Source organism: Vigna angularis, chromosome 7, assembly GCF_016808095.1.
Source record: "Vigna angularis cultivar LongXiaoDou No.4 chromosome 7, ASM1680809v1, whole genome shotgun sequence".
NCBI classification, from domain to species: Eukaryota; Viridiplantae; Streptophyta; class Magnoliopsida; order Fabales; family Fabaceae; genus Vigna; species Vigna angularis.
In genome coordinates, this window is record NC_068976.1 from 34990962 (window position 1) to 35063050 (window position 72089).

The window sequence follows — 72089 nt, forward strand, 5'->3', positions numbered from 1 at the left end:
ATCCAAAATCTGCCTCCAAAGGGTGAAAGGAGTGTAATTTCACCTCTTTCTGTCCAAAGATATCAATCCTAGGTCGACTAAACCCTTATATAGTTTATTTAAAACACACAAAATTGGCCCAAGCCCACGTCGTCGGCGCTTAGCGCCAAAATGACGCTTAGCGATATCTGCGGCACTCAAAACTAGCGCTCAGCGCAACTTTTTGTACACTTTGGTTAACTTTTCTACACTTTGGTTGACTGGTTGACTTTTCTGCATTTTGGTTGACTTTTTTGCACTCTAGTTGATTTTTCTGCATTCTGGTTGACTTTTCTGCATTCCAACCATTCGGTACTTTAACTCTTCTTTCAAATCATTCCAAAAACCTACAAAATCAAGGGAATCTAGCACAAAACCATTAAATTCACCTTCAACTCTCTTATTCACACAACTAAATCAAAAACATGAGTTAAAGCAAGTTTCCAAGTCAAAAAAGGTTGATTTATTATCAAAATTAAGTATAAAAATAACGGTGTTTCAACTGTTATCACAACCCCAAACTTAGAACTTTGCTTGTCCTCAAGCAAACAAGATGTAACTCAATCTTCCACCAACCAATGCACTGGTTCAACACATTCCAAAACTCTTTCTTCTAAGACAAGTAATTATTCATTTCAGCTCATCAAATAGAATTCAGTCAAGATGTGCACATGCCTTGATTAATAATCACTCATCATGATGTTCACATAATCACATAATATCCCACAGATGCTATCTTCATGAATGATCAATTAACTAAGCACAGATGTAATCATGTATTCATGGAACTCTTCCTCACCAAACAAAGTGTTTCACTCAATCACACAAGTGTATATAGAGGTCACTCTTTCACTCTACTATCCCAATGTCACATAGAACAAAATTGCCTTTCATTTACCACAATCAATCATACTCACAGACAAGTATCATCACAAGGACTTTCTATGGCTTGTAACGTGGTTGGGCTAAGAAGAAAAATTGGTTTTTCAAGATCACAAAATTCTTGAGTTAAGAGAGTCATTCATAAATTTATCATTCAAATACAATCTCTCTTTAGACAAAACAATCTCACTCATTCCCAACTTTCCCCTTTTTACATTGAGTTTTTCTTTCTTTGCATTCTATTTTCTTTTCTCTTTTTCATACTTGCTCAACCCTTAGCTCGGTGCTTTTCATTACTTTCCTTTTTAATTCTCCCAACAACCCCAAACTTAGACCTTTATCAATACCACACAATGATTCTCAACTTAACTCAAGGTAAAGATTTTCACAAAGGATCTGTTTAAGTCTTGAGGTTAAAAAAAAATAAAACACTTCATGCTCTTTTTCATTTGGGTACAAATCATTCATTGGCTAAGAAAAAGGGTAATAAAAAATGGCCTTGATCATGTGACACAAGTAAGTAAGTAGTTCAATCATAGAAACTTGGGCAAAATCATTCATGCTTTCAAAAGACTAGCAATCATTCAAATAAATACTCTGGAGTTCAAAACCTCACACAAGTTAATTCATGTTTCACATACATCAAATACACATCCTGCTTAGCATCATAACCACAATCATAACATCATGCATCTGTTCACAAGTTTGTGAACAATCACCTGTATATCAAGCATCCTGTGCAACATCTCAACATCAATCAATCTCAAAGCATCATCAAAATTTACTCATCACACATAAATCAATATCAAACCACCACATCAGATATAGGTTTCAAATTGCGTACATCACAACCTATTCTAAAAACATAAGCAAATAAGTTCAATAATATAAAACAAAAGATAAGAAAAATCCTGCTCTATTGCTGATAGCATCCATCAGTAGATGTTATCTCAGCTCCTCATCAACTCATGCTATCATCAGAGTCTTCCTCCTCTCCTTCTTCAGCATCTTCAAAATCATCATCCTCATCATCTTCCTCCATAGTTGGAGCTTCACCTACTCCAGCTCTACCGGCCTGTGCTTGCTCCTCTGGCCATGCTATCTTGGACAATGAGGAAGTGTTGCTCATGTCTTACGGGAAAGGAACTTATTAGAATAAGGACGTTCTGGTTCCTTCCTCTTGGCTCCCACAGTCTTGATTATTTTACCCATCAAACACAACTCACAAAACCACAAGAAATATTATTAAGCATTAGTAAACAACAAACAACTTCCTAACACTCTTCCTATCATCGCTGAAGGCAGAATAGGATCCCTCAGCGTCACCTATGCAAAGAAACAGCAAGAAAGCACATAAATCACGCTTCTACAGAAATCGCGCTCAGTGGTAACTAGCGCTAAGCGGCGACCAATTTTTTTTTTCTGCATAATTCCCTAGCTGACTTCTAATCTCCACCCACGCGTATTTTTCCTAGTTCCAGTCCTTAATCAAGCAATTTAATCGGTCCAAACAGTGATTATTTCATCCAATCATGCATAAACATCAAAATCCCTCAAGAATCATGCTTAGACAACCATATTCATTCAAAATCATGCTTTCAAAACCCTAGAATGTAAAATGCATGTATTTACTTGGGTGGAGATGCTTAATGCGTGAAGAATGCTCAATGAATTTGAAGAAATTAACCCCTAAAAGCAGTGCTCTCAAAAAACCCGAAACTTGAATGGAGAATTGGTGTAGAAATGGGTGAAGAAAGGGTTTTTGTGAAGAGGGATGAAGGAAAAAGTGGAGAGAATCCTTTGGAGAGTGCTTGAGACTGCTTGGGAAGAATGGAGGCTGAAAGTGGCGGCCTAGACGTGCCCTAGGGTTAGAAAAATACCTAATAGGCCAACCCCCGCTGAGCCCAACTTTTTAAAGACCCAAAGAGAAAATCTGCAGCGTTCGCGCTCAACGGTAGCTAGCACTGAGCGACATGCTCGATACCCAATCTCCTTCTTCCTAGCTTACCCTAAGTGTCCACCACCAATGCCTCTCAACTTCAACTCTCAATTTTTCAAATCTCATATTTTTTTACACTTTAATCATAGGAACTTTAATATCCAATTTCTTAAAGATTTCCATAAAGCGCTCAAATTCCCTCTCCTTCCTATGATACTTCTTTGGATGAGGAAGGGGTTTTTCATATGATTCTTTCTTTTCTCCTCTCGTCCTCTTTTTCTTTTCTCTCACTTTCTTTTTTCCTTCTCTTTTTCCACTCACTTTCTTCATCTTCACACAAATTTTCTTTCTCTTTTCTCTCTCAACCACTTCTCTTTCTTTCTCTACATCTTTATTTTTTTCACTCAACTCTTCTTTTTCTTTTCTCTCTATCTTTTTCTAATCTAAAGTCTTGTCACTTCCAGTGATAATGGCTTGACATTCCTCCTTAGGGTAACTGCAGTATCAACCCCAAAATCTTCCAATCTCTCAATTAAGTGACCAATCTACATCTTCATCCATTTGCATGTTGCTTCAATACTTTTCTGAGTGGAGATGGACTCTTGCATAAATTGTTGCAAGGTGTCATCCATCGTTGCCATTCTTTCTGATAAAGAACTTTGTTGTTGCCATTGTTGTTGTGGTAGTGTCTCAAATTGTCCGGTAGCTTGCCCAAATTGACTTTGATCCATGCTTGAGTGAGATTCCCTCCAGTGGTTGAGATTACCTTGGTAGAATTGAGTGCCCATATAGTTAAATTCTTGTCCGAATTGCATCCTGCAAGAATTAGGCACAAAACCCTAGAAAACATTTATTAGCACAAAAATAAAAAAAAAAGATAAAATAAAAAGATAAAAATCAAGTCCAAGCTAATCAATAATCACACAAATAGAATAGTTAAACCACGAGTCCTAGCAACGCGCCAAAAACTTGTTAACACTTCGGCAAGTGTACCGAATCGTATCAAGTAATAATATATGGTAAGACCAACTATCGTTTCCCAAAGGACTCACGGCCTAAACAGTTATGTGATTTCTTGATTAAATTAGACTTGTAAACGAAATCATTGTGTTTGAATTGCGGAAAATAAATATGAATGCAAGTTTTGATCAATTGGATTGAAAGATGCAAAAGTGATTTATGTAAATTATGGAATGGTTATGTTGTTGGGGTTTCCGACTTATCCTATCCACTCTCATGTATTATCGAATTCATCTTTCTTTTTTAATGTTAATGCCACTTTCTAATTTACCTTAAACTCGATGTCTCGGCGAAGAAAGCATAATCCTAATTACTAGTTTACAATGTCTTGTCTCCTTAGCAATTAATCATGCATTACAATCGCACAGAAGCTTAAAGGCAACTGATCCTCCTATTCCTATGTGTAGGTAATATTACTTTTGGGAGAATTTCCCCAGTTCTAGACTTTCCCGTATGTGTCTATATCGACAAAATCAATAATCATGCAATTGAATGAGTTAAACAAAGCATGCATAGAGTATAGAGGAAAAACCCTAACAATTAATGAAGTAAAACATATATAATGAAGAATTAATTCAATACATGAGAGTTTCAAAGGATTACATTATTTCCCCAACAACAATGGAGGTTTAGTTCACCATAAACATGGTGAAAATAGATGAAAATAATGAAAAGAATGAAAGATAGAACCCTAAAATTTGAAGATTGGAGCTTCCGCATCCAAAATCCGCCTCCAAGGGGTGAAAGGAGTGTAATTTCGCCTCTTTCTATCCAAAGATATCAACCCTAGGTAGACTAAACCCTTATATAGTTTATTAAAAACACAAGAAATTGGCCCAGGCCCACGTCGTCGGCGCTTAGCGCCAAAATGGCGCTCAGCGGTATCTGCGGCACTCAGAACTGGCGTTCGGCACAACTTTGGTGCTCAGTGAAATTGTTTCTACACTCTGGTTGACTGGTTGACTTTTCTACATTGTGTGAATTGGGTTAATGATGGAAGAGATCGCAATGAAGGTTTAGGTGATTTTATTTTTTTGATTTGGGTCTCTGTGGTGATGGGAGGACATGAATTGATACGCGATTGATGGTGGCGCCAGAGATGGAGGTTTTATGTTGGCCATGGAGGTGAGCGTGGTGGAGGGTGGTTGCGCATGGGGGTTTCGCGGTTGATGGTGGCCCCGGAGGTGTTCGAGGTGGCGCCCGAGGTGGCTATGGTAGAGTCGGAGGGAGAGGGAAGGAGAGGAGCTGAGAAAGATTAACTGGTGTCAGAAAAAAAATGACGTGGCACACCACCGTTAGCCACCTTAGCTTATTTTTAATGTTGTTAGTTTTGGAGGACGAAAAATTATAGTTTCCTTAAGAAGAATGATCAAAATGTAGCTTAGTTTGAAAGAGTGACTAAAAACAAATTTGCTTAATAGTTTAGGGACTAAAAACATATTTAACTTGATTTTCTTAATAACTGAAATTTAGATTGGATTATTTGGTGTTCACCACCATAACTCCTTAATGTTTTACATATTATTTTAAGAAAAAAAATAAATAAATTATTATCTCTTTGTTTTCACATTTATTTGCAAAAGGTGTATAAGATAAAAAAAATATTCAAATTAGATTTAGTTATAGTCAAATTATTGTAAAATTCAATTTTTCAATATCTCCTTACACACACATATATATATATATATATATATATATATATATATATATATATATAAAAGCTCACAAATATCTAATAGTGAAAAATAGGCAAAACCTTAGAATAAATGCCATATAGACACTGATAGAATAACACCTATTACAACAACGTTATTATTACAAATAGTTTGATCTTGTTTTGGATAACTTTTTAAAGATACAAGTATCAAAACAAAATGTATGATTGAAAAAGATATAAAAATTATTATAAACTCTTCTACATATACAGTTCGTACTATACTAAAAGTATTGATCATTGAAACAAAACATCATTTAAATAAACAAAACATCGATTTTGGGGTAATATTTTAACGCTTAAAAGGGATGAAGATAATTTTTTTTAATAAGGAAAGAATATTGAAACTTTGGTATTCCTAACTTGTGATTGGCCTAAACCACGTGAAGCATTTTGGATGTCCCCCAACAAAGGGGTTTAATAGGAAAAGTAAAATGAACCGTGGAGAATAATTAGGCGAAAATCAAGGGCATTAAACCACGCGAAGCAAATAATTAAGGAGTGCAAGAGTGTATTCTATGCTCTCAAAGTTGTAAAAGCTAAAGATAGGGACAAGTGTCAATCATCAGATAAATGATACAAAGCACGGGGATTGAGAAAGGTGGTGGGATGGGTCTCTTGAACTACTATTCTAAGAAAAGTTTAAGGATAATGTCTCATGTTCTAAAGTTGGAATCATGGGAAACTCCAAATATAGTTTATTATTAGACCAAAAATAATTCATGTAATAATTATTAGAAGATCACTCAAATCTACAACAACTCATTAACTCATGTTTATGCGTGTTTAATCTTATCAATTCAGTTTACCTCTTCTCTTTTATTATCTCTTACACAGCTAATGAGTATTTATCATAACAATGCATTGCTTAAATGTTTAACTCAGGGCGAGTAGTAATTTGAATTTTTTATTGGTTTTATTTATTATATTTATTGATTTTGATGTTTTAAAATATATTAAAATAATATTATTATATTTTTAATGTTTAGAAGAAGATTACAACACCAAAATATTTTTACACTCCTGTTATATGAATTCAATTTTGACTAATAACAAAAGAACGTGGTAGAGTACATTCTTTAAAATGTCTTTTTAATGTATTTTTAATGATTAAAATTGTAAAACAAAATGAAAACATTAATAATAAATCCCTGGCATACAATATTTACTATTCACTAGTACAAAAATCGCGTACAACGTTAAATATTTTGGGCTTTTAACGACAAATTCACGAAGGACGTCATATCAGGAGACGTTAACTTAACGTCGAATTTTGTCAATATTCGATGTTAATCAATATTTTTTGTTTCTTTTAATTAATTTTGATCTTTTTTTACAACTCTACGAGACCTGAAAAGGAAAAAAATAACAAATTTCAGTGTTTGGTATTTTATAAAGCATGTACTATGAACGTGCAGTGTAGTATACAAAAAAGTTCAACTAACTTCGTTCGAGAAAAGTTTGAGAAGAGAAGAGGTTATCGCGAGCTAAGATAAAGTGAATGAATTTTCAATCTCCCACTCAAATTTTTATTGAATTCACTAACTTTTTTACGTCGAATTTAAAAGTCATTCGACGTTTTATATCTTTTTACGTCGAATTACAATTTTAAACGACGTTTAATAATTGTATTTATTTACAAAAATGACACCCCTCATTTTTAATGTCGGTTATTCATGGATGTTGAACGTGTGACGTTATACGCTGTTTTTGTACTAGTGATTTTATGATTTAAAAAAAAACAATGAATAATATTTTTAACATCTTGATTAGTATTTATAAGAATTTGTTTATTTCATTTTATACAATTAATTAGATTTTTATTGTCATTCATCCTAGTATATATATATATATATATATATATATATATATATATATATATATATATATATATATATATATATATATATATATATATTATTTACTGGTGATTAACGGTTTTAAGATATAAAATTGTGGTTTAAATATAAAGTTTATTTATGTCATAATATTATTATTATTAATAGTAATAAGTAACACTTCTTTTTCTTAATAATTATTAAAATAAATATTATTATTAAATTTTATAAAATATAATTATAAAAAAATATAATTTTATTGTATGTAATTTCGTATTAAATAAGTGATTTTTTTATTATTTTGAATAGTTAATTGATTTTGAAATAATAATTTAAAAGATATAATAGTAAGAAATTTTGTGGATACCCAAAAATGTAATTAACAGATAAAATATTATAAATTTTTATTATTGTCAATCATTTTGAGTATATAAGAGAATAACTTTTGGTATTAAGATGTATGGTGACATATTATTTTATAATCATTTAAAGTGAAAATCGATCTTCATTTCTATTCTTATATTCAACACGTGTAAGATTTTTTTTTTTCTCATTCTCGTCGTATCGAATACAGTATATTCGTATAGTTTTATATTCGTTTTTTAATATTTTAATATTAATTAATTATTTTTAATAAATAAATAAGAATCACATAAAAAACATAATATTATAAAATATAAAATATGTTATAAAAATATATTATTTTCGTATGTAAAATATTTATAAAAAAGTTATAATTTTATAAATTTTAAATTAGAATATCAAATAATAATTAGATAAAATAAAAGAATTATATAAAATTTTATGAAACCAAAATATTTATAAATTTTGTAAAGATTAAGGAATCAAAATTGATGCAGTTAAAAAATATTTTTAAAAAACTATAAAAAAAAATAAATATTCAAGTTTAAATTCAAATGTCTTCTTAATTTTTTTTATATATCAATAAAGATTATATTGAATCAAATCTTAAAGACGAAAAATATTAAAAATAATTCAAATTTAAACATAGATATTTATTTTTTAACTTTAATCTATATTCAATTGTGTAAATAAGATTTATAACAATAAAGAATTTATGTGATTGAATACTTAAAATTGAGAGTCAGAATTTTATTTGTGAAAAAATATAAACATTATATAAATATATTAGGGAATAAAGATAATAAATATAAAACTTGAAATTGACAATACATCATTGAACATAATCACAAAAAAAAAGTATAATCAAGATTAAGGTAAAATACCTTAGGTGTGAGTAGATTTTTAAATATAGAATAAGTCAAACAATTAAAAATAAGGAGGAAGAGAATAATATATTAGGTTACCTAATAAACTATAAAAGTACTCTAATATGTTAAGATAAGATCATTTAGAGAATAGATTATTTAAGCAACTCAGATTTTGAAGTTTAACAAAAAAAAAAAACATTAAACGAAATATTGTTCTATGTGAAAATTTGTTTTAAAGAAATAACGTCTAAGAAAGAAATATTTTATAACGTGTGATCCAAATAAAGTCAAGCTTATGAATAATGTTTTCTAGACTAAACTATCTAATAAACAAGTTATGAATAATAACTAAAAAAATAAAGCATCTCTCATTGAAATGATCCAATAGACTATATGAGTAATAAACTAGCGTCTTATGAAAAAAAAAATTATATCTCTTGTATAACACTAAGGCTAAAAAGTTTTTTTATATAATGTCATCTCAAGCAAAGCATTTTAAAGAATACATCATCTAACGAATTACCTCTAAATGCTATAATATTTGAAGAAACATCTAATGTTTTATAGTACCTAATGACTATAATATTGTATGTTTTATCAAACGATGCATTTGTGAATGACATGACAAATGACAAAATGTCTTGAACATGTAATACAGTCTAACACTTATCAATGTTCAAATCATTTAATGTAAGTACGATAAAATGTTTCGATGCTTGTATACTTTGTTCTTGATATTTGTGCAGATCACTAAAGCAAAAAGATAGGATCATAATCACTACACTCAAGAAAAAGATGTTGTGAGATATGAAGAACATTTTGGGAATATTTCCTTTGAAGCCTTTTACTCTGTCACATCGTGCTCAGTTTCGCTTAAGGCTATTAAAGCTTTGACCCCTACAAATTAGACTGAAGTTTGACTTCCCACCTAAAACTACTTGCTCTCGTGAAGTCAACTTCCTTGTCTAACCGTCATCTTTTATAGATTTCACAAGAAATTCTTTATAGTACTTTTCAATCTTCAAACTAAAATGTCCATTCTTAGATCTAGATGTCACTCTTATCGGAAAAGGTGTATACATGCAAAAGGCATTCTAACTCAAGTTAAGGTATGTATTAGATGATAATAAATATTGTAATAATGTATATGATTAATTTATCTCAAAAAAATTTATTTATATTATGTTTATGAGTTTTTACATAATTTGATATAGTTTGCATACATAATAACTTTAATTAATTTGTTTAATGTGCTTTAACTATTAGGCTTTGTTTACTTGAATGAATTTTTTATCACATCAATCAAATCCTACACTAATTCTCACAAACTTTACTTCTAAATCCACTCTCACTTACCTCCAAATCTACTCAAATAAACAAAAAAAAAATTACCTTCAAATCCCCTCAATCACTCTCCCCCAAATCCATTCAAGTGAATAAAATCTTAATCTTGATCCGTCACAATTCATTTTTACTTTATAAATATCTTAACTGACATAATACATTAATAGTTGAAGAAATCATTCTCTAAATATAATTAAAAATAATGAGATAATTTGTGATGTGAGTCTATATTAAAAAATTTCAAGTTGAATATCCAAAATAATTTTAGACATGTATAATAAAAAAGTTATTGACAAAATAGTTTCAATGTATTCACATTAGTATTATATCATGTCATACTATATTATAACATATATTTATAGATTAAGAAAGAAAAGAGTGATATTGATCTTTTCGTACTTTTCTTTTGTCTATCTTAAGTCTAAAAGATTTGAGCTAGTGGAATAGATGAAGCTATCCTTTGCATAAGGATAAATTAATGGAACATTTGACTTTTAGTGTAAAATAAATAGAATATTTTGTATAAGAAGGCAGAACATCTTATTCTTCTTAATTATTTTTTATTTTTAAAGAATTAAAGTTGAAATTTAATTCAATATTTATTATAGTTTAAATATATTAATTAAGTTGAGATATCCAAAAATTATAAAGACATCATCATAATCTATTTAAATAATGTTATTCTCAATTGACCATTGACCATACTTGACATAATAATATCTATTAATATCATTTATTTCGGAAAACATGTCCATTTCATTTAATAAATTAGTTAATTTTTTTTCATCCGTTGTAGTGTAGAAAAAATTGTTAATGTAACTACCAAAACAGTTTTAAAACCTTTTAAAATAATATGAAACTTTGTTTAACATTAGAGAAAAAAACTTTTTAAATACAGAATATTAACGGCCCTAATATATGATTTGAAACTATCAATAACTAAATTTGGAATACATATTTTGAAAATAATTTTCCACTTCTAAAAGATGTGTTTTAAAATCACTAACCATATCTATTTGGATTGGATGTTCCGTATTGGTAACACTAGTTTATTTTATCCGAATAAATCAGTCAGAAGCTACTTATATAATAACAAATAATATTATCTAAAATACTTTTTTAATTTCCAGATCACAGAATTCGTAATATTCACACAATTTCTGATTTAAACAAATATAACATAACATACTTCTAAATGATCCTATCTATATATTTTATTCTTAAATAGTATAATTTGAAAAGTAACTGGAGTCAACAACGAAATGATGCTATCACATTTAAGTTTAATAAAAGTTTATGTTATTTGTGTATTTATATATTTCTAAATAAATTTATAATATTTTTTTTGGTTTATTAAGTTTTTAAAACTTTTATACTTTTTAATTAAGTTATTATAATTAAATTTTTTGTTAATTAAATAACGTAATTATTATTTTGTTTTATTATTTTGTGTGTGTTAAGAAATATTAAATTTTTAATTAATATTGTTTCGGTAGATATTTTTGGGACCGAGAGACTAACCTGCTGATGTGTCTGAACTGCTCGCTCGCTTCCAAACTCCTGCTATTGGTCGATCGGTGTTGGCACAAACCGATCGGTCTCCTTCTTGACGAGGGAGGATGTACCTACAAAAGATACTCCGACGCTCAAGTTAGGCGTGTGATTTGAAGAGCCTCGGCTCTTGGTTGAATATTTAGTGAATGGTTATCATTATTGAGTATTTGAGAGTAACGTAGAGTAAATAATGCGTAAGTGGAACGTACCTGGCTTTTGGCCCTGACTTTGTATTTATAATTTACCTCATGGATCCTGAGCTGATATAAGCCCAATAAAATATAAACAGAATAAGATATAAACAGATTACCTGAAAATCCGGTTGGTTGTTTATAACCACTCGGTCAATATTTCATATGATACATCATGCCCCCCAAGTCCGAGTTAAGCGTTCGGCTTTAGCCGTGGTTAACTATAGGACTTATGAGTTTGAGGGAGACTGTGTTTTGCTGTATTGGAGAGCTCCTATCGCTCCTGTTGGTGGTTGAGGAGAGTTCTTTTTAGAACTTTTTCCATGTAAAGACAAACCGAGAGGGTTTTACCTCTCGACCTTCGACATTAACCGAGAGAGATTTACTGCTCGTCCTTCTACATTAATCGAGAGGAATTTACCGCTCGACCTTCGACATTAACCGAGAGGAATTTATCGCTCGTCCTTCAACATGAACCGAGAGGAATTTACCGCTCGACCTTCGACATTAACCAAGAGGAATTTACCGCTCGTCCTTCAACATTAACCGAGAGGAAGTTACCGCTCGTCCTTCAACATTAACCGAGAGGAATTTACCGCTCGTCCTTCAACATGAACCGAGAGGGATTTACCTCTCGGCCTTCGACATTAACCGAGCGGGGTTTACAGCTCATCCTTCAACATGAACCGAGAGGAATTTACCTCTCGCTCTTCAACATTAACCGAGAGGGTTTTACCTCTCGACCTTCGACATTAACCGAGCGGGATTTACCGCTCGTCCTTCAACAGGAACCGAGAGGAATTTACCTCTCGCTCCTCAACATTAACCGAGAGGGTTTTACCTCTCGACCTTTGACATTAACCGAGCGGGATTTACCGCTCGTCCTTCAACATGAACCGAGAGGGATTTACCTCTCGGCCTTCGAAATTAACCGAGCGGGATTTACCGCTCGTCCTTCAACATGAACCGAGAGGGATTTACCTCTCGGCCGTCGACATTAACCGAGAGGGATTTACCGCTCGTCCTTCAACATGAACCGAGAGGAATTTACCTCTCGCTCTTCAACATTAACCGAGAGGGTTTTACCTCTCGACCTTCAACATGAACCGAGAGAGATTTACTTCTCGGCCTTCGACATTAACCGAGCGGGATTTACCGCTCGTCCTTCAACATGAACCGAGAGGGATTTACCTCTCGGCCTTCGACATTAACCGAGAGGGATTTACCGCTCGTCCTTCAACATGAACCGAGAGGAATTTACCTCTCGCTCTTCAACATTAACCGATAGGGTTTTACCTCTCGACCTTCAACATTAACCGAGCGGGATTTACCGCTCGTCCTTCAACAGGAACCGAGAGGAATTTACCTCTCGCTCCTCAACATTAACCGAGAGGGTTTTACGTCTCGACCTTTGACATTAACCGAGCGGGATTTACCGCTCGTCCTTCAACATGAACCGAGAGGGATTTACCTCTCGGCCTTCGACATTAACCGAGCGGGATTTACCGCTCGTCCTTCAACATGAACCGTGAGGGATTTACGTCTCGGCCTTTGACATTAACCAAGAGGGATTTACCGCTGTCCTTCAACATGAACCGAGAGGAATTTACCTCTCGCTCTTCAACATTAACCGAGAGGGTTTTACTACTCGACCTTCGACATTAACCTAGCGGGATTTACCGCTCGTCCTTCAACAGGAACCGAGAGGAATTTACCTCTCGGTCTTCAACTTTGACCTAGGACTTCTTCCTATTAAACGGATTTTACTGTTTGGTCTTTGAGAGGGCTTTACCTCTCTGCTTTGATCTAGGAGTGCTTCATAGTGAACAAGTTTTACCGTTCGGCTTTGAGAGGGCTTTACCTCTCTGCTTTGAGCTAGGAGTGCTTCCTAGGGAACAGGCTTTATCGTTCGGCTTTGAGAGGACTTTACCTCTCTGCTTTGAGCTAGGAGTGCTTCCTAGGGAACGGGCTTTACCGTTCGGTTTTGAGAGGGCTTTACCTCTCTTCTTTGAGCTAGGAGTGCTTCCTAGGGAACGGGCTTTACCGTTCGACTTTGAGAGGACTTTACCTCTCTGCTTTGAGCTAGGAGTGCTTCCTAGGGAACGGGCTTTACCGTTCGGTCTTTGAGAGGGCTTTATCTCTCTGCCGAGCGGGATTTACCGCTCGGTCTCGGACTTGAGCTTTAGTGTTGACTACGAAATTCTTGAACGAAACTGGTAACTAATGTTCGAGCGTGAATTGCTCGGTTTTATTTATTTCATAATGAAAGTTTAAGAAAATAACAAAAGTCTAAATCAAGAATTTAAATATGACATTAATGGAGTTTGGGATTTCTCTCTTCAGTTTATAATTCCACGAACCGATCGTTCACGATGACGACTGGGACTGCGATAGTCTCGCCTTCGTTCGTTCTTCCGATACGTTCGTTCGGGACTTCTTCTTGTTTCTTGTATGTACTTACGGAGGTGTCCTGCCCGAATGAGACGTTCTATTTCGTTTTTCAGTGTAATGCATTCTTCTGTAGTATGCCCACGATTCTGATGGAAATGACAGCTCTTCCTTTCATCTGCGTATCTTGGAGATGGTTTCGTTTGGAGTGTGAGAAGTTCAGCGTTTAGAGCTTCTTCAAGAACTTTTGCCCTAGGTGTGTTGAGGGTTGTATAGTGATGAAACTTAAACGTTCGGGGAGATTCCCCGGTTTTACCATTATTGCTGAACGGTCGCTTACTGTCCTTTCTACCTCCACTTGCCTCAACTTCTTGTTATCGCTTTCTTTGTGAGATTCGCATATCCTCCATGCGGATGAATTCAACTATTCGTTCTTGGAGCTCCTCCATAGTTTTGGGCGGTCGCGCATACAATTTTTCAGCAAAATACTCTGGTCTTAGACATGAAGGCAAATTGGTGATGATAAAAGACTGATTTACCTCTTTAACTCGCCGTGCAGTTTCAATATACCTTTTCATAAAGGCCTTCAAAGTTTCTCCTTTATCCTGTTTAGTATTTACCAATTCCGCTGGTGTTACTTCCTGATTACGATTGGCGGCGTATTGCCTTCGAAAAAGGGTTTCCACCGTGGCGAAGCAATCCACTGTGTTTGGGGGAAGAGTGTTATACCACTCTAATGCTTCGTCTTTGAGTGATAAGGAGAAGGCTCTGCACATAATCGGATCACTGTCTGTGTAGAATACCATTGCATTGGTGAAAAGCCGGAGATGATTGTCGGGATCTGCCGAGCCATCATACTTATCCAATACCGGAGGGTTCTTCTCGGACATTGGAGTTTGCATGATGGTCGCCGTAAAAGGGAGCAGACTGGAGGGCCGATCGGTTTGTAAGGGGGATGATTCCCTTCTTCCCCGACCGTTCAGGTCAGTATGCCGAGATGGCTGCTGATTACGACTTCCATCGTTATCATTGTGATGGTTGTTACCCCGATCGGCTGTGGACTCCGAGTGTTGAGTTGACCGTTCGGCACGACCTCGCTCTGCTCTCAATATTGTAATTTCCTCTACGTGCCTTCGCTGCATCTCTTGTTGTGCTTGCGTCTGTGCCTGTATGGTTCTGGCTTGTGCCTGTATCTGCTCCTGCATCTGCGCTATCAAATCTCTGGTGTGTTGTTCTTCCTCCATGCTCCTCGTGGTCACCATTGGGTTTGCCGCTCGGCCCCACGGTGGGCGCCAAAATGTTTCGATAGATATTTTTGGGACCGAGAGACTAACCTGCTGATGTGTCTGAACCGCTCGCTCGCTTCCAAACTCCTGCTATTGGCCGATCGGTGTTGGCACAAACCGATCGGTCTCCTTCTTGACGAGGGAGGATGTACCTACAAAAGATACTCCGACGCTCAAGTTAGGCGTGTGATTTGAAGAGCCTCGGCTCTTGGTTGAATATTTAGTGAATGGTTATCACTATTGAGTATTTGAGAGTAACGTAGAGTAAATAATGCGTAAGTGGAACGTACCTGACTTTTAGCCCTGGCTTTGTATTTATAATTTACCTCATGGATCCTGAGCTGATATAAGCCCAATAAAATATAAACAGAATAAGATATAAACAGATTATCTGAAAATCCGGTTGGTTGTTTATAACCACTCGGTCAATATTTCATATCATACAAATATAAAGCATATTATAGTTGATTAAAAACATAAAAATTATTTATTATTTTATATGAATCATAATATTATTTTATACTAATTATAAAACATCAATTTTTTTATATAAAAAAAATGGACAACTAAGTTCACTATACAAAATAGCATTCAATTAACAAAGGAAATCCAATTAAAATAATTTAATAGATAAATATAACATTTTTGAGTAATCAATAATTAAAAATATTTAATGAAAATTTAATCATAAATATTAAAATTTATAAAAAAACTTGAAATTAATTAAGTCTGACATTTATCCACGTAACTCCAACATCTGGCGTCGTCAGTGCTACACAGGTTAAAAATGAAATAAAACTCTGGTTTTTTTAAAACAATTAAGGTGTTCATTTACTAATTATAGGAGTACAGGAAGAAAAATTGAACTAATGGATAACCGTAAAACAAAAAATGTATGAAGAATGGTAATCTAAACCAAAGTGGCCCAATCTGGTGGATGTTTCTCGCATGAATGGGGCGTACCATAATCATACCGCAATGCTGTATCTACCATTTCATTTGTGACTTAAAGTCTTGAATCATCCCAAAGCCCCCAAAAAGTTATCCCAACCAAAAGTCCATTCAGATATCGGAATCTAAGATCTACCAAACCTTGTTTAGTCAGAATCTAAAATTCTCCGAAACCTATTTCTCCCAATACTCGTATAATCCGAATCTCCATCTCTTTCTTCTTTCTCCAGATTGTTTCAGTTTTCGGCTATGGAAGCTGTTCCGGATCAAGACACTAGTATATGCACTCACTGGTAAAACTCTTTATGTCAAAATTGATTATTTTGTTCAATTGCTTTATGTCAAAGTTGTAATAATAAATAAAATTGTGGGAAATTGAGATTATTTGTTTGGTAAATGGAAGCATTGACTTTTTTTTTATGCATGATGTTTGTTTCTTTACATTAATGATATGATTTCAGTGATCGGGCTGTACCTGTTGCAAATATTGACTTGCATTATGCTCATTGCTCTCGGAAACTTGAAAAATGCAAAATCTGTGGTGATATGGTTCCTAGAAAAAACCTGGAGGATCATTATTTAAACACACATGCACCGGTACGTGAAGTTCTATGTTATTTGCTTTCTGTTTTCCCAGGTTCAATTGTGTGGAATGTACAGGAAATTCGTCTTACTGGGAATCATTTTGTGTAATTGGAAGACAATAATTTTGGTAGAGAGTCCTAGGATTCTTGACTGCCTAATACATAGTTCAGAGCAAATCAAATTTTGAAGACATATCCTGAACTTAGGTGCTGACCTCTACACGCTGAGTTCTTGGCATTGACAAGAGTGAAAAATTGCAATGCTTTTATTTAAAAAATTGTCAATCTCATTTAGTTTATTTTGTTTCTGCATTTAGCATAGATGCAAACACATGCAGTGTTTTATAATCTTGTGGAAGAATATAATTAAAATGAAGTGAGGGTTCTTGGGTTTTAAAACACCGCAATATATGCATGGGCACCAAAAGTTCTTGCAAGCTTCAGGAAGAAACAATTAGAACCCAAAACGGGTTCTGAGCAAAAGCTGAGAAAAACAGAAATAAAAGAAAATACTAATGTTTTTTGAATTACTAACAACAAATCAATGAATCAAATGAGATGATTTTTTTCATGGGTTTCCCCTTTCTTGAAGACTATAACAGAGCAAATGCTTAGTTCCCAAATCTAATTGATCTGAATGCCTTTCCTTCTACAAGGCTTTTCCAACTATAGCAACTTACTAATTCTATAACCAGTCTCTATCTAATTCTATAACTTCCTAAATTCTATTAGGAGGACATTACAAGCAAAGAAGAGCCTAAGAACCGTCATAGTTTACTGAGTAAGAAACATTCACTAGAACACCTCTAGAAGTCCTCTTACCAGAACAAGCAGAGGAAATAATGTACTTTGTTGCCTGGAAAACTTGAAATCTGGGAGGGCATGCTAAGAAGATTTCAGAGAGGGATGTCTGATGGGTATTTTAAATACTTCATCACCCATCCTAAAGTTGAATTGGACTTAAGAATACTGGTCAATTAAAAATTAATTCATAAACACATGGATTGTTTGGATTTATGAATGACTTGCCTGGAAAGATGGACTGCTGGATATATGATAATTTATTTGGATACTGTTGGTCAAGTGAAGGTCTCATCAATGGGGATATAAAAAATTATTCTTAAAGTAGATTTATTAGTGGTTTTTTTATTCTCGCTTTATTTCATAGAGTATAATTTCATTCTCTCCTATTTGAGGTTTATGAGGTATCATGTAAAGAAGATGAAAAGTTTGCTGTAGTATGCAAATGTATTTTACTAATTGATTGTATCATGGTTATATATGATACATGACCGTGGATGCTTAAATCTATATTTTCTGCAAATCTTATTAGGTATGAGCCTTCAATGAAAGACCCCATCATATCTTTAAAGGAAGAAAAATGGAAGAATAATAAAATCTGGAATACTGGTTCAGTGGATGTGTTAGGGTTAACATCATCCTTATAAACAATGAAATAGTTGTGTACCAATACTTGCATTTTCTACATTCAACTGATAACTAATGCGCTTGGATTTGCATTGATTCATATGAAGGAAATATCTAAGCCTCTAAGGAAAAGCTGAGAATCTAAACTGTATAACACGAGACATAGAAACACACATAAGAAAGACACATGGAATGATTGTCTATCAATGAACTACAAATGAAAGTTGTATGTTATCCTCTTTATCTTCTGAATATTTTAAAAACAGTTGTGTTGAAAATCAAATATGTATTTTATCTAATACATGTATCATATTTGTGCATCATAACTGGCTATATGTGTACCACCTCCTTGGAACCCAGCCTCCATGGCAAACTGTAATAGTCTTAAAGTCAGATTCAAAATCCACCTTTGTTTTAGTTCTAAACTAAGAGATGGTTTGGCGCAGGTTTCTTGTTCATTATGCAGTGAGACAATGGAGCGTGATATTTTAGATATCCATAAAGGTGAAGAATGCCCTCAAAGGATTGTCACTTGTGAGTTCTGTGAGTTTCCATTGCCAGCAATTGATCTGGCTGAGCATCAGGTAGTGTTTATAAAGAATTTTCAAGCTGAGATCTTATATACTTTTGCTCTAATATCAGTTTAATATTTGTAACTTTCAGGAAGTATGTGGGAATCGAACAGAACTTTGTCACATATGTAACAAATATGTTAGACTTCGTGAAAGATTCAGCCATGAAGGTCGGTGCAATGGCATTATCCAAGATACTTCTGTGGGCTCTTCAAGGTAGGAAATTACAGCATTTTTGTGAACAATCTCTGAATATTTTATAATTTTGTTCACAATTTCTCAGTTGTAGGATTATATGTTATTTTTCATAGACCAAAGTCCAGCAATCTCATTATAGTGTGCATATTTTTTTTTCACTATGCATGTATATGTCTACACTTTTTCCCCATTTTTTACTTGCTATCATCCGTTCTGAGGGTTAAGGAATGATTGTGTATCCCTATTGTCTTCTACTTGTGTCTAATTTTGGGCCACACGTGCAAGTATTAAGTGCATGATTGCACCGTTTGGCAGGACCCTGTTATTAGTAGAGTTAATGCTTGTGTAGCTGTTCCATTTCAAGCTTCAACTGACACTATAGGTTTGGTTACTTCATGTAGCAGACATAAATCCAGTCTCGAGCCTTCATTCAACATGTTAAGCTGTAAGGAGTATTGGTGCTTGAAATGGTACCAGCAGCTCTATGATCAAGTGGTTATGAATTTTTTCCTTGCCAACCCATTCATAATCAAGTTGAACTTTAGATCTAGGTGGAGTGGGCATTATTCATGTATAAAAGCCCAATGGAATCTTGCATGAATGAATGTATTAGATATAAAACCAATATTGAACCTCCGACCCAATAGTTTAAGCTTAGTTAAGTTAGTCCATAACATTTCATATAGCTAGAAATTGAGCCTCCTAACCTTGTGTTTGGATAGGAATTCTATACTTTCCAGAAAATTCAAATACATTGAATTTTTATTGTTCATTTCAAATTGTTTAGTTTTTCAAATGTCTTATTTCGATAAGACAATTCACAATTATTAAATTTTTTTTCTTACTTGAGTAGAGTATTCAAATTACTGCTAAATACAAAAATTACCACCAAATATGTTGTTTCTTGGAGACAAGAAACCAGATTTCAAATTCAGTTTAAGAAATGATCACACAAATCTTACTGCACAGTGTATGATCACACTCTAATTAGGAAAAACATAATACAGAAAACATCCAACAACTTACAAGGGAAGAAAATCCCTTCTACACCAGACAAGCCTCTGAAAAAAAATACACACACCACTAGGAGGAACCGTTTCCTCCTTAAAAGATAACCCTTACTAGATTAAATAACTTCCTCTAACCACCAATAAACTGTCCAACTACTGTTAACTGTTTTGTAACTTTTAATTTTGAACCTTTTTCCTAACATACAGCTTAAAAGTCTTATCAATACTTCCTGGATTCCTAACAACCTTGTCTTCAAGGTGAAAATTTGGAAATTGATTGCGAATGGTCCTTATCTTTTCCTTCTTCAGGCTCCTCTTCCTCTTCATTCTCCCCCAAAATTAACACCCGAAGGTTCTTATCAGGACATTTATGACTAGGACTCTATGGTCCTCCACATTGAAAACATCTGCCCTCTTCCCTTCACTTAATATATTCAGGGTAGGGTAAATTCCGCAATCCCCTTGTTCTGTTTTCACTTGAATTCGAACTTCCCACCTTAGACTCCAAGGTTACTCCCCCTCCATCTCTTCTAGCCATGCTAATGTGACTGGAACTCCCTGGTTCATTCCGAGTCCCCTTCAACGTTCTAGTCGAGAAACCATTCCCCTACTTCCTTGAAAACGACTTTGATACAAATTACTTCTAGTTGTTGTCCTCTCCCTAGACCTTACATCACTTGAAACTCCTTCCACATCTCTAGCGATCTCCATGGCACTCAATAGATCCTTGGGATTGTGTGGTCGGATCTGGTTTCTAATATTAACATGCAATCCCGCAAAAAAGTATCCCATCAATTGTTCATCTGTCACATTTGTTGCTTGTCCGTCTTAATAACATCTCAAATCCCTATATGTATTATTCCACTTCTCCTTTCTGTCTGACAGCAGCCAATTTTTCAAACTCTGACGCTTTATCCCTTCCTCCAAACCTTCTTTTTAATGCTTCCATCAATTCTTCCCATGAAGGATTTTTGGTTTTTTTCCTCCGAAATCTAAACCAATGATTGGCTCTACCTTCCATACTAATCAAGGCCAACTTAATCCACTCCCTGGGTGAAACCTCCTGGACTTCAAAAACATTTTTAGCCCTAGATATCCACCCAATTGGATCCCCTCCCTCAAACGAAGGAAGTTCCACTTTTTTCATCCACCCCTGCTGGTATTCTCTTTTGTCTTCCTCTCATTGGTCATCAATCTCTTCTCTTCTTCCCACTCTATCACCATTTACAGAACCTCTACTTCCTTCAGACCCTCTTTCAATATTCTTAAGTCTGTGCATAACAATAACATCCTCCATCATATCACTGAGCCTTTGAAAGTTGGCCCTAGATTCCTCCCTCATTTCCTCAATTACCCTCTCTACCGTGCTCACTCTACTCTCCATGACTCGTTTGGTGTTTTTGATTTGGGAGGTCGGACCAATTATTAGGTTTGTTGAAGACAAGAAACCAGATTTCAAATTCAGTTTAAGAAATTATGACACAAATCTTACTGCACAATGTATGATCACACTTTAATTAGGAAAAACCATAATACACAAAACATCCAACAGCTTCCAAGGGAAGAAAATCCCTTCTACACAGGACAAGCCCTGTTCTGAAACAAAATAGACACACCACCATGAGGAATCGTTTTCTCCTTAATGCTTTGTTCGGTTGCATGTATTTGTGGGAGATGATTTGTGGGAGAGTAATTGAGAGGATTCGAGGGTAATTTATTTGTTGTTTTTTTGAGTGGATTTGGAAGTAATGTTTGTGAGAATTAGTGTAGGATTTGATTGATGTGACTAATTAAAAAAAATTGTATAATTGATAGAAATGGAAGATTACCAAAATGCCCCTAGTTATTAAAGTTATAGAAAATGTTATTTATTATTGTTATATTTAAATTTTAAAATTTGTATAAAAAGAGAAAAATTATATATAATTATTAAAATTATTTTATAAAAAATAAAAAAATTATAATGTAGAAAAATGAATTTATTTATAAATGTAGTATTTCACCGTAATATAATTTAGTACCAAGTAGTATCAATTAATTTGTTATATAAGTGAGATTGATACATTTTAAAGAAACATATAATTATACGAAGTTGATCATATTACATAACAGCAAATATTAAAAAATTGGCAACATAATAAGATACAAATATATTTGTAATAGTTCATGATGACGTTTCTTCAGTGAGGTATCTAAGCAATCTATTGAATCGATATTGTATTGGCATCCCTATTAGACGTCTTATATGGGATGAATGCGAAGATAGAAAGTCGAAGCACTGTCTGAATAAATCTTGATATCCAATGTTCATAGTCCGTAATAAGTTATGAATTTCTTCTGAGGTTGGATTAGATGATTGAATCCTAGCCATTATCAGGGAATTTCGACGCTCCATGGCCTGTATTTGTCGTTCAAGAGCAGCACATAGTCTTGTTGTTTGATTAATTTGTTTTTGCAGTTCATCAATGATTCGAGAATCCATCTAATTTGCAGATCATTAAGTTAACAATAAATAAAACTACCAATAATGATGTGAAATATCATGACATTGAAAAATAGGTAATGTAATATTTCAAACACATAAGTGAATTTAGCCAAGAAAAATTCATGTAATACATTATCGAAATAATAATCAACTTAATCATCTAAATGGTGGAGAATTAAGTTAACATTCTGATTGAGGTTAGCAATTGGCGGTTCATGTCGAGGGAAAGGTTTGCCAAGTTATCTTCAATACGTTGAACCCGCACCTGCATTTGTTCCATACCCTGCATTATGTGTTGCAAGTCTTGTACCCCTTCCCACATTTGAGTCATCATATTAGGATTTGAAAGAGGTGGAGGAGGTTGCACAGGGTTGTCATGATGGTCTGGTTGCTCTTCTTCTTCATCATCACCAACATCATGTTGCCAAACACCGTTGACATTAACAATATTCAACCTCTTCAAAGAATTAATTGAAAAATGATGTCGGGTCCCAATATGAGTGCTAGCGTCGGCATCAACATGAACTCCACAATATTGCATGATTTGTGTGATAAGGACACCGTATGGTAGGGGTGTGTTACCGGCCTTGCATTTAAGCATATGCTGCATGATGTGATGAGGCCAATTGATAGCTATATTATTTTTAAGCACCTATATCATAAAGATATCTTCCTGCAATAACCTAGCAAAATTCCCAGGTCGTGGAGTCAACATGTGCACAATAACATAATGCAGAAGTCTATCATTAATATTCAAACAACCAACAGTTTTAACACGGTGATCCTGCATTTCTGGTATAACCATAGTAGCTAATGCCATTTCCCGGTCATATGGAAAGTCCTCTGGGATATTTGAATAACACAATTTTTGACCCTCATACTTCATATTAGCTACATTCAACCAATCAGCAGGTTTCAATCTAATCCTTCTCTTGTTCACGTCACTGAGCAAATATCCATTAGCAAAAATCTTCATATTTTAATAAAAAACTTTGATTAAATCCAGATAAAAAGGTCCCTGCAATAGAAGATGATGTTGGAAAAATAACTCTGAACCGACAAATGATTCAAAATTCATTATTTTAGGAACAACAATATTCCTTGTGTAGAAATCAGCTGCATAATTTTCCATCTGATGGTTGTGACGGAAGAAACGACGCTGATCTAATTGTTCTGCAACAGATGGTCTAACAAAGGCTGCATCTTCTGGCTCAGTTAAAGTTTCTTTACCCTTACGACTTTTTCTAGGCCTTTTGGTTGATGATGAGGCCATTTCACAATTTCTTGAAAAAGATCATAACAAGAAAAACAACAAAAGTGATAACAAATTATTGACATTTTAAAAAAAACAACCAAAGACAAATCGTTACATCATAACCATAAGCATTACTTAAAAATTAAAGAGTAACATAACCATGAAGTCATAATTACAAAACACGCACATCTAATAATATAATAGTAATACAAGTAATCATTTAAGACATCCTAACAGTCACCACCGGAGATCATTTTACATAACTTATTCCATCTCTTGTGAGGTGGAAGTCCCATCAACCTCTTTGTACATGTGGGGTTTCCACATAAGAAATCATAACATTGCTCGAGCAAGTTATCATCAGCAATGTTCATAGCACTCAACATTTCATAAATGTTTGCCTTTGTATGTGTGTAAGTTGGGGTAGGACGAAGGATCTCGGTTTGGGAACGTAGTATTTGATTTCTATCTTCCATTGCCGAGACTTGACGCACAGCTGCATCAGAAATTACACCAAAATGAACATTTGTAGAGCCAAGGACATTTGCGAAACCATCCAGGCTAGTCGTCAACTTATCAAATTGAGCATCGATCACATCGACCATAGGTGCCTTCCTTTTCGAACCTCTTGAGGATGAAGTTCCACCAGATGGGACGGAAGGCACAGATTGAGTCTGCCCTGGATTATACTCATCCACAGATAGAGGAGGTGATGGTGGAGTTGGGTCTCTATACCCCGAATAGGTAGGCTCTTCTGGAATGTACTCCATATTCTGATTTAGATCAACCTATACACGAGGCCCAACCCGTTGTCGACGTGCTTGACGAGCGGTCCGAACACCACTCCAGTAGCTCGATCAGCCGCCTATAACTCCACCATTAAATCGTAGTGTCTTATACTATTAACTCTCCACTTTGCGACAGTTGGCCTCGACTGAAACAACATACATTACAAATATAGTGGTTTATAATATATATTGTAAGAATCAACCAAATATGAGCATTTAACAAATACCTGAATGAGATCCTCCCAAACTTCAGCCTCAGCTTCAAATGTCATATTCACGGCGTTCCATGCAAATCCACTCAATCCAGCAAAGAGGTCATGTACCTCACGCCATTTATCTTTCAAGACTTTTTGACGATTTTTAACATTATTTTTCGTCAAGGCTACATACCCACAGCTATGAAGATGATCAACTATGTTACTATATGCTTGGGATGTCCAGCTCCTGTCAACCCTATTACTGAGTCGTGATTCCTCAATCATGCTATGTAGGAGACGTGCGTCCATGTCCTCTGTCCACTTTATGAACTCTCTAGTAGGACCAAGCGACTGGGGGGCTACTCCCTTACCTTTGTTCATTTTTTACCTAATTGATAAAGAAAATTGTAAGAAGTTAACATTATACTTATATTAAAACAAAGAACTTGTCATAATCATATTAAATAGTCACTCAACACAATACAATACAAAAACTACAAGTTTTGATAAACTCGCCACATTTGATCTGCTATGGAATCCCTGATAGTACTACCAATCCTATGATCCTCTTCTCTATCTTGAGATGATGAAACATTATGTTCTTCCCTTTCATTCAACTCATTATCAACTTCATCAAGTAATGAGTCATCGTTATCTACGACACGAATGAAGTTGTATAAGATACAACAAGCTAATATGATGTCTGTCATTGTCTCCAATCCATAGTGTGGTTCAGTCCCACTTGCAATGATAGGGAATCGTTTTTTCAACACACCAAAACTTCTTTCAATAACATTTCTCAACGATGAATGGCGATGATTAAACAACTCGCGTGGATTTTGCGGTCCTCTACATGTATATTCTTTAAGGTGATATCTGACGCCTCTATATGGAGTTAAAACTGTGCTTTTCAACATAAATCCAGCATCACCGAGGTAGTATTTTCCTAGAATGTTGTACACATAAAGGTATTTAGTGACTAATAAATAAAATCTTCACAAATGCAATATACACACTGACCTTGGGGGATAACCAATGGATCTTCTCGATCAAGAGCATTTTTTAAAATTCTAGAGTCAGATGCAGTGCCTTCCTACCCAGCTAGAATGTATGTGAATTTTATATCAAAATCACACGCCGCAAACACATTTTGAGTTGACCAATCTTTTCTTCCTCGAAATCTCGCTGCATTTAATCTTGGCACCTTCACACGAACATGAGTACCGTCTATGGCCCCTAAACAATCCTAAATATACAATTAACAAGTCATCATAGCACTCATTATTTTGTATCATCCTTCGATAAAAATAACATCTTCAAATATGTAGAAATTTGTACCTTAAAGTACGGATAAAATCGATTGTTGTTCAAGAGATATGGATGAACCTCATTTCCTGAGGGTTGAATTAAAAATTCAGATTCCAAAGTTAAAATAGCATCCAACACATTGTGGAAGTGTTTGCTAACCGTCGAACTAGATCGATGAAAGAAAAATGCTACACTTTGATTCTTCACATTATGGCCAATTATATGCAGAAATTGAGCAACTTGTTCCTCCACTGTCGACCGAATGGCCTCCTTAACTAACCCAGTTGATCTGAGTCTCTCAAAAAGATTAATAAATGCCTCTGGACCCATCCTAATAATGTCGCGACACCGATTAGTATGTACAGGGTATGACATTAATTGGTCCCTACAACGGTTTCTGTCTGGTAGGAAATTGCTTACACTACTGGATGCACTGGAGTACATATTCAATATACTCAATGCATGTGCAACAATGCATAACATTGTTAGTGCCGCCAGTGAAGTTGTTATTTGCATTTGTTGACGTATCGTTGCGATAATATTGAAGTCTACACCAACGACATCATCATCTATATCTTCACGGTCCAAATATGATAAATCTATTTGTTCTTCCATCTATATTGACTTAACGAAAAATATAAATTTTAACAACTTTATACAGACAACTAAAATTAACAATATCATTAATTTGATATATTCATATAATTATATGTTATTAAGAAAATCAACCATTTATACGAGTAATAAAAAAAAGTACATTCCTATATATATATATATATATATATATATATATATATATATATATATATATATATATATATATATATTCAGTAAAATATTATCAATTTCATGCATATAAATTGAATACAATAATATAAAACATACCTATTTAAGTTTCAAAGTTATGAAGATTTCAGCAGATTTGAAGGAAGATTGAACGAATGCTATACGCCCCATAGTAAGATATAAGTTGGATATTTCAATTGTGAAGATTCAAATATAACAGTTACAATTCCAAACCAAACCTGTTAATAAAATACATCAATATGTTATATCATATACTGGTTTAAAAAAATATAACTTTGTTAAATATGTACCTTCACTCAGCATGCGTCTTCAATGAGCACCAAATAATGCCTCAACACAACCACTTATGAAGGTCAACACAAGGTAAGAGATGAAAATTGTTGGCATACAGCCACCAAGCTTTTTCCAACCTCAAAACATGCTCTAATCATAGTATAAGACCAAGGGTTCAGTAAAATTTTTGAATGAACTTCTGTAAGCAACACATCAAATTCCAAATTGGAAGCACAAGGTTCTCTCTTTAACAATAAACTTCAAAAACAAAATGGACACAACATATGTGCCTAACCTGGACAGAGTACTTATCCCTCACATCAAGTCCTTAGCTTACCAATTGCACGTTCTGCTTCCAAAAACCTGCAACACATGCAAAGGGTTAGCCTGGTGCAGTTACAAACCATATCGTTCAACATGTACAGGTTCATGGAACCCATTTCTGGCGAAGCCCACGGCATCATGGGGCTGCTACTGCATGTACAGGTTCATGGATCCCATTTCCGGCGAAGCACACGGCATCAGCTGATGGAAAGCGTTGGCCTTCACCCTACACAGAACTGTCTTCCTCCTCCTCTCCACCTCGATCTCCATCAACCTATACTTACATTTGCATTCGTCCATGGCCACCACCACCACATGTCCTCCAATGCACAAACCTTCATCCTTCACACATCTCCCTCCTCTCTGTCCTCCCTTTCACGCTGGACCCAACCATTGCTGTGGAAACGACGACGGAATGCAGCATTGGAACCAGATATGCTTACCGAGTACGCATCATTTCGAACTTCTTCTCCAAGCTGGAACCGGATATGCCTCGCCTGCAACTCCTTCCAAAAGGTCGAACCGGATACGTTATTCTTTGTAACCGAATACACATCCCGTCTTCAACTCCCTCGTCATCGTCAACCACGTTCTTCCTCCTCCATTAACCACTATCTTGCTCTTCATCTACATCACACACCTTCAACCTGCAACAACCACATCAAAATCCAAAAAGAAACATTACCTCTACTCCATGCTCACTGAGAAGACAATACTCCAGCACACAGACACACTTCTCAAAAACTTTTCTCACTCGCCCAAAGCTGCTCAAACTAAAGCTCTTCAAACTTAGCTCTCTATGTGCACACACGCATCAACACAGACCAAACTCATCTACCAAGCACGGCCTTATTAATAGTCTTCATGGTCAGACCTTTGTTTTCAAATTCAAACCTCAATGTCTCCTTTCCAGTGAATTGTATAGTCAAACAGAGAATCTCGCCAGCTACTATGACTGCAAAAGCACGCTGCAAAAGCCAGAAATGCATTGGCGAGGACAGTGGAAAGTGGTAAATCACATGGCAGCAACAATGGACTTTACTCGTGAAAGCACAGTGCATGGGTTTTTTATATTATGTTTGGTATGGTTGGAATCGGTTCTGAATAACATCAGAATCGAATATGCATTTTTTATATTATGCATGGCTGAACGGTGTGTTTGGAAATTTGATAATAGTACAGGACAAAGCAGTCTTTTCCACCCAAATCAACGCAAATCTTCTCAAATTAGCGGGATGGTGTAAACACTCAAATCTCACAAATCTTCGCTTTTCTGTCTGTCCAAATCGTCGCAAGCGAACATCACTTGAACCTCAAATCCGTCTTCGGTATTTCACATAAACAGTGAAATACCTTCAAACGAACACAGGCTAAAAGATAATCCCTACTAGATTAAATAACTTCCTCTAACCACTCATAAATTGTCCAACTACTGTTAACTGTTTTGTAACTTCTAATTTTGAACCTTTTTCCTAACATACATGTTAGGACCTGGAGGGTTTAGGAAAGGAGAAAGATAGTAGAGAAATAAAGATGAGTACTTAACTGTTGAGCAGTTAAGGGGGCGGGAAAAGGTCTATAAAAAGGACCTCTTTTGTAGTTAAAAAAGGGTACAGTTTTTACCTTTGAGTTTATAGACCGGTTCAGACCTGGTGGAGGAGGTTAAGCTCCTAGATTTTCCTAGTCGTATTCTTGATTCTTTGATGTGAATACAGTTCAATTCATTACCATTTCTTGTTGTGAGTTTTACTGGGGTGTGTGAGTGAGTTAGAAAGTTGGGATTCTTACCTAGATTCCTAACAATACACCTTTAAAGTCTTATCAAAATAACACTAGTAACACTGATTGAAAAAGAAATCCGTATAGACATTGATATAAATTAGCCACTACAACCTCCAAAAGAAAACTATGATTGACATCCCCTGAAAAACAACTCCATCGACATTGGTCAAAAAAACCTTGACAAACATCAATTGAAAAGTAGCTCTCGTGAAAATACTTTTAACAATGGCAATCAAAAAATAAACTCTATCAAGTCTACTAAAAAACTCTAACTTACATCAACCAAAAAATAGTTTCATCGATGTCAATTAAAAACTCCGGCTAACATTATCAGCTGAGAAATAGATTTATCTATTTTGGTCTAGATAACCTTAATTTTAATGCTGGTTGAAAAATAACCTGGACGTAGGTTTTGTCAACATTGGTCAAAAAACAACCCTGACTAACATTAACCAAAAATAATCCAAGGTGATGCCCAACCAAAAGATTCATGTTTGACCTCATTCGATAAACAATGTTGATGTTGTCAAAGAAAACACTATCGGGAATTGAGAAATATCATCGAACTATATCAACACAAAATGAAAAATTGGTGATGGCAACTGAAAAATAAATGCAGTCGACTTTAACACGAGAAAAACTTAGTCAACATCCATCTTCAAAACGATGTTGTGTTGACAATGGTTGGACCTGGATCTAGGTGAAAGCCAAGACCTTAATTGAGCCAACACGACCTCAGCTAAATCTGCTTGAAGCTACCCTGATCAACGCTTAAAAGGAGAAGGAATATAAAGAGAAGAGACATACATTTAGTAGAAGAGAGAGTATAAACAATTTCAAATTCTTACTTTTAAAGTAATATTTGAAATTTTGTATTTTTAAATTTTCAAATTATTCTCATAAATTCCTAAAATTTTAATTTATTTTAGGATGTTTTCTCTGAACAAAATATTGTCCTAAAATATTTCTAATTCTCAATAAAAATGAATTACTCCCTAAAAATTCTCCACCCAAATATACTAGAATGTTAATTCTTCTTTTCTATATTTATATTGCTGCTGAAGAATTATCGTGTTGCAACTGTTTAATTATTGATAGGAATAATTATGTTTACAAGCTTTCATAGTGCATGTCAGTACTATTATTAAGTGTAAAATCATTCACGTGCTTTCACCCAATAACATAAATGTTTGAGAATGTTGGTTTATGACACTGCAAAACAGTTCTTGTGAGATTTTAGGCTGAAAACAGTCAAGTTCCAATGCATATCCTGCTATGAACTATCCGTCTGAGCAATGTCACCAGATTTAATGTCATGCATCCTATCATACTTCCCTCCATATCATGCCATCACTCCCATTTTGTTCACTGGCCTCTTCTGTCCTGTTCTAGGTGTTGGAATTTTGATTTAGCCCTATGGCTTGGTCCTCGGTGTTCATGTTAATAATTGTTTTTATATTCAGCATCTCTCTCAATCTACTTGTTATCCAAGAGTCTTCTTATCGCAACCGAAATTGCGACGGGATGACAAACCATAAAAGAACGGGTTTGAAAAAAGGTTTTGGAGTTGCCACCTTGGAAAAATTATGAAAAACCATAAAATAAGATATGATATACATAAACTGGATTTTGGATTCGGGAGATGGTTACACGGAGGGAAGGTATTAGCATCCGAATACTTTGCTTGTACTTATTGTCATTCAGAATGAGAAATCAGAGTTACGTAGTTCTGTATAAAAGATTGTTTGTTTGAAAATGTTGATGTTTTTAGTTTTTGAAGATTTTGGATTTTTTTGATAGTTTTGTAAAGATTGAGAAAATAAAAATAATAAGTACTAGGATGACGAGGATGGTCTGACAGACACCAAAATAAAAAAGAAAATATTTTTTATTTTCTTGAAATTTTTTATTTAACTTTTTACATTTTTTTACAAAAAGAAATTTGAAAATAGGTATCACTTATGTGAGGTCCAAAAGAAATAAGGAAAACATTATTTTTATGATTTTTAATACAAGTGAATAGTAAAAATAATGTTACTAGAAGAAAATGTCAAAGGTAGTGTAAAAGAGCATAATATTAAGACATAATATAATGCCTAAATTAAAAAAAAATGGAAATGACGTACTTTTCAACTTTACTGCTACCTTTTCACATACCTTTCAAACTTTTAGTGCTGTAAGGATTTCTTTCTTGTCAATGTAGAGCCCTTTTATCAAGAACTTTTTCCCTTTATACTTTCCTACTATCTCTCCCTATGTATCTCTTTTTTTTCGTTTTTTTTTTCCTTGTCCTCCTTTTACGATGGAACGTGTATTTATACACACATTGTAATATTTTTGTAATGCTGTCTTAATTATAAATTAATTAATAATGAACAATATAGGAAAGAATTGGTCTTCAACATCTGAATTTGATTTCGTCATTTTAATAAAGGTTTCAACAAGTGCCTGTGTTGTAGTTAAATTTCTTATGTAAGAATCATGATACGCCACCCTCTGTGCATATCATTGTTGTATGATTTATTTCTATCATTTTTCATTCTTCACAAGGTGTCTCCTGCTTACAATTAATGCATTTCTTTTGTCTTATGTGAAGGAATGTGAGGGAAACCGAGGGAGATCAAGGTGCTAGAAGAAGGCCGCAGAATGACTTCTCAACTAAACGCCTTCTTTTCACTATAGCCATCACTGGTATTGCTGTCATACTGGGATCTTTTTTTCTACAGAGGAAGGCAGAGCCCAGTGATGTGCATTAGCAACGAAACCAAAACCTTTTAGGATTCTGCCTTTTCTGTACAATTCATTCCCCTGCATCAGAAGCCGTCTCATATATACTTTTGCTAATGTAGTAGAAGTGAAGAACACATCGGCATTGTCATTATAGAAAATATATGTAGTTACATGCTTCTTTTGTTGACAATATTTCAGTATTTCAGGAGATTTTCTGTTCCTTTTCATTCATTCTGATGGTAATTTCTAGAAATGGAACGCTCTGCTAAGAATTCTGTTGAAGAATCTTGACCATGTGTTATTTTTTTACCACAATGTTAAAGCATGTGTGAAAGGTCATTTGCACCAAATATTTTTATTTAAAATCAAAATCAAAATTAGAAAGTTAATAAAATAAATATCAAAACTGTTTCTAAAGATAATGTTATAAAATTGCTGTCACATGCTAGACTGGGTGTGACCATTGGGACAGCCTGGATTATATATTACAGTGCTAAATTGGAAGTTGCAATGTAAGAGCAGTTATACTTAAACTTTTCCATGCAAAAAAAAAATAGTGTGAAATTAGGTGCCGCAATAAACAATTTCCCAACACATCATCAACAATATTCATATCATTATTAGGAATGTTACAAAAGACAAGGGAATACTACAAATTTTGGAACTAACACACGTGTTCCTTATGTATCACACAAATTTCGAAGACACGAACTTCTCTTTACAGTCTGATGTTTGTTGAGGGTTTAACGTAGATAAATCACAAATCCTAAACGTACACGGTTACCTTTGAGTAAAAGCATATATATGACCATGAAATCGAACAAGTAAATAATAGACAGAAAAAATGCTTGCCCTTTAGTTGAAGCAAAACCTGGCCAAAGACTCTTCTGAAGAAACTCAAGAACTTGAATATCAGATAAATACTCAGCACCAGAACTACATTTGCAAGTGACGAAGATCATCACCATGGCATCACCAGCAGTGAAGTTTATGTGGAAGACGATCAAGTGAGACATTGTTTTCCTACTTTTATGATCGATTAAGGCATTGCATAGCAGATTAATGTTCTGAGATATTGCAGGTGGTTATGGACAATGGCATAGTGCAAGTGTATTTATCCAACCCTGGTGGATTTGTTACCAGAATTCAATATAGTGGCATTGATAATCTGCTTGAAACTCGTAACAAAAGTGGAGATAGAGGGTATGTATGTGTTTGAAACTCAGACTCAGATTTGATGAGTGTGCTTCACAATTTTTCCCCATTGTTATGATTATTTTAGATCATGATTTCATAGGTACTGGGACGTTGTTTGGAGTGTAGCTGGAAGTACAGGAACCACGGGCACATTTGAACGGTACATGGTTATAATTTTCGTTTAAAGAATTATCATGTTTTTATTTATTGCATCAAACCAAGTCATGGATGATTGTGAGAATATAAATATAGTTTTATGTATTTTAGATATTGTCTCTAAATTTTTTTACTGTTTTATCTCTAGAAAGTTATTTCAAAAAATTGAAAAAGAAATATACATTTAAATTATTCTTAACTTCCATTTCTAAATAGGATTATTGAGTACCAAAATAAATACACTAATAGAGATGATGAAAAAGGTAAACAACGTATAAAAAACTTATAAATTTGTTGTCTTAAAATCTCATTAAAAATAGTCACAATATCTTATATGAATTCAACTATATCTTATTGTTATTAAATCGGATTCATATCTTACTGTCCATAATTTATATGTCATTATTATTAAGTTTGTCCAATGAATCCCTTCCAAACACACAGTAGTAGGATCTGATCAATCTAAGTCGCATGTTAAATGTTCTATTAATTTGCGTTCTTTCCCAGATGAATGTTCCATCCAATGATTGGTTAGTAAAAGGAAAAGGAGGAGAGAGAAGATCAATGTTTTTAATTTACTTGCATACCCTTTCTTATGTTGGTGAAAACTTATATTTAAAAAAATGTTATTTAGAATAAGATTAATTATAGGTATTTTAAATGCCTTTCATAAATTAAGATTATACTGTGTTAGAGATATTCCATCTGTAAATAACAATGATGAAGGTGGTTTTCAATTAATGGTGTGCAGGATTGTAGGAACAAGTTTTAGTGTGATAGTGGAAAATGAGAAAGAGGTTGAAATCTCATTCACAAGTAAGTGGGATCCATCTCTAAAGGGAGAGAAAGCACCTCTTAATATTGATAAGAGGCAAGTTACATATTAAAACAATGAAATCAATAATCTATTAATTAATAGTAATTAATAATTGATTAATCACATTTACACAATTTCTGTGCAGGTATGTGATGCTTTCCAATTCCTCAGGATTTTACTCCTACACCATCTTTGAACATTTACAGGAGTGGCCTGCTTTCAACATACCTCAAATAAGGACTGTTTACAAACTTAGTAAAGAAAAGTAAGGATAATTAACCTTAATTATGACTAATCTCATACTTAATCTTGTTTGAAAATTAATTATGATGTTAGTGTGGAAAAACGATTTTGAGAAATTATATTTTTGCAGGTTTCATTACATGGTGGTGTCTGATAATAGACAAAGATTTATGCCTCTCCCTGATGACAGATTGCCAGGAAGAGGGGAAGAACTTGTTCCACCAGAAGCAGTTTTGCTTGTTAATCCTTTGGAGCCAGAGTTTAAGGGAGAGGTAAATTTCAATTCAAAAATAATAATAATACTTAATTAAGTTTTAAGTATCTTTTAAATTTCAGTATTTTTTAATTATAATTTTTAATTATCTTTTGTCATTGTATAAAAAGTAAAATTAAGAATTCTGAAAAACATTATTTCTCTTTGTCATGCCTCAAATAATAAAAAGAAAAAAACTCTAAATTTTAATCTTTAAATTTTCCTGAAATACTTCATCTTAGGGACACACAAATGCAATACTTTAAAATTACTAACATTATTTAATTACTTAGGGACCCTTTATGAAATAATATAATAACTCAAAGTTGAAATTAGTGATTTCTTTTACTTGTTAAAAATACCCTTAATTTATAACACTATATATGGTTAATGAAATTTATTATTTATTGATTAAGGTTGATGACAAGTACCAATACTCAAGTGAAAACAAAGATCTTATGGTTCATGGATGGATAAGTTCTCAATCTCAAACAGACCCATTTGTAGGGTTTTGGGTAATCATACCAAGCAATGAGTTTCGTTCAGGTGGCCTAGTAAAACAGAACCTTACTTCCCATGTCGGCCCAATAAGCCTAGCTGTAAGTTCCTTTTTCCAACTCAACTATACTGCATTTCTTCTTGCACTACCATAACTTCAATCTTTACTTCAAAATTTCAATCTTTACCACATGTTTTTTTTATCTTGTATAATACAAATTTATATTTTGGATTGTGCCTTTAAAAAAACAATTTTTATTTTAAATTACATGATTTGAAATACAAAACGAAAAAATAATTTTAGATTGTTTAATTTGAAATATGAATATATTTTAAATTATATACAAAAGATTTCATTCTAGATTTTGTATTTTGAAATATAATTTTATATTTCATATTTTAAAATATAAAATAAAAATTATATATGTATATTTTGAAATACAATTTATATTTTAAATTGTATAACCAGAATATAAATATTTAGAATTTATAGAGGTGCAAGTAGAGATTGTCCAATTATAAATTTCATCATTTAATTAACATATAGTCATATTTTTCAAATTTTTATGCATGTTATAACCATGTTGATAATAGACAACATTGTTTGTCAAAATTAGTTATAAAATAACACTGTTTATCGATAACACACTAACACTAGATTACAGATTTAACATAATAACAAAATATAAGAAAATTGATGGTAAACTATGTGAAAAAAAAAGTGGTCTAATGTTTTTGTCAAATGAACTTATTAATGAGGGCTATTTTATATGAAATATTTTGTTAGATGTATTCATATCGATGAGCTGAATGAAAAATAAACACGCAACATTATGTTTGTGTCAGATGTTTCTGAGTGCTCATTACGCAGGAGAAGATATAGTTCTGAAACTGCAACCAAAGGAGTCATGGAAGAAAGTTTTTGGGCCAACTTTTGTTTATCTTAACACTTTATTAGATGGTGATGACCCCAAAGTGCTATGGGAAGATGCTAAAGATAAGGTCTTTTCATTCTCATTATCAACTTGTTAAACTTCTCAACTATTACTTACTATTAGAATGTCAGACTTTTCTAACAAATATTTCATAGCACTTTATAAAATCTATAAGAAAATTCATTTCTTTCGAAAAAGCTTCATGAAATATCAAAAAAATCTAAATGAATTAACACCGAACGATTTGACCAAAATGGGTTTTAGACGAAGGCAGAAGTTCAAAGTTGGCCCTATGATTTTCCAGCCTCCGAAGATTTTCAGAAGTCTACCCAACGAGGCAGTGTCTGTGGCACATTACTAGTCCAAGACAGGTAAAAAACAGTTATGATACCATGGAAAATTAGGAACAAGATGAAACTTTTTGCAAAAGCCAAAGATTAAAGTGAGTTACTAATATGTTTCCTATGACAATTTTTTGTCAGGTTTTTGAGTGATGAGTACATAGTAGCAGAAGGCGCTTATATAGGAGTGGCAGCACCAGGAGAAGCTGGATCATGGCAAAGAGAATGCAAGGTTTAAGCAAACGATGGATGCATACGCTTCTTTAATAACCTAAAATTTGAGTTCTGTTTTCTTTTTCAATGAGTCAAATAATCAAACACTTTCAATGCCTTTTTGTTTGGTCAGGGATACCAATTTTGGAGCAAAGCAAACGAGAAAGGATACTTCTCAATCGAGAATATACGCAGTGGGGCTTACAATCTCTACGCATGGGTTCCAGGTTTCATTGGAGAGTATTGGAGTAATTTTCTCCTCACCATAACACCAGGTTCTGTTCTCTGTTAAGTGCATATTGAATCAATATAATAAAGTATTAAACAATCATACCAAAATCCCATTTTCATCATCTAAATGCAAAATCAAAAGATCAATCTCTCATTTCTTTCATTTGTCGTTGTGTTTAAGCTTAGGAGGAGAATTCCTTCCTACTCGTATTGATGGGTTGTTGGGTTTTTTGAACCTTCAACATACACTGTTTCTTTTGAAACTTCCAAATATAGTGATTGAAAGCTAAAAGTCTGAGGAATAATCCAAATTCGAGAATGCCACCCCATCAACGTTCATATCCTTAATTTAATGTACATCATAATTTGAGAATAAGCAAGTATTCACTTTACAGAAATTATATGATTTGTGAAAGTGTATGAAAAATGGAATATGCAGGTTGTGAAATTGATGTTGGTGAGATTGTTTTTGAGGCTCCAAGAGATGGCCCAACATTATGGGAGATAGGCATTCCAGATCGTTCTGCTGCTGAATTCTATGTTCCTGATCCCAATCCCAACTACATCAATAAGCTTTATGTTCATCATCCAGACAAGTCAGCTCCTATTCACACAAATAAATAACAACTTATTCAACATTTTCAGCTTTCTGCTCCCACCAAAACTACTGATCATTCTTAAATTTGGTTCACTCTTCACAGGTATAGGCAATATGGGTTGTGGGAAAGGTATGCAGAATTATACCCAAATGAAGATTTAATTTACACTGTGGGTGTAAGTGATTATTCAAAAGATTGGTTCTTTGCACAGGTCACAAGGTATGATAGTGTGCTAAAACTACTTCTTTTAAGAAGACAAATCGATGTATAAAAACTATTGAGATGAAACTCCAGCCGAGAACATTGTCTTTATAAACACTTATTTCATCCATTAAATCTTATATTGGTTAAAAAAATACAGAAAGAAAGAAGATGGCAGTTACCAAGGAACTACGTGGCAAATTAAGTTCAACCTCGATGACACAGAGGCAAGTAAAATCTACAAACTGCGGTTGGCACTTGCAAGTGCAAATGTGTCAGAATTACAGGTTCAAAACCTCATAAAAAACCTATATATATATATATTTCTTAACATGTTTTCACTTTCTATGCCTTGTCTAATCTCATGATGTTTTTGGATCGAATATTAAGGTTAGAGTGAATGATCCAGAACAAGACCCTCCTGTGTTTACTACAGGGGTGATTGGAAAAGACTTTTCAATAGCTAGACATGGAATTCATGGACTCTATTGGCTATTCAACATTGATGTGTCTGGGTTTTTGCTAGTAAAAGGTGTTAACACTCTGTTTTTAACTCAAACTGTGGCAAATGGTCCCTTGGCTCGCTTTCAGGGAGTAATGTATGATTATATACGCCTAGAAGGTCCTAACCCTTTTGCTGCTATAAAAGAGAATTAAGTTATATCGTTGAATATGAACATGCTCCTATCTACAACACCTTTTAAAATTGCATGTATGTTACCTTGTTTGCTTGTATTGGATATGTTGTGTATGAAGATATTCTACATTCGACTTAGTTACAAATTGCAGACAGGGGAAGGGTTTCTTGGGCTTTCTTCTTGTTTGCCAACTTTATAATGGTTTTGTTTGATTATTTTTTTCTTAAAGAGGATTCATGTTTTTTGTTTCTGACAAGTAAAACTGTTACAGACTTAACCTATACTAATTTGAAAAAAAAGTAATAATTTCTTTCAAATAAAACAGAATTAAAAGATTAAAATTAACTTATATATTACTAAATATCAATCATACAAATAATGATAGTTTCAATTAATAATTTAATTAGAAAATAAAATAAAAAACAGAAAATAAAATAAAAATCGTAAATATAGTTAAAATTTTCGATAAAAATTTAATTAAGTAATAAAATAAATTGTAATAATAATTTCGTTCTATTAAGATAAACTATTCATTTTTTCTTTGTGTCTTCTTAAGTTTCTCTTAAATAGCTGCATCAAGATATATTACATAGTTATAATTCCGTGAATATTACAAAAATAAAATATTAAAATATCATATATTACATAGTTATAATTCTTGGGTTAAATTTTTTTTTAATACTCAAATATTATAAATATATAGGAGTTAAATCTTTATTTTTTGTGACATAAATAATCCACAAAAAAAGAAGAAGCAGAAATTTGGTACATAAAACTTGTGAAAAAGGAAAAATTACTGGGATATTTTGAGTCTGTTCTTGATATCTTGAGCAGCGTCTGTAGCATCAACCTGCTTCTTGGTAGCTTCGAGTTCAGCTTCACTTGCCTCTTGCTCGTTTCTTGCAGTAATTGTCTTTACCTGTTTTTCACACACAAAAATCTTGTATCACACAGCTATTAAAAAACTAACACACAAAAAAACACAGAAACAAAGGACGTGTTTGGATTTCGAACCTGACCCACAAAAAATGCTTTTACATATCGAAAACCTTCTTGTACAGAAGCTGCAAACGATAAGCAACTCCTCCTTAAACGAGATCCAAACGGGGTCTTATTGTGATCTGAAGATGAATTATCCATGTCTTCTTCCCTTTTACTTGAAATATTATTCATAATATTACCTGCAAAACTAAAAAAAGAAAAATAATATATTCTTCCCTTTGAAATTCAGAGTTTAGAAAGTATTAACAATATCTTCTTCTTCATACGAATAACAAATTGAACCAATTTTATGTTTAAGAAACACAATGAGATGAGTTAGGATTACACGTTTCAGGAATCTGATTTTTTTGTTTACGTGGCAGCTATATACATTATCCGTCTCACTTAGGTTTTTGCCATAAATTCATTTATTATTGCAGCGTATCCTTCGATTGAGAACTTCCAGAACTATTTATATTTTTTCTTCTAATTAAAAATATTCTTTAATTTATAAGTTTAAGTATTTTTAAATAAATTTTTATTTTTTCACTTAATTAGATAATATTTGTAATTTATTGTTTTATTATTTTGTTTATTAGTTTAATTGAGTGATTAATATAAAATGATACATAAATAGTTTGTATAATTTTACTGTAAATAGTTTTTATTTATTTTATAGATAGTTTTATAATTAGAAAAGTAGTTAAGTTTAAAAAGAAAGTTAAAATGAAAAAAGAAAATGATAAAGTTAATAAAATAATTTTAATTTAAAAATATTTAAAAGATAATTTTTTTTAAAAGAACCTGAACTGTAATATATATATATATATATATATATATATATATATATATAGAATATAAAAAATAGAGTTTTAAGAGTGGATAAAGTCTCTATTTAAAAATAAAAGGTAAAAATAGAAATTTTTTTAAGAAGTCTTTCATTACTTAAAACACCTATTATTTTTCTAGAATTCATTTTTTGACTATCTCTTTTTTCTTTTTAAGTTCTAATTCTTGAGTTATCTCTTTGAAGATCAGGAATCACGGTAGCAAGGTTTTCCGTTAAATCCGATTAGTTTTTTCAAAAGAGTAAGTTAGTTTTGTACGTTTCTTCCATGCATGTGACCCTTTTCTATTGCATGTGTCTTCCTAGCCTTCTAGTATGTTCTTTGGAAATAAGTGGTTCTAATTACGTTCCCTGATCATAATTTTGTGGTATGTAGGTGCATATAAAGTACTCTGAGTTGAGGGTTGAGTTTCAACAAGTAAGGGAAGTTATATGTTTGTTTATAAGGCTTAAGAATATCTATTAAATTTGAACTAGTGTGCTTTAATTAGGATAATGGAATGAGTTATGAAGTTAAGATATATAACTTGCTGAAAAAATCCTGAATACTGGTTGAATTTGGTGTAAATGTATTATTTGAAATCAGAAAGATTATTATGAATGGCTCTTAAGTGCTATATGTTTTTATCATTTGAGCTGTTAAATTTGAGGTCATAATTGGTTAGAAATTGTTGTTCATGTTGAACTAGTGAAAAGGAAAAATATTGGGCTAGTTTTTTTTTTTTCTAAATTGGAGGTTTTGACAGGTGAAATATTAGAAGAATTGGTTTGGGAAGGAACTTGGGGTTTGGACTTAGTTTTTAAGTCATTTAAGACTTGTTTAGCTACTTAGTTTAAAAAAAATCTAGTTTATACTATACGAAATCTGTTTGGTTCTATTTTGGGTAGTTAGTTTGATTAAATGAACTAAATTCTTGAATAAGTGAGCAAATTGGTAGTCCCTCAAAGTTAAAAACCTATTTTCAAATCAATTATTTGTGTCAAGAATACTAATTTGATTATTTGAAAAGGTATTCATCTTTTGATATATTGTTGAGTGCCACGAAGTTAGTAAGCTCTCCAACTTCTTAGCGCTGAGTGGTGGATTGGGGTGTTGAGCACCACTTTTCCCTACAGGTTTGGATAAAAATTAATTAATATATAAAATTTTTCATACAAACTATAATTTCAATATAGTTATTATTTCTCTATTCATATATATATATATATATATATATATATATATATATATATATATTTAAAAGCTCATATAAAATTATGATATAAAAAATTGGTAGTTTTAATTATTAATTTAGTCTTGATTTCTTCTAGTTTTAATATTTGGTTTTTTTTTCAAGTGTCATTATATGTTAATCTTCGAGTTTTAATATTTGCTTTTTTTTTTCAAGTTAAATCGATTCAATGCGATCTATTATATTAAATTAGCATTAATGTGATTTAGAATGTAATCATGTTTATGTTTAATAAGGTTTAATTATTAATTTGGTTTTTATGTTTTTTTTAACTCTATTGAGTCTTATTAAATAGAGATTATGTGGTCCCTTTTGTGAAATCAGGATTAAAGATGACCACGGGTGAGTCTAAACTCTCTTCTTTCTTATCTCTTTTTCTTCAATCCTATTGAAATCACCTCTTTCAAATTCAAGATTGACTCCTTTAGATTCAATATCACATATCTAAGATATTTGATTTTGTCTACTACATCGTCGAGATAGACACATGAAGTTAGTTGTGACTTTTGGATTCATTCATTCATAATACCTGTTAAGAAGTAGACTTTAAGCCTAACTCGACCTCACAAAACTGGCTTTTAAGCTGAGGTTTGCACTCACTTATATATTATAAATTGACATTATCTCTAGTCGATGTGAGACTTCCAACATACCCTGTCACGCCAAGGTGTATACATATCGAGAGTGAAACTAGACATTAATGGTGGTCCGATAATGACCTGATAGTAGGTGAAACAACATACCCAACAAACAACAAATATCGCTAGGATAGGCTCTAACCATAGTTTTGATACCATGTTAAGAAGTGGACTATATAAGCCTAACTCAACCTCACAAAATCAGCTTTTAAGGTAAAGTTTACATCCAATTGTATATTATAAATTGATTTTATCTCTAGTGGATGTGGGATTTCCAACAATATCCATGGAGGATGCTAACCTAAAAGGGATCATATTGTCTTCATGTAAAAAATACAAGACACAATTGAGTTAGAAAATCATATAAATACAAGTTTGAGGTAAGGAGAAGTGATTACATTTACTACGCATTTAATATCCAAACTTTCAAACTCAAATTACTTTCGCATTCGAGCATAGTGGAACGAGTGCATATATGCCCTCATTTAGCCTTTAATATTGGATTCTTAATTGATTTTTGTACTTTAACATAATATTTTAATTAGGATTTGTTATAATTGGGTTTATTTAGCATGAGATACAAAAACACGTTAAAAATAACTTTGCATAAATGTTTTTCGGATATTTTGACTTGTGTTAGTGCAGCTGGAGCTAAGTTGAACTCATTGAGGTATGAAAATAAATTGGTTAAAGTTTCATGACAGTTTAAAGATAAATCCAATAATAGCAAATAATCAAGACCACAAAAAGTCAATCGAAGCATAGCATGAAAAAGTGAAGAAATTTGGCTAAGTTAAGAGGAGGGTACAGGCAACAAAAAAATTGGATCTTGCGATTTTTTTTATTTTTTCTACCAAAAGGGATTTGATAATTGATAAATGTTTATGATTAAAGATAATTTGAGAAAAATATATCTTTAAGATATTTTATTTGATATTGTTAAATAATTACCTTATTTAACTATATCAATAAATATCAAAAAATAATACTTGTCAAATCTTTTTTAGTCTAGCAAATATCTTCTCAAATACTTTTAGATCTCCACAACAATCAAATACATTTTCATAAATACTAGTAATAATATATCATCTAAAAAATATTATTAGGAATTATGCTACTTTAAAAAAATAATTTATCAAATTTTGATCATAAAAAAAATTATGAAAATATATATTATAAAAAATATGCCATTAAAATAAACTAATTTAGTATGGTTTAGCATATAAATGTTTGAGTATTGTATATTTACGTCTATACTATATTGAAAAATATATTTATTTTGGTATATATGTTTGAAGTTTTACATAAGGTTGTTTATAGAAAATAACATCTCAAATATGTGAGATTAAATTAAACATTACCTTACTAACAAGTGGGATGACTGAGTTAAGGCTAGTCATTTTTTTTGGTCCATTAGAAAAATTAAAAAGTGTTAATGCAAGGACTAACAAATGGTAAAAAACAGAATTTTAGAGTTTGTGGGCTCCCCTGAACTAAGAGTTTGAGAGCATCTTAATGTTTTTGCATTAAAATTTATAAAATCATGAGTCATAGAAGAAAAGAAAATATGAAAGTACATGATGGAGAATTACATCTACAAAGTAAACAAGTTCACAGGAGTCACACATGTTTAGATAGCTAGAAAACTAAGGCAGAATGAATCAACACATGATCTCAAGTATCACCTGAAAATCAAGAATTTCATTACATTTGCAGTGTTGGAGATTTGAAAAGCACAGCAAGACGACAGAAAAGTCATTGATGAGCATGTTTAGACTGTTACACCTCTTTCTATTCTTCTTTTGTTAGGATAATGTTCTGATAATGTTTTGAACAGAGTCTCCTTCAAAGTTGTCATCATTAAAGTGGTTTTCTTGGTTTGAAAAAATGTCTTGTATTATTTCAAATATGATGAAACATGCATAATTTTATACCACAGATGTAAGCTGCACTACCTCTTTTTATTATTAAGTTAAATATTATCCACATAACCTATTTCTAGAAGAGAAAAAATACGTCACCTGACCATTTTTATACCACAGTATAACCAAAAAAATACGTTTATTTACATGATTTCATCATGGAGCAAAGTTTAACCAAAAACTTAATAAAATAATATTTCATTTGACAACATAATAATGCAAGGACATTGTAATTGTGTTTAGAAAAATGCCATGTGAATTTTACCTGGATGTAGATATAAACTGGAGGAATACTTCGGACATTCATGTATGGTTTGATTAACATGATCTTTTAACATAAATCCATGGTGAATCTCTTGGAAGTTTGGCAAATTTATGAGTCTTATAATTTCCAAGTTCTGTAATAGTACTTGTTTTCCATCCTTATCCATCTCTTCTAAACCACTACCATCAGGTTCATGTTCAAAACCAAAAGCCTTGTGTAACTGAGAGCACTCTTCTATATTCAATCTTATCAGACTGGTAAAATGACTAGTCGAGAGATTATACACAACACAATTCACTGTTAATACTTTAAAGTTTATCACTCAAATCAACAAATTTTATTTATTAGTGGGCCTGAATACAACTCAAAAAATAATTGATCAAATAGATAATAAATACTTGTTTATTGGAAGACATAAAAGATTATCCATGATTAATTTAATTTATAAATATATTTTCCAATTTCAAACATAATATGGATTCATGATGAATATGTAGATTCCTTTTAGTCGTAATGCATTTTTACATGGTGAGATTCATGATGAATATGTAGATTCCTTTTAGTCTTCATATTACTTATCCTAATAAAGTATGTTGTCTTCAACAATGTACATATAGACTCAAATAAGTCATTCGTTAGTAATTTGCTAGCTTAACATCTTTATTTTAGGTTGTACTAATTGTACCATAGCAGAGGTTGCATGTACCAATTTCAATAACCACTTATGTTAATGCAAGTATACCTATTGGCATGCTCATGTCTCCTCCTAGCTCTACTTTTATGACGTATTCCACTCATAAATCCTCTATTTGATTAATCTTCCTATAGATGATTCATTGGACGACTCATTTATTATAATCCTAGCCTGCATTTCTCATTCTCCATTCAGGCTATGGTATTCTTTTACCTAAAAATACACTATTCAATTTCTTTGTGTATCTTAAATGTTCTCTTATCTCATGTTATTCAAACTATAGTTTTTCGAATCTCATTTTAGGCTTAATAATATATGTTTTAATCCAAAACTCATGTTTAAACATGATCAAATGTGATCCATGTAAACCTAATTTGCACTAATGAGAAATCAAGATTTCTCTCTCCTACTTTTATATATAAATTTCCTAACACTTAAATGTCTCTCGTCACAGTTTTTTTTATCATGATATATTTACATCAGCATGTTATGTCACTTTTTTTTAAACCCTTATAGGTATATTTAAATAACATAATTAACATTAATATGATTAAGTAATATAAATATAATTAAACTTAATCTTGTTAAAAATATTTAATAAAAATATCAATTTTAATAAAAAATATTTGTTAATATTTATATATAATTTAAATTTTGTTTGAATTTGAGGAGGGACCAAATTGTTTAATTTTTAAAATTAAGACTAAATTGAGACAAAATAAAAATACAAGGATCAAATTGAAACACAATAAAAATACAAGGACCAAATTGAGACTAATGCAATGACACGTGGCACTGTCATTGTCATGTCACACTGTCATTGTCATGTGACACAATATCAGTTTGACACGTGACATTTTTTTTTATTTTAAAAAAATTAAAAAAAAATAAAAATAATAAGAAATAATTAAAAAGTTTAAAAAAACCATAAACTGACACGTGTCACCTCCTTTGACGGTGTTAGTACAGAACTAACGGCGAGATCTAAATTGATTCAACTTTTTATAATAAGAGATCTAAATGAGAGCATTTACAATACGAAAATCTACTTGAAACGATCATGCAGAAATAGGAATGTTTGAAATGATTAAACCTTTAATTTATCATGAGTTTAGTAGGTTAAATGTATGCAAACATTGACGACTAAAAAAGACAAAGAGTGGCATTTTCTACTTGAATTATAGAATATGAATGATATATATAAGAAAAGAGACCGTAACTAAATTGATGATTTGAATTGAGAAACGTACCTGAAGATTTGTGCAGAGACAGTGGCGAGATGAAGAAGAATTTAGGAGCAACCTTACTGCGAAACAAAATTTTAAAGAATGAAAAAAAAAAATTGGCAAGTGTGAAGTTGCTGAGTTTGGAAGTAATGTATAGAATTTATAAAGATGGAACTCATTCCTTAATTTTTGTGGGCTTTATCCATAACAACAAATTCTTTTTCCAATTTTCTTTTCTTTGTGCTTTCACCTCAGCTCAAGTTACGAATATACAACAAATCACGACAAAATCTTTTATTACTTCAAACCATATTATTAATTAATATTTCCATCTTAGGTTGTCACTATTAACATCAAATAAAAAAAAATAATAATAAAATAATAGTTTGGAAGGGATATTTTAAAATAATAATGTTAACATTTTAAGTTAGGCTTAAGAATATAAATTAAAATTTTAACTATTTATTCTTTTCTAAAACTTATTTTTTCTTTAATCTATTTCTTTTAAGTTTTGATTTACATATTTGTTCCTACTAAGATCTTGTCAATTTTGATTTGGAATTCTCCTTTGCTTAAACTTTTTCTACCAAAAAAAAAATCTTAAATAGCTACTACTTTTACAGACAAAAACTAATTAGTCTTATAGTAACTAATTTAGATATCAAATTATAAACTAACGGTTATTGATGTCTAAAATAACCTCTATTATAAATAAAAAATTATTAATTATTTTGTAAATTAGACTCTAAATTAATATCTAATTAGATATGAAAGTTTTATCTATTAAAAGAATTAGTGTATAAATTGGTAATAATTAATTAAAGACCAATTATATTCCCTTGATTAGAAATAAATTTTATTTTAATAATTTAGTTTTATGAGATTAAATTAGAGTCAAATATTTTAATATAATATGAGAATAATTATCTATTGAAATTATAATATGATAATAATTAGAAATTTATTTTAGTTAAAATTAGAAATAAGACTAATTTAAAATATTATTCTAATTAAAATTAGAGATTAAATTAGTTTAAAATATATAAAGGGAACATATAATATATTTCATAAGCAACTTTATGATTGTAATGTATTGAAGATTTGAATTGAGGAACTTACCTGAAGATTGTAATGTGAAGAAGAAGAAGAAGAATTTAGCAGCAACCTAGCTGCGAAACTCAATATTGATTGAAAGTTGTGGAGTTGCAACTTAAAAGAATGGAAAAAAATTGAGAAGGAATAAGATGACATATAAGTAAATAACGAAATATGAAGTTCTGAGTTTCCAAGTAAGGTATAGAATTTATAAAGATGGAACTCATTCCTTAATTTTAAAGAATAATCTTTGTGCTTTCGCATCTGCACAAGTTACGAATATACAACCAAATGAGGAAAAAATAATATAAAGGAACATAAGATATTACATTACGAGCAACAAATTCTTCTAATTTGATATTTTTTTGACCAATTTATAAATTTATATTTAAATTGATCGATACGATGAGTAAGTATTTTTAGTTACTAAAATTAATATTATTTAGGAGTTTCTTTTTAAGGGACTTATCATAAACTTTCCGTTCATATTCCTTCATAACTATGATATAACTGGTATTTGAAAGATTATGGAGCTACACCAAGAAGACATGGAAGTGCAAAAAGTAATGATTTTCAGTGAGAATAATAGAAAATGACTTTCTCTTTTCCTTTCCTCTCAGCCTCTTCTCTCTCTTTTTCTTTTCTCTTGGCCTCTTCTTCTTTTTCACTCAACTCAGCTTTCTCTTTTTTCTCAATTTCTCTCTCAACTAACATCTCGCCACTCATACTCATAATGGCATTACAGTCCTCCTTAGGGTTAACTTCAGTATTAGCCACACAATTCTTCTCGAACTTATCCTCCAACTTCTTAGTCAGTTGGTCAACCTGTATCTCCAAATTCCTTATAGCAGCTTCAGTGCTTTTATGGTTGGAGATTGACACTTGAATAAATTGTTGGAGTGTCTCCTCGAACTTTGCAGTCCTATCCGATAAGGAGGGTTGTTGTTGCCATTGTTGTTGTGGTGGTCTATTGAATTGCCCAACTTGCCCTTCACCCATAATTGGATGAGGTTTTGACCCTTGGTTGTAGTTACCTGGGCGACCCTGATTACCCATAAAATTGACTTCTTCTTGGGTAATAGCTTGCATGGCACATTGTCCATTGATAAGATCTCAACCACGTAGCTCACAAAGTTGATGTTAAACTTGAGAAATATCTACAATTCTTGAGGTAGTTGAGAGATTTTCTTCATCAAAGTCTCCAATTGTTGAGTCATTATTTTGTTCTGAGCTAACAGAGCATTTTGAGATTGTAATTGTAGATCTCCTTTCAGTTGAAATTGAGCTCTTTCATTATGCATCTCATTATCATTGGCGGTCATATTTTCAATCAACTCATAAGCTTCCTCTGGAGTGTTGCACTTGATATTACCTCCAACTGAGGCATCCAGCATCAATTTAGTCTGTGAACTCAGTCCTCCAAGGAAAAGAATGACCATTGTGGGTTCATCAAAGCCATGTGTGGGCGTCTTCCGCAATAAACCTTTGAATCTATCCCATGCTTGACCTAGAGTTTCGTCCATGCCCTGTCTAAAAGAAGAAATTTCCTGCTTGCCTTTGTTGACCTTGGACTAAGGAAAATATTTATTCAGAAATTTTGTCACCACATCTTCCCACTCAGTGAAGCTATTCTCTGGCAATGAATTAAGCCACATCTTAGCATTGCCTCCTAAAGAGAAAAGGAATAAGCTAAGTCTAATAGCCTCATCTGGCACACCATTAATCTTCACTGTATTGCATATTTCATTAAAAGTGGTCAGATGTTCATATGGATTTTCATGAGCTAATCCATTGAATTGGTTGCTCTTCACCAGTTAAATGAGAGCAGGCTTCATCTCAATGCTTGCGGCATTGACTCTTGGCCTTGCAATGCTATTAAAATGAAGAGGTCTAGTGATCGCTGCATAATCTGCCAGGGTACGTCTATCATTCTGATTGTGAGCCATATCTTCTATCTCCTGGTCTGATAATGTGAAAGGTTGTTGAAGAGTCTCAGGAGAGGGAAAAAGTTCTCTAGAAATCCTTTTCTTCCTTCTTCTTCTACTATTTTTCAAACCTGAAAAGAGAGGTTCAAATATATTTGTGCTCCTAGTGTTGAATCTTATCTTGCATCCACTGAAGAAAACAAAACAATAATCCTTTTCTTCCTTCTTCTTCTACTATTTTTCAGACCTGAAAAGAGAGGTTCAGATATATTTGTGCTCCTAGTGTTGAATCTTATCCTGCATCCACTGAAGAAAACAAAACAATAGAGCACCCAATTAGCCTAAAAATTAAAAATAAACAAACAAAAGTAAAATAACAATAAAACTAAAGTCAAAACTGGTTAAGAATCACACAAAAGTATAGTTTAAACCACGAGTCCCCGACAACGGCACCAAAAACTTGTTAACTCATTGGCAAGTGTACCAAATCGTATCAAGTAATAATAAATGGTAAGACCAAGTATCGTATCCCAGAAGACTCACGACACTAAACAATCATGTAATTACTTAACTAATTAATACTGAAAAGCAATTTTGTTGGTGTTTAAATGCAAATGCAACAAAAGTAAATATGAATGCAAATTGATCAATTGACACAAGAATGAATGGTGTTGATAATATGAGATGATTATGTTGTTGGGGTTTAGATTTCACCTTCCTTACTTTCATGTATATAAGAATTCATCTTCTTCATTAAATTGTTAACGTCACTTTCTAAATTACTTAGAACTCGATCTCTCGGCATAAAAAGCCTATCCTTAATTATTAGACCACAATCCCTAATAATCAATTATGCATTACGAACAGAAGCTTAAGACAACCAAACATCCTATCCCTTTCCCTAGGCAATATTTATTTTGGGTGAAATTCTCTAGATCAAGGTTTCTAGGTATTTCCCAATAACAAAGAAATCCAAACATCATGCTATGAGTGATCAAAACATAACAAGCATTGAGAAAATGAGGAAATGAAAGAACCATAAAATAATTTAAATCATATTCAAATACATGAAAGTTTAGAGCTTACATCTTCCCCAACAGCAAATGAGTTTAGTTCTCCATCGTCATGGAGAACCTGGGTGAATAATGGAAGAATGAGATAAAAACCCTAGAAAGAGAAGAGGAGAGCTCCCACATCCCCAAATATGTCTCCAAAGGGGTGAAAAGTGTGTTTCTAAGCTTCAGCCATCAAAATATATGAACCCTAGGGCGTGCAAATCCTTAAATAGATCAAAAGTTGGCCCATAAGCCCAAATAACTCCTCATTATATCATAGATGAATAGATGATCACACATGTTGTCCAAGTCTTGACATATTTGATTAAGACAACGAAAACAAGGACAAAGATATGTCTCATTCACAGAGTTTGTGTGTTCTTGAACATATTGTAAGAACTCGAAAACTTTTTTTCATACTCTTGACTGATACGACGTTCATTCATCAAACTTTGATCCATACTATTTTAAAAAGTATATAAAAAATAAAAATACCAAAAATCACATTAAAAAATTTATCTAACAAGAAACATACAAATATAAAAGACAAATACAAAAAACAACACACAAAGTATAATAAGAAAACTAAATATCATGTATCGAATAATATATGACTACATTGCAATGTCTATCAAAACCATAAAACTAACCTTGATAGAAGGGAGTCATTGGCAGCAATGAAGAATGGAGAACTTCTCGACGTTGTTGTTCATTGTGGTGGTGGACCTTCAATAGAGAACGAAAACACGAAATGAATCCATAAACAAAAATAAAATTGTAACCTCCACTTGAGAAAACACATACATTTATGGTAAATAACACAAAACTAACATTTGTTCTTCCTTGCACTCGTGAACAAACTAGTTGGTTCACTTGGGGGTGATGGAGTTTCAACTCGCGTAAGAACGTCAATACTAAACAAAAAAAAACAATATAAATCGGTCAAAACAAACAAAATATCCTAGCAAATGCAAGAGAAACACTTTTGTAAGAGGTAAGTGACAAAAAGCTAACATTTCTCTTCCTTGCACTTGTCTTCAAAAACGCAGATTTAAGCAAAAATGAAAGTGCGAAGAAACAATGTATGTGGGTTATGTTTTTAGAAATTTTTATAGGACATATGATGTCAGAAAAAGAGTAATTCCGACATCTTATATGTAATTGACGTTAGAATCAAGGGCTTCCGATGTCTTATGGTAGTAAATTTTTACAACTTCTCGCCAAACATTTTAATGAATTCAGAAAATTCGAAGGATATATAACGTCTAAAATGTGAAACTCCAACATTAATTGACATTGGAATTCCTCTTTTCAGACGTCTAATTGCTTCCTGGACAACTCAAAGGTCATTTTTGTGCAGGTTGACATGATTTATGCAATCATATAAAGTCTAAAAGGTGAAATTCCAATGTTAATTGACGTCGGAATTCTCCTTTTCAAATGTCTAATTGCTTCAAAGGTCATTTCTATGCAAATTGACATGATTCATGCAACCATATAATGTCCAAAAAATGAAATTCCAACATTAATTGATGTCGAAATTCCTCTTTTCAAACGTCAATTAGGCATATAGGATGTCGGAATGTGAGAATTTCTAACCTCTAAATAAGATAATTATTTATAGTAATGTTATTGGTCATTTTTAACATTTACTTTTTTCAATACTAACGTTAAACGTTTTACATTAAAGACTTATTTTGAACTAGTGAGAATTGGACTATGTTTTGCAATGATTACAAACAAAACTCAAGAGCATACTTTCTCCAAAGTTAGACTTCATTATATGCAGCGATTTTTAAAGTGAAAACAAAACAAGATTGAAAATAACTTTTTGATGAAGATGAAAATATTACCGCTACCACTACAAAAAGTGGTTTATAAGGAAATATTTAAAATCTTTAATAACATTGTACTGTATGGCCCGGACGACCATACACTTTCCGTAAACAAGGCAAGCCGGACGACCTAGGGTTGTAGAAAATCAAGAGAAGCTATTGAACATGATAGAAACAATCGACAAGACCAGACGGTGCAGAGTATTGGCGTCCGACCATAGTCCATTAGATTTCCCCACAAAGATTAAGGTAAATAGTTATTAGAGGTATTGAGCTAAGATTGGGTTGTGATTAATATTTCACTAATCTCAAGCTCATGCCAAAAACTATAAATATATGTCAAATGTAAGAGGTAGATGTTCGCATTTACTGCACATTTATTACTATTACATTGAACTTTCGTACGAAAAGTCGACTGACTTAAGCATTGGAGAACCTTTGACAGATACATCTCTGGACGATGAAACGAGGAGAAAGACTGGAAGAACAGTTACCGGACGATATCCCAGAAAAAATTGTATAGATATTATTAGTGACTCGACCTCACACCTGAAACAAACATGTTTACAAATTAATATTACACTTTTAAGATTCTTTGTCAAGAAAGATTGTATATATTATATTTCTGCAAATGATAATGAAATTGTCTACAATGAAATTGAAAATAGTTATGTATTTATATTCATAATAGATACATGTATGTGTTACGTATTGGACAAAACAATTATTAGTACCATTAACATTATCATATTCTTGATGTTCGAGATTATTCCATTAAACATAAATATTATAAATTTAATGTCCCATATTTTAAATCATATTGTAATAACTATTTTTAACTTCTTAATTTAATTTTAATTTGTTACGAAAAAAATTCAGTTGTCTTAAAAATAATCTAGTGTGTTGCACGAATCAAAATACTACTAATATTATATTTCTCCAATGTTATATTCTATATTATTTAATATTTAATTATCAATATTATTTTATTAATACCGATTCAGTTATTCCATCACCGACTAGTTGATCTAAATGGATTTAATTAAGGATTCAATTTTCAGAACATAATTATTTGAACATTAATCTAGTCATTCACATTTCTATTAATATAAAATGAAAAGTATAACATAAAAAAATCTGACATTGTCTTTTTGATAGAATATAAGTTATTTTTTATAAATTATGCATCAATGTAATGTGGCCACCTCTTAAAAAAATTACACATGCTATTTCTTAATTTGCGAATATGGCTCCTCACATGACAAAAACGTGAGTGAGGATAGAATGGTAATTGCACACTGTTATCCAACCTTCACTATATATACGATGACCTCCAAATTCTAGGGTATAAAAAGCCCCAAATTTCTCCGCTCCCAAACGCTATTGAGCCAAACCCAAACGTTAACTCAGAAGCACCAGCAGAAGACGAAGAAGAAGACGAAACATAAGCGAACCACTCTCTAACGTCGCCACCCGATTCGTAATACGAATTCCATCTCTTAGATCTCCGTTTCTCCGCTTCTGCGTTTTCTCGCTTCACCGCAATCGCTTTTAGCGTTATTTTTTCTTTCTATTATTACTTTCTATTATATGAATTCCTCTGAATTATTTCGGTCCCGTTTTCGATGCGTGCGTTTCAATCGACGCAGATCACGTTTCGTAAGCTGCAATGGCGACGTTCGAACTTTACCGCAGGTCGACGATCGGAATGTGCCTGACGGAGACGTTGGACGAGATGGTTCAGAACGGTACTCTCAGCCCTGAGCTCGCGATTCAGGTTCTGGTCCAGTTCGATAAGGTACAGTTTAATTGCTTGTGACAGTTAGGTTTCTGTTTCTGGATCTGTTTTAACGTGTTATTATTATTTTTATTTCATTTGCGTCTGGATGATATTTTAGTCCATGACTGAGGCTCTGGAAACGCAAGTTAAGAGCAAGGTCTCCATCAAGGTAACATTGCAGCATTTCTTTTCCTCTTCTAATTATATTCACACACACTCACACATATATATACATAGAGAGAGATTATATAGTTTGAGTTGCTAAATTTTGGATATGGTATGTATGGCCATTTATTTACTCTTCTGATGTTGATTGCGGTTAGGGATACAAGTGATTCGAGGGGTTCAAGCCTAGCCTAGTCTTGTCTGAATGGAATAACTATTTGTTGTTGATCAATGAGTTAAGCTTGACTCTCTTTTCTATATGAGTATAATTAGCTAAGACAATTTAGTCGTAATTAAATTAAATGCTAATTTATTGAATTTAAGCATTGTTTTAATTATCGTGCTTCAAAATTTTCATGTTAAAGCCAGTTCACACGTAAAGGAACTAAAACATGAAAGTTGAGATTTGTCTTTAGGTCTGTTTGAACCAATTTCTCAATAAGGACTTATGAGAGGGGAAAAAAAAGAGAAAAAAAAAGATTTCTTTAGCTGATAACATTAGCTTATGCCCAAGTTAGTTTGTAGAAGTTTTACTGGACGACTTCTTTGAATTTTTATTTTTTAATTTGTGCATAATCTAATTTTAACTCATAAAGAACCTTATTTAATTTTTCTTCTTATTTTTCTATCTTACAAGTCCTTGTGAAGAAGTTTGTGCAAACAAATGCTTTGTAAAGAAGCCAAAATTTTCAGTTCATTTGATCATTCATGAATTGCGCTGCTGGCAAAGTTCTCTTCTTGGCGTAGTGAGTTATTGGAATTTGATGAGCTAGGACATGCTTGCATTTTTTATCCTTTTTATTTGTTAATTTAGGGAATAGATAAAGCATTACTAATTTTTCTAACACTATCGCTAATATTAATTGTACTAGTCAATAGCACTTAGCGGCTTCTAATGGTCATGCTCAAAAACCTTATCCCTGATATTAAATGTTATGGAACTCTGATGATTGTGGCACTATCGCAGCAACTTGTGATTGTGGCACTATAGCAGGTAATTAAGAACTTGCTATTAATAAATGAATAAAGTGACAAAAATAATTCAAGGGATTTTGAAGGGCAGTGTTGTTATATGGTGGTGCCATTGCTGATGTGGTGGAATGGCATTGCTGATATTTTGCCGACCACCGTATGCAATTTTTGAAGGAAGGCCTGCTATGAAAACCCAAAGGCCACAATGGTGTGTTTATATAGTGGAATTTTGGCCATATACCACTGATGAACACTGCTAAAAAGTAATTCATTCAAAGTTTTTTTTTTATTTCGTAATTGAAGCATTTAATACATCAATAATGCAGCTAACTAAGGTTCAAATCCTTGCTAGGAAGGTGTCTTCGAAGGAGAATTACTGCAGGGAACCAAATATTTAATGAATGACTTTATTCTATTATAACTACAGTAAATAACATAAAAAGGTTTAATTGCTTTACAACTACCTTAAAGGCTTAAACAACTTTTAAAAAGGAATAAAACGAGTAAACAAATGAAGTATGTAAGGAGAACTATATGAGGATTGTTGTTTGGAATAAGTTGGTCTTGATGCTTGTCTGTTCAACTTATGTTGATGGCTTAAAAGGTTATAATTGCTTCATAGTGTCAGTCTGTAGATTTTTGCCGAACATATTTTTTTGTTACCTTTAAAATATCCTCTTATCCCTTTTGCTATAACTTAGGTAGTACCAAGCTATAAGCATCAGGGCATGCATGAACATTAACATAAGGAGTAGAAAATTATGTAGATTATTTGAGACTTGAATGTATGTTTATTATGGGGATCTTGATGCTACAGCTTTGCCCATAAAAATATTTATTATTTTTTTATGATTTCTGAATCTTTTTATGGTTGTTTTTAAGGAAGCCTCACTGTTTGTGTGTTTCTCCTTCTTTTTTCCTTGGTTTTCTCCTTCATTTATTCCTTGAAAGTCCCTGGCCCTTTTTTGGAATTACATATGCAAATTGAATGTAATAAACTTAAGGCTTGGTTGAGTCTTTCACTCAAATTTGTTGTGACTTGGAATTGGTTCTAAAATTTTCCCCTGTTGGTAGGAGAGAATGAAAGTTTCACCATGAATCCTCATTAAGGTTAGTGGTATCTCTGTGCCTTCCCCCAATCTAAACTTTTGCTCACAAGAAAAGCTTGACATTTGCTATTTCGTCGAAGTTGGGGTTGAATTATGGAAATTTCATTTATTTATGATCCCCCATTGGAGGATAGTATAGTCTCTATACCAGCTACATTTCTCTTTCTATGTACGTATCTTTTGTTATTTTCATGATTGAGTATGTTTATCAAGTCATAAAGTATGCTCATGAAAATTTAAACTTATGGTTGAAGGGAGTATGCTGTCATTTGTTATTGGACTTAATAATATGACATTGATATTCCTATTAAAAAAAACTATGAATACCTACACACGTGATTCAAACAGAGAATGCTTACGTGGTTAGCCATTTATAAATATTTTTTCACTTAATTTTATGGCTTTAAACATTTGAAATTCATTGTCAGGTATGCAGTCAATTGATTTTATATAATCTGCTTATGCTTTATTTCTGGAAATGAAGCTAAATAAGTCCTTTTTTGTTTGTCATGGCTTGCTGTGATCTTTGTCACTGTGACCATTGCTTTATTTGATTTTGACCATTAAGGATTGCTTATGCAGACTTTTAGACTACAATCTATGTTGGTTTGTTTTCTTCCTTTTTTTATTTATTTGTTTGGGTTGGGAGGGGTGAATGCATATGGTATGTACATGTAGCATTTTTGTTTTGTGGAGATGCTTGGTTGGAAGAGGTTCAATTTGTTTCTTCTAGTGAATCTTTACATGGGGAACGTGAAAGCTTTTTCGTTTAACAGACTGGAATCTTCATAAAATTTAAACTATTTCTATATTTGCAAATTGAAGTCTGAAAGGTTCTACACGGAAACTAAAACGTAAAATCTTTGTAGATTTAGTATGACACTTTTCTTTGCTTGTTATAAAATCAATAAAGCAACCTAACTTTTGGTTTTCAAATTATATTCTTATTTTGTTGTCAATAAATATGGGTAGAAAAAATTCCCAATTTTCTCAAGTAGTAAGCTCTGGTATATTCTTGAGGCTGATCCTACTAAATAGAATGTTATTATTATTTGTTTTTCCATGTAGCCATATTATTAGTGTATGTAACAAAAGCAGGTGGATTCAAAAGTAGAGCAAAACAATGTTTCACTATCTGAAATGTTTCTGGTCACTAACTACATAACAGTTTTTACTTTTGTAAATGGATGTAATCATGATCTTCCCTGTTCATGTAGCTCTAAAGAATAAATGTTCATGACTCAAGTTCTCGAGCTTAGCTATGCGTGAGGATTTTATTTTCTGTTACTGATCCGGAGCATATTACCAACATAATGCAAATAGCTATGAGTTTCGGTCTTTATCTTTAGGGATTAATTGGTTAGCCCAACCACTATTGATCATTCGAGGCCTTTTCTGTCGTATGATTTGGTACTATTACCCTCTCTGTATTGCATTCTTTTGAATGTGTTGAAATGGTACTGTTTCTTGCCTGACGGAATATTAATTTCACCATGGGCTGATGTGATTTCATGTTACCAGTGTGTTTAGCAGCTATTCCTTATACAAAATGTGGTGCTGCAATCCTCCAATACCTCCTTTCAACATTTACGCATTCTGTGTTGGATACTGAATTTCTTAGTCATGTAATTCTTGAACTATGTTTGGATAACAGGGACACCTCCACACGTATAGATTTTGCGACAATGTTTGGACCTTCATCTTACAAGATGCATTGTTTAAGAACGAAGACAGCCAAGAGAATGTTGGACGAGTTAAAATAGTGGCGTGTGACTCGAAGTTGCTCACACAATAATATGCCCAATTTCTGCCACCTTGCGGTGAAGGGGAAATTGTTGCATCTGCTGGTACTGTGGGAATGGTGGTCAGACCATAGTGACGGACCACAGTGACTGGTCTTAAATTCTTGCAGGAACTAGCAACTATTGTATGTTATTATAGATTATAGATTTAAATGCCATCAGTCTTCATATTATTAGGTAATTAATGCCACAATGAGAATACCGCTTGGGAATTGGATGAATCCACTCTTCTTTTAACTGTAGTTTGATCTATTCATCTGAGTACCAGCAAACTACTTTATTTTTATTCGGCAAACTATTATGGTTCACAGGCTATTCTTTTAGTAGATTACGTCGTAAAATCTGGAAAGGAAATAATTTATCGTTTATTTAGTTTTTACTAGAAATTCCGTCAGTGAAAAGTACACATAAATAATGAGAACTTGTAGTGTTTATTATTTTTTACTAACTCCTTCATTCACCTTGGTCATGACGACCATGTTTTTCTAAGACTTCTTTAATTCCAAATTCCAGTGTTTGGATCTCTTTCGTCTCAACCACGTTAGGATCCATGGTTTTCATCATGCAACAACGAAAGAACACAAATCTATGTTTCGATTTTATTTTTTTTTAATTTGCTCCATGTTTTGTATGTTTAGCTAAATAATATTCTCGTCGTTCATGACAAATCTCAAGAAGTTCACGACGTTAAAGGAGGCACCACTCGTAGAACTAACAATATAATTCGTATGTAAATGTTTTAAAGCAGTGTATACAAGTTTTCATTAGAATGAGTTGCAAGATATTTGATACTCTATATTTCAATAATGTATTTCATGTACAAAAAGGATATTGGTCAATGACCAGAGATATAGGAAAACACACTTGAGCCCCTTTAATGATAAATTTGTTTTTGAATAAATTTTGTCACTGTATTGAGGAGATAATGTCTTTATTTTAAGGTTTAAACCCTTTGATCCTCATTTTTTAAACTGTCTCAATTGGGTCATATTTTTTGTAAAAATGAATCAATTTTATCCAACCGTTAAATGCTCTCAGACGGCGTTAAGTTTAGCTGAGGTGTATTTTATATTTTGATAGCGTGACATTATGCATTAAAATTGAATGGGTGATGTGTTTTAAATTATCAAATCCACGTAGCATTAAATTTTGCATTTAGAATTTAGTTGTTAAGATGTTTTCATATTCCTGGAAGGTTTTTAGTTTGAGAGGGAGAAAGGATGTGTGTCTGGGGAGTGAGGGTTTGAGAGAAGCATCCGCGCCACGTGGATTTGATGATTTAAAACACATCATTCATTCAATTTTAATGCACAATGTCACGCCATCAAAATATAAAATACACCTCAGTTAAACTTAACGCCGTCTGAGAGCATTTAACGGTCAGGATAAAATTGGTTCATTTTTACAAAAAATATGATCCAATTGAGACAGTTTCAAAAATGAGGACTCAAGTGAGATTACCATACAAAAATGAGGACAACCGAGGGTTTAAAACTTATTTTAATAACATAATATTTTGAGAATACATTTTAACGAGTTAGGTATGAGGTTGTATCTTCCACGGGAGAATCCCAGTCCAGTGCTTTTGACCTTGCAGATGAGAAAATCAACAATTGTTTTGTGTTGGGTCGAAGTAGTCAATGAAAAAATTAGGAGAAAACTTTACAAAGTTGGACAGTTTGCTAATAGCTATCGAGGTGAGAATGATAGCCTCAAGCATCAAAGTGCAACATGATCTTCTTCCTATGACTCTAAATAGGAACCACTCGAAGAACATCTTTTTCTTTGGGAGGAGGAGATTTGTCAAACAAAGTAAAACAAAGAGTGATTAAGTCACCAGTTTCAGTCCTTTGTCGGCACAATCCTTCAATTTCTTTTACCTAATTTACAAAACCTTCTTCAACATCACCAATGGAACAAATAACATAATGACCATGGACAATGAGATTTATCCATCTAATTATTTTAATTATTTTAATTGTTAAAAAACATTAGACATCAATAAACTTATAGTACTTATTATTTAACTTTATTTCGTATTTATGTTGTTTACGTTTAATTTAGTTCTTCTCAAAGTTAATATAACTTAAATTTAATCAATATTTAATATGATTTTAAGCATGTAATATCTGAATAGTTTGATTCATGTTTTGTTGTTGATTGTTGATAATATTTGAATCATGTCATTTATATGTTGGTAAAATATAAACTTAGATATTCTCAAAATTGATGTCATTTAAATTAAAATGTTATTGATATGATTTTAAGTTTCACAATATTTGAAGGATTTGAGTCAAAATTGGTGTTGGTGATTGATAATATTTCTTGATAATAAAATAGTGATTTGGATCAACCTTGATGTTAATAAAACATATCACTAGAAAATTATATGAAAATATTGGTTGATAGTATCAATTGACACTTCTAATATTCTTTTACAAATGAATTTATATTACGTGTTTAAAATTTAATTATATTAAATAATTAATGGATGTAATTGTTATTGTTAGTAATTTCATTTACATTTGATGACATATTCAAAACTTATGACAATTTTCATTTTTCATAAGTAGTTTTTATTTAGATGGTTTACATTCATAATTTATCCACACATATATATTTGTTAGTAATTTTCTACAGTATTTTCGTATAAAAATCTTGTAAATAAATACTGACAAATGTTGATATTTACTAACAAATTTCTGTCCTTCAAAAAGCTTATTTGTCACCAAAATTTTGAACTTACAAATAAAAATTAACCGTTGGTCATTGATAATAGACAATTTTTTTTTGTGACTAACATATATTTATGTGCTCGGAAATATATGGATATCTTTTAGTAGACTTATATAATAAATATAAAACAAAAGATCAAGAATTGAATTACAAGGTGGAAACGTATATGAATGACTAACTTAGTAATGATTATGATATATCATTGTGTTACATAAGGGGTAGTTTAGTGTTTTTTTTTTCAAAGACAATGAATAAACGTTTGAGACAATTACTTTCTATAGCCACGAGATCGTCATATTGTTTACCAATGGTCAAAATATTGTAGTTTTGCCTCTACAAGGTTTGATTGTCTAAGGTGATGAGTAAAAAGCCTAAAATTACATTCGTAGTTACTTTGCTCCATCAATTCAAAGAGTTTTAATTTTTCACGTATTAAATATATATATATATTTCGTCTTACATATTGTTAATTAGTGTAATATATTCCTTATTATTCAACTAAAAAACCAACAAATAGTAAGTGGAATCAATTTCTCATTTGCACTTAGTATATTAATATCTATAAATTTGTATTGATTAATTTTTTCATTAAATTAAATATAACATTTTGAATCCTTAGTTGAAGTTCATTATTACTTTTAAGGACGGATAAAAAATCTAAATTGTCGAATCCATTTTATAACTATCTAAATCTATATTATTTTAAGTATTTAAGTATGTTTAAATGAATTTAATTCAAATTTAAATTTATATTTTTGGATTTTACATACATCTATTTAATTAGATTTACATAAGGTATAAACTAACTATTTTTTTTAATTTTGAAAATTCAAAAACAAGACGTGTCTACTTTATTTCAAGTTACAAAATGTTAAGTTCAGCTGGCTCGATCCAATCAAAGTTAACACAAGTTGATTTGGGCTTAGATCGAATTAAGTTAATTTGGATTCAAGTTGAATTAAGTTGGCAAAGCTCAATTCAAACAAGTTACAGTTAGGTCCAAGTCAAGCTGAGTTAAAACAAGCACAAATCAAGACTAGTTGGGCAAGTCGACATTCAGTCAAGTAAGGTTGGGTCCAAGTTCATTTGATTTAAGGTTGGCTCATGTTTAGTTGAGGGGTGTTGCTCCCTCCACCACCCCAAGTGCTTATGCACCTCCCACTATTTTCTTTTATTCCAAAAATACTCTACACCTCCCCACTATTTTCTTTTATTCCAAAAATACCATACACCTCCCCACTATCCTCAACAATCTTTCTTTTTCTCTCTCTGCATTAATGGAGCATTCATATGGCCTAGATTTAAACTTGTGATATATTGCAAAATATAAAATTCAGATAAAACTTCAATATTAGTGCTTTTACCACTTCTATTTTATAAACTTAAAAGTTAGATGCAAATATAAAATAATAAACATAATAATATTAATAGTAAATATTATATTATTATTATTATTATTATATACTAACTTTATAATGACGAAAGAACTAAATAAATTCCAAATCTTTAACAAATAACTTTTCTTTTATATTTTAAGTATTTAATAATATTTTTATATTATTTATCTAATAAATTAAATACTTTATTCAAGTTATTTGAGTCAAACATGTCGGTAAGTTAAAACATAATATAATGTTAAAAATTATAGATATTAAATGTAAAAAAAACACATATATATAAACATTTTTCTAGAAATTTAAAACAAAATTTTACCATTTATTAAGTAATTTGAAGAAAAAAAAATATTGAACAGTGAAAATAAGATTGAATCAAACATATTTAAGGGAAAGTGTAAATAAAATTTTGCAATATATCACAAGTTCAAATCTGAACCATGTGAATGCTCCATTAATGTGGAGAGAGAAAGAGAAAGATTGTTGAATATAATGGGGAGGTGTAGAGTATTTTTGGAATAAAAGAAAATAGTGGAGAGGTGTAGAGTATTTTTGGAATAAAAGAAAATAGTGGGGAGGTGTAGGAGCACATGGGATGGTGGAGGAAACAACACCCTTAGTTGAGTTAGGCTAAAGCTAACTTGGACCTCATCCCATTAAGACCAATTTGGGTCTCGCTTCATCAAACCAAGTTAGGCCCAACTTAATCAAGATCAAGTTAGACAAACCCTATCAAAACCAGGTTAGGCTCAGCTTGACCAAGATCGAGGTGAATCGTGCCTGAGTTGGCCTAGTCCTAGGTTATGTCGAGTCGACCCGAACTCAAGTTATGCTAAGTTGACATGGGCCCATGTTGAGGCGAGTTTATTCCAATCTAGGTCAAGTTAAATAGATCTCGTCTCAACCCAAGATGAGTCTAGTTAATTAGGCTCAGGTCGAGTCAAATTGAACTGAGACCAAGTCAAGTTAAGTCAACTTAAGTCGAAGTCGAGTCGAGTCAATTGGAGCCTAATCAAGTCAAGTCTAATTTTGCCCAACTTTAGTCGAGTTGACTTGGGTCCAAATAGAGTCATGTAGGTCCAAATTTAGGTTAAGTTGAGTAAGTGTGTGGCCAATTCCAACTGAATCAATCTTGCCCTAGGTCTAGTCAAACTCCCCCGATATTAGATTGAGACAATTCAATCCAAGCCTAGGTCAAATTAAGCCAACTTGGGACTGATTAAGTATAGTTAACCTGGGCCTAAATTGAGCACAATTGACTTGAGGATAGGTCAAGTTGAGTTCATCCTAAGCTAAGTCAAGTCGAGTCAGGGTAACTTTTTATTAGTCGGGTTTAGATGGGTCCATTTTCATTATAGTGAAGGTTGACCCATGTTTAATAGAGTTGGGTTATGCCCAGATTATTCTTAGTTAGACTAAGACTAGGTCAAGTCAGACCCATGTTGAGTCGAATCAACCCAAGCCTATGTAGAGCCAAGTTGGCCCAGACATAGGTTGAACTGAGCTGACTTATGCCTATTCGAGCAAAGTCACCATGGGATTAAATCGAGCCAAGTTTAGTCGATCTAGGTTAAATTGGGCTAAAGTGGGGTCAGGTCAAATTCGTCTAGGTCGATTCAAGCCGAGTTTGGTCTGTGTTTGCGTATTTGAGTACATATTTGTTGTTAGTTCATCAACAAATTCATAGATTTAGGTTTCATATATGTCATTTTTTAGTTTCTTGCCAAAATTTTGATTTTAGTAGGATTTATTTACCATTTTTTTTGTGTGTGACCTTATACACCTTTAAAGGAATCTCTAAAATCAGATTTGTGATGTATGATTATGTGATTTATGTTCTGGAAAGTTACAATAAAGAAAAGACAAAATAGCTAAATGAAAAGTAAAAAAAAAAAGTACAAAAAGCAAAAGTAAAAAATAAAAAGCAAAGTACATTTCACACTACCACTACTACTTTTTGGTGTGCATTTGTATGATGATTTGGTGGCTGGTTTTCACCTGAAATTCACGTCCCAAACCTATGTTCCAGCATATGGTCCATGTCATTTGATGCAACAAAGTTGGCCTAGTGTCACATGTACTCAAAAATTGGCTAAAGGACAAAAAAACATCTTTTTTGCCCTAGTAATTTTTTAGTTTTTGTGATCTTATTTAGAGCTTTCCTTAGGAATTTCTTTTGAGTGTTGAACCTTTATTCTTAACCATTTATTTGCTTGCTTGTCTCCTTGCTAATCTTGGTTTTGTCACCTAAAAATTCCATTTAAGATAGCATTGTTCATTTTGACCTTTTTTTTGTTTTTCTCCTTGGCTCTTTTTCATCTTTTGGTGGTGTTGATCTCTTTTGGTGTAGGTTTTTCGTCCTAGAGGTGATCCAACACCTTGGAGGTAGTATCTTAAGTGAAGAAGGCCTTGTGGAGAGCTTGAAGTCTTTGTTGAAAACAAGAAGACGTATATACTTAGTGAGGAAGAGAGATTTCGTTGTATTTTCTTTGCATTGTAAAATTGTCTTTGCCCCTCTTTGGTTTGTAATATTTGGCTTGTTAGGGGATTGTCCTAACAAGAACATTGGACACTTATTATTTAAGCGTTATTTGTAGTTGGTGGGTAAAAGGGAACCAAAGTTCCTTCTAATTCATCATTAGGCCACATAATGTAGATTCATTACTTTTCTTAATTGTGGTAGTTTAGTGTGTGTTTACTTGTAGTCTAAGTTTGAGTCCCTTTGAGAAGTTTGGTGCAAAGGAACTTGAGATAAACTTTGGCTAGGAAAGACTTGATTTCTAAGCAATCCATTATGATTTACCTCTCTTTCTTGGAAATGAACTTAAGTCTCTTTTGCTTCCTTAAATCTCTTAAGGAAACCTATTTGGAATTCAAGTTTTTTTGTTGCATTGCATATTTTCAAAACTTTGAGAATTTCTAAGATTGCATCCTATGAAATTGGTAGTAACTCTAGTGAAGAGGTTAAACCCACTTTGAAAAACTTAGCCAAAGAGCTAAAGTCACTAAAAATTTGGCAAAAGCAAGAAGTTATTTTGAAAGAAAAAGAAAATATGAAAAAAGAAGAATATCTTGCTAAATTGGATGAGGAACTTAAAATTCTCAATGAAAAACAAGAGAAACCCCAAGAAGAGATAAGAAAGAGCAAGAGTAGAAGTAGAATTCATACTAGGAGGAGTTCAAGGACTCTAACTCAAATTACACACACTCCTTCACACCATGAAGTAGATAGTATGGTTCTTAACCAATATTATCAACCTCCATCACATAGAGTGAGGAGATAGCGTGAAAGGGAGAACCCTCCTAGAGAGATTATGGTGGATCTTTCCCTTATCCATTGAAAGGAAAATGTAGAGGTTTATCTAGATTGGGAGATGAAGGTAGAACAACTTTTTGAATGTCATCAAGTGAGTGAAGAAAGAAAAGTCTCCCTAGTCACCCTAAGTTTCCAAGGGAATGCCTTACATTGGGAGCTATATCCTTCATATACTCACTATTATAACATTTGTTTTAACTTGTGTAATAAAATAAGTATTTGACCCTAGTGGAGAAGCGCACAAAAGTTCCAAAGAAGATAAGGAAGTTTGCCTTGTTCCATGTCGAAGATTTGAGGGAAAATCTTTTTCAAGAGGAAAGGAATGATGGAAAATTCCCTAACCATGGTCAAACACTTTTAAGAGAGTAGAAGTCATCCATGAAGATGGTATCAACTCTACCTTGTGAGCCACCTTTAGAGCCATCATGGAGCATGGATTGAAGAGTAGTGTAGGATATATAGGCCATTGTATTCGACCATGTAGTGTAGGTTTGTTTAAGGTCTGTATTAAGGCTTAAGTAGCATAGGATTCTCCTTAAGTTAGACATCCAAACCAAGTGGAAAGTGTGTCATGTATCATGCTTCCATTGTGGAGGATTTGATTTTTAAAAGTGGTCACATGACACTTTAGGAGTGGAGAGAATTTCTTTTTGGTAGTGGCCACATGTCCCTCCACCATTGGAGAGAATTTTCTTTTAGTAGTGGTCATATGGTACTCTAGGAATGAAGAGGATTGTGTTTTGTGATTGGCCAAATGTCCTCCCATCATTGCAAAGGATTTGTGGACACTTGTCCACTCCTTAGAAGGTCTCATTTTTTGCCATTAAGAGCAAATGTGGGAAATCATGTTTTTAGGATTAGAAGGAGACATCATTGGCTTATAAATAGAGGTGTCTCCACCCTTGTATTTTATCTTGGATTAATGTAATGTTATGCTGTCAAATTATGGTCATACACTTCCTAGATTAAGACTAGAGCAACCCTAAAGGTCTCTCTAGTCACCTTCCTCCTTGAGTTAGCCTCATCTTTCTTGGAGCCATCACAAACCACCTCACCATCACCATACACACCAAAAATCGTGAGCTTCTACCCCTTTCACCACCATAGCTCATCAACCTTGGACCTTTTCCCACACCATTTTCGCACCATAACTCCAAAGAAACACTCATTCATGCATATCTCCTAGTTTTGGCCCAACCTAACTAAGGAGGTTGCTATCAAAGCGTTATCAATTTTAAATAAGATTAAAGAAGGGATTATTTCAATAAAATAAAATAATCTACGTAAAGAAGTGTTTTTTATACCGAAAGAGAACACACATACATAATAGAAGGATGACACTAGTGTAATGGTAGTTTATCATACCATAATATAAAACAAGTCTTTAGGCTAAAATTGGAACAATAGTCTAGTATCACTTATAGACTACGATTCTCCCAATCATTGTAGTCTATTATTACTTATACACCACGGTTATCAAATAATTGGATTCTATCATCACTTATAGACTACGGTTTTCTTAATAAATATAGTGTATTATCATAGACAACGATTCTTTTAATAACCATAGTCTATTATTTTGTTAGAGTTTTTTTTAATATTTGTTCCTAATTAAGTAACTTGGACAAAAATAGAACCAGAACTAGTGAATCTTAGTTGGTCTGCCCTTGAACATATTATATTCAGAGTATAAACTAAAAACCACTAGTTAAAGTTCACTTAAATAAAAATGGAAATTGCACAAATTTTTGTATCTAGGCTCAAACTGAAAACTAAGGTTCACTCCATATAACAACAACTCAATCTCAACATCAAACAAACTAAATTTGTGTATATAATAAACCAATTATAGAAAAATTATACTTAACAATATATTCAAACAATAAATAATATAAATAACACAAATAATTCAAATAATAAAATTATAATCATATGAAAAAAAAATTATATTCATTAAAATTTTTGAAGAGGGAATGCAAAGTTGGGAACGTACTTGAATGAGAACGTGAGTAACACCAATGTGGGTACTAAGGGAAGCAAGAATATAGGTGGTCACTGCTACGTAAATAGTCAAACATGAATAAAGGTGTAGGGTTTTGAGTTAGGCAAGAGGAGAAAAACAAATGAAGGAGGAAGAAAATGAGAAAGAAGGAGATGCGAGCGTAAACAGATGATAATGGGCGTAGTACCAAGCCAAAGCAATAACAAAAAGAAAAGGGAAAGAATAACGGAAGAAGAAAATTTGCATTCAATAGTGGTAAAAGACAAAGAGACTTTCATTTACAAAGTAAAAGGAAGAAATTTCATATATTTATTCTGATACTTATGTGAGTGATTTCATTTCTCTGTGATAGTTCATTTTGAACGTGTAAACTTTGTTATTTAGTAAATGTTAATTTTGATTATAAATATAAAAATTAGTAACTTTGCTTTTCAATATTTATTCATTTCTTTAATATATATTTTTCCTTTTTTAGTGATTGGTTACTCTAGTTTAAATATTTTTTATCTTTATTAAAAAGAAATATACATTATGATAAAGAAATGAAAATAAAAATCATTTTGGAATTTTGTGGGACTTAAACAAAATAACATGTAGGTATTGAGGGTTCTAAAATTTTAGTAAATTTAGGGGTTCTAAACAACGAATAAATCATTAGTCACTGGGACATTGTGAGTGAAAAGTCAAATAAGTTGAAACAAGAGGTTAAGATTGTACAAATGAATTTATTTTTAGTGAATTTTTTAATATATAGTTCTACATTTTGAAGTTATATATAATTGGTTTGATGAATCAGTATAATAAAGTGAAATGGTTAATGAATTCACTCTCATAATCTTTAGTTGGCTTCTATAATATCTTATGAGTCACTAAGCTTGTTTCATGTATAATTTCAAATTGGAGTGTTCCAAAACATCCTTTTGCAAATCTTCTTATGAAACTCTATGGTTGTAACATTCTCCTTTATTTTCAATAATTTATTATGATATTTAGTATGTTATTTATTTTTATCATTAATGTGTTATTCATAAATACTAGTTAATTTTTAATTTTAAGGCATTCAAATTATGTATGGATACCAAATATTGTCATTTATTTGATGTGGTTTATATTTGGATTATCACCTTCCATGATCTTGTAATTTTATTGTCCAAATCCTTTTTAAAATAATGTCATTACTTTTTCTTTTGGAGTTGTTTTTCAAAATATGAAAAATATTGAATAAATTAATGATTTACAACAACCATTTCTTTAAAAAACATATGAGGGTGTCAAATTGTTTTTTATAGATGTATAACAAATTAGGAACTGAATATATAAAAATTAATAAAATTAAAAAAATATCTATATATTTATTTTTGTTTGTGTAAAATTAAATAGGAAGGCAAAGCCTCTAATCTAGAATGAAATTCCACCACTCACAAGGAATGTTTAAAATTTGGTAAGAAAAACATAATTTATAATTGTATGAAAATTCAAAAATTTAGAAAGGTTTAATGTAACATCCCAAAAATACAGTATACAACCATATAAAAGAATAATCACATTAATAATATTACAGATCAATCTTACAAAAGATAGGAAGTACAGTTATGGACGAACGTTATTACAAAATAGTAGGGAGTTAAAATTGTACAATGGCTACAACTAGACCGAACGATTTACAAAATAAACTTATACCGAACGGTCCTACAAAAGAAGAGGCCAACAACTGACCGAACGTCCTAAGGTTCAGTCTTCACTTCCACCTCTTCCAGTGCTTCTTCCAACAACTCTTCTCCTTCTGCTCACATCCACAGGGATGATCATTGCAACATGGCAAACAACCGAACACACAACACAGACAAGACAATAAATAGGGTAAGCTTATGTAATTTAATTAATTCAATAAAACATACAATTTTCATGATTAAATCAAACAACAACCAAATCATAATTCATACATCATGGCATGCAAAGAACGACCACTTGACTCTGACTGTCCGGACTATATGAATTCTGTGTAGCTACGACATTTGTGCACCCGGGTGATGTAGTAACTAGGATACCCTCAACAGCTACCACCCGAGGTTAATCCATTCCGTCCAAGTTAACCTTATGGACTACGACCTCCTGCCATTCCCACACATGACCTACTCCTCTCTACGTGAGAATGAGTAATCACGGAATATCAGAATAAACGTCCGTTAAGCTTTTCCCACATTCATACTTTACCATTCAATAACCACTTTCTGAGATATTCCTCCCTGGAATACTCTTTCATAACCAAACTATTTCATTCGTATCACATTTCAAATTCCCTTATACTTCATCATCAATATATTCAACTGAAATAAGATCACACTTCCTCATCATAGCACAAGTCCGAATGGAATAACACTCCATAGAAACTAACATGACAGAGTGATATTTACAAATGGATCCGCTTCAATGCACTGACCCTTAAGAGTTCAAACCGATCGCCACGCAGCCTAGGCCGAGTACTAAGACTCTAGGCTGAACATCATTTAGAGATTGATACTGTTTGACACCAAATACTAATACTAATGAGATACTATGAAGAAACGAACGCTATTGAGTTTGGGCGAACGCTCTTATTTTAAAAACGGTAATGATAGATTACTGAGACGAGACCGAGCGCTTGGTTTAAGACCGAGCACTATAGAAACCGAACACTATTGAACGAGCGCTGGTCCAAGACCAAGCACTTATCAAGAACGAGCGCTACTAAGACCGAACGCTTGGTTCAAGACCGAGCACTACTAAACCTAAATAGAATGAAGGAATATATATATATATATACAAATACGCTACACTTATTTTTAATGAAAAATAACAATATCATTTACGACTTTACGTATTATAGAATACATTAACTAAAATGTTTAGGAAACATAAAGAAGAACTATACTTAGATCGAACGCTCATTTACATATATCTAATAATATAAAACGATCGTCATTAACTAAATTCTCTCCAGAAGAAGAATTTAGTTTAGACGGATGCTCAAAGGAAAACCGAATGGTCAATACTGACTCTCGATTACAGTTTACATAATTCTGCAGAGTATTACAGAATGACTCTCAGACAATATCCCTAAAGCATGAGAATTCATTTAAGACCCTACACTTCCATTAAGAATCGAACGATCACGAATGATGCTCGACCACAATTACGGAATTTAACTCAGAATACTGCAGTTTGAAGATAAAAACCTTATTTCAACTCAGTCCACACCATTTATCAATCATCCACTCACACATCCAAACATGCACTAACACGGATATTTCATATTCATCAAATAATCAAACAAAGTATCATACGAACATACAACCATTCAGAACAAGAATCTTAATCAAATTATATAAGCTTACCTTACATCTAAACGTAGTCGAACGCTCACAGATGAAGAATATGGTTCACCTCTACCAGTCTTATACACTTAGAGCCCACCGATTTAAAACTAAACCAAATTCAAGACCAAAGTTTTTATCAGAATAAGATAATACATTCATGCAACCAGAAATTTGGGTTTGCATGTGAAAGGAAACGAACGTTCTAGGGAGAAAGTAACTCACCGGCTTAGAACCACAACTCGATCGGTTTAAATGAAAGCCCTTGACGCCGGGAGAGTTCAAACGGTGCCTGAGTGGTGATCGGAAGAAGAAAAGGATGAGAATCCTTAGAGAGAAGGTGGAGATGGTAGAGAGAAGAAGGAGATTCATAAGGTTAAAGATGAAGGGTGCATGCAGAAAGTGGCACAAAATATGAAAGCTTAAGTTTTACTCCTACCGTCAAAACCGTTCGTCCAATCTGCATCACACACTTGTCTTCCACTTTCTGAATTTCAAACACCCCTTTTGCTTACACATGTACTTGATAACAGTTGAAAAAATGTTATTTTCATGCTTAAAATTGATACTAAAAGCAACCTTTAACACTTAGAAACTAACTTGAAATCATGTTTTTATTCATATTTTCAGAAATAAGAGAGTTGGACAAGTTTATGCTTGATTTCAGTGTTTTATGCAGGTTTTAAGATGAATTTGATGAAAGAAGTGAAGAAGGATAGAGATGGAATCAGAAAAGAACTCAAAAAGTGCAAAAGAAGAGAAACCGTAAGTACCGCTCAGCGCCAGTTTACCGCTGAGCGGCACTCAGGAACACACGTTGGCTCCGCTGAGGGGTGAAAGTGCAGCTGAGGGGAGATTTGACTTTGCGCTAGTACCGTTGAGCGGCAGTTTATCGCTGAGCGGTGGTATTTTGGGCTTAGGCCCACTTTTCTGTAATATTGCGAATAGTATATAAGCTTTTTGGACTTTCTAGGGTTTGTATCTTTGGCTGGAGACAAAGAAAATACACACCTTTCCACCCCTTGGAGGAAGATCTTGGATGCTTAGGCTACCTTCTCATCTTTCTAGGGTTCTATCTTTCATCCTTTCATTATTGTTCATCTAGTTTCACCATGAATATGGTGAACTAAACCTTTCTTGTTGTTGGGGAATCAATGTAATCTTGTGAAACTCTCATATATGGAATTTGTGTTTAAACATCTTATTTGAGATACATGTTTTCTTTCATCATTAGTTAGGGTTTTTCCTCTTTCGTCAAAGCATGCATTGTTTAACTCATTCGATGTCATGATTATTGATTTTAGTGATATGGACACATACGATAA

General features: G+C 32.6%; 4 protein-coding genes, 1 long non-coding RNA gene and 1 other non-coding gene across 8 annotated transcripts; 4 read left to right on the forward strand and 2 right to left on the reverse strand.

Annotated features, from left to right (window-relative positions):
• Window positions 1-16339: 16339 nt before the first annotated feature.
• LOC108338235 (uncharacterized) lies at window positions 16340-32325 on the forward strand. 2 transcript variants are annotated; one of them, XM_052880806.1, is made up of 5 exons: window positions 16340-16650; window positions 16819-16954; window positions 18816-18953; window positions 19033-19157; window positions 19544-19827. In XM_052880806.1, the coding sequence occupies exons 1-5, from the start codon at window positions 16607-16609 to the stop codon at window positions 19737-19739; spliced, it is 639 nt and encodes a 212-aa protein (XP_052736766.1). In that variant the 5' UTR covers window positions 16340-16606; the 3' UTR covers window positions 19740-19827. The 2 variants fall into 2 exon arrangements, with proteins under 2 accessions (XP_052736766.1, XP_017430486.1); XM_017574997.2 differs by lacking the exon at window positions 19544-19827 and adding an exon at window positions 31965-32325 and having other exon boundaries at window positions 16359-16650.
• A 606-nt stretch (window positions 32326-32931) lies between these two features.
• LOC108336427 (probable rhamnogalacturonate lyase B) lies at window positions 32932-38440 on the forward strand. Its single transcript, XM_017572877.2, has 15 exons — window positions 32932-33105; window positions 33180-33301; window positions 33396-33455; window positions 34203-34322; window positions 34414-34533; window positions 34642-34783; window positions 35181-35363; window positions 36109-36264; window positions 36462-36568; window positions 36680-36770; window positions 36885-37026; window positions 37422-37578; window positions 37684-37800; window positions 37943-38069; window positions 38173-38440. The coding sequence occupies exons 2-15, from the start codon at window positions 33186-33188 to the stop codon at window positions 38437-38439; spliced, it is 1905 nt and encodes a 634-aa protein (XP_017428366.1). The 5' UTR covers window positions 32932-33105; window positions 33180-33185; the 3' UTR covers window position 38440.
• On the reverse strand, window positions 37107-39705 carry LOC108336426 (uncharacterized). The gene is made up of 3 exons (XM_017572876.2): window positions 39435-39705; window positions 39218-39339; window positions 37107-37586 (listed from the first exon to the last, which is right to left on the reverse strand). The coding sequence occupies exons 1-3, from the start codon at window positions 39591-39593 to the stop codon at window positions 37580-37582; spliced, it is 288 nt and encodes a 95-aa protein (XP_017428365.1). The 5' UTR covers window positions 39594-39705; the 3' UTR covers window positions 37107-37579.
• A 3794-nt stretch (window positions 39706-43499) lies between these two features.
• On the reverse strand, window positions 43500-47435 carry LOC128197961 (uncharacterized). Of its 2 annotated transcripts, XR_008250722.1 has the most exons (4): window positions 47345-47435; window positions 46250-46305; window positions 44306-44571; window positions 43500-43803 (listed from the first exon to the last, which is right to left on the reverse strand). It is a non-coding gene; the product is annotated as an uncharacterized LOC128197961 (long non-coding RNA). The 2 variants fall into 2 exon arrangements; XR_008250723.1 differs by having other exon boundaries at window positions 43500-44571.
• Window positions 47436-48772: 1337 nt separating this feature from the next.
• On the forward strand, window positions 48773-48879 carry LOC128193415 (small nucleolar RNA R71). The gene has a single exon (XR_008244636.1). It is a non-coding gene; the product is annotated as a small nucleolar RNA R71 (small nucleolar RNA).
• A 4603-nt stretch (window positions 48880-53482) lies between these two features.
• Window positions 53483-58205, forward strand: LOC108338567 (transcription initiation factor IIA subunit 2). Its single transcript, XM_017575516.2, has 4 exons — window positions 53483-53615; window positions 53785-53933; window positions 54034-54084; window positions 57816-58205. Exons 2-4 carry the CDS (start codon window positions 53805-53807, stop codon window positions 57954-57956), a joined length of 321 nt encoding a protein of 106 aa, XP_017431005.1. The 5' UTR covers window positions 53483-53615; window positions 53785-53804; the 3' UTR covers window positions 57957-58205.
• The last annotated feature ends 13884 nt before the right edge of the window (window positions 58206-72089 follow it).

Bases quoted from the DNA above. Each gene is read 5' to 3' on its own strand.
- LOC108336426 (XM_017572876.2), bottom strand. From the start codon at position 39,593: ATGAATAATATTTCAAGTAAAAGGGAAGAAGACATGGATAATTCATCT. The intron at 39,340-39,434 runs GTTCGAAATCCA...TGTGAAAAACAG, and splicing joins AAGCATTTTTTGTGGGTCAG to GTAAAGACAATTACTGCAAG.
- LOC108336427 (XM_017572877.2), top strand. From the start codon at position 33,186: ATGGACAATGGCATAGTGCAAGTGTATTTATCCAACCCTGGTGGATTT. The intron at 33,302-33,395 runs GTATGTATGTGT...ATGATTTCATAG, and splicing joins AACAAAAGTGGAGATAGAGG to GTACTGGGACGTTGTTTGGA. The intron at 33,456-34,202 runs GTACATGGTTAT...AATGGTGTGCAG, and splicing joins ACCACGGGCACATTTGAACG to GATTGTAGGAACAAGTTTTA.
- LOC108338235 (XM_052880806.1), top strand. From the start codon at position 16,607: ATGGAAGCTGTTCCGGATCAAGACACTAGTATATGCACTCACTG. The intron at 16,651-16,818 runs GTAAAACTCTTT...ATATGATTTCAG, and splicing joins ACTAGTATATGCACTCACTG to TGATCGGGCTGTACCTGTTG. The intron at 18,954-19,032 runs GTAGTGTTTATA...TGTAACTTTCAG, and splicing joins TTGATCTGGCTGAGCATCAG to GAAGTATGTGGGAATCGAAC.
- LOC108338567 (XM_017575516.2), top strand. From the start codon at position 53,805: ATGGCGACGTTCGAACTTTACCGCAGGTCGACGATCGGAATGTGCCTG. The intron at 53,934-54,033 runs GTACAGTTTAAT...ATGATATTTTAG, and splicing joins TTCTGGTCCAGTTCGATAAG to TCCATGACTGAGGCTCTGGA. The intron at 54,085-57,815 runs GTAACATTGCAG...TTTGGATAACAG, and splicing joins AGAGCAAGGTCTCCATCAAG to GGACACCTCCACACGTATAG.